Genomic DNA, 72,089 nt, shown 5'->3' on the forward strand with positions numbered 1-72,089 from the left:
AGTTAAGATTCTGAGTAAGCCATACTTCTCTGTCACTTATCTAGATTATTTCTAAAATAATTTTAGTTTTGATGATGAATCCCTGGGATACATGCATTAATCAAAAGTAACTATTTTTACATTAATATATTAAGATACCTACTTCAAAATTATTTTTATGCCTCTATCTAATCACATTTAAAATAACAGTTAAGGAAACTAGGCAGTGGTGCACCCAGTTAAGCGCACATAGTACTATGCTCAAGGACCCACCCAAGGATCCAGGTTCCAGCCTTGCTCCCCACCTGCAGCAGGGAAACTTCCCAAGTGATAAAGCAGGTCTACAGGTGTCTTTCTCTCTTCCTCTCTATGCCCCCTTCTCTCTCAGTTTTTCTCTGTCTTATCGAATAAAATGAAAAAGCAAACAAACAAACAAAAAAAAATGGCCCCCAGGAGCTTTGGTTTCAGTGTCCACACTAAGCCCCAGTAACTAAAAAAATTTTTTTTTCTAGAAATGCAACAAATAAGCATGTACATAACAGTATCAAAGATAATGAAGTTCAAAAAGTAATCCTTATACTGAACAGTTTTTTTTCTTTATAATATTTAAGTGTTCAAAGACATAAAGACCTGAAGTTATGAAACTTCTAGGAGAAAATATAAGAAAAAGCTCCTTGATACTAAGCTTGGCAATGATCTTCTGATATTAAAAAAGCACTACAAAAGAAAAAAATAGGACTACAAGTAACTGAACTATTTGCACAGCAAAAAAAAAAAAATGAAAACACAGCCTCTAGACTGAGTTAAATTATTTGCAAATGACATCTGAAAATGGCTTAATATTCATAATCTATAGGGTTGGGAAAAAATGGCTCACTTGAATAGTCTTCTGCTTTCCTATGCACATTAAATGACTTATATTTACTTTATTCCATTTTAGCATTTCCAATACATACATAGACAGGGCTAACAGGCTCAAAAGTATGATTCACATTTGAGCCCAAATTGCAAATTAATATGAATAAAGGATTTTTTAAAATGATTTAACTTTGAATATAATAACAATAACAATTATTTTTTAAGGACAAGTAAATGTAATGAATCAAATCGTAACTTGAATGATCCCATAGAATAAATTAAATCTGAATTAATCAGGTGATCAAAATGATAATATTTTTGATGTTTCTTTCATATTTATATGGAACCATCCAGAAGAATAAAAAGTTAGAATATCTACTATTCTTCCATCTATTTGTCAATGTTTAGAGTCATTAATGTGTCTCATCATTCACTCTTTAGGGCTAAAGATTCAGCATTCCTTACTAACATAAAAGTACTATAGCTAAATAAAGCCATATTTAATGATGAAAGGAAAATCTAGTCATGTGTCAGAGGGCTACGTGGCAAGACTATAGTTATTAAGACAGGAAACCTTTTAGAGAGAGGTGAGCTTTTGTTTCAGGGTTCTACTGTGGGGTGATGACTTTAAAATGGACAACATTAAGGCCAAGAACTTGAGTAATTATAGGTCATCAGATACCCTGAAGGCAAAATTACTCTACTGCAACTTTTGTTAAATGTTCAAAACAACTGGTAAAATAGTAATGTTCAACTTTTTTTTTTTTTTTTTGCCTCCAGGGTTATTGCTGGGGCTCAGTGCCTGCACCATGAATCCACTGCTCATGGAGGCCTTTTTTTTTTTTTTCTCTTTTGTTGCCCTTGTTGTTGTAGCCTTGTTGTGGTTTTTATTGTTGTTGTTGATGTCATTTGTTGTTGGATAGGACAGAGAGAAATGGATAGAGGAGGGTAAGATAGAGAGGGGGAGAGAAAGATAGACACCTGCAGACCTGCTTCACCACCTGTGAAGCGACTCCCCTGCAGGTGAGGAGCCAGGGGCTCAAACTGAGATCCTCACTCAGGTCCTTGTGCTTTGCACCACTTGCTCTTAACCTGCTGCGCTACTGCCTGACCCCCTCAACTTTTTATAATATATTAACCTGGCACTTTGTGGATTGTGTCTATGGAAAACAATAGCATTTTAAATATATAGTTTTAGCAACAAAATCTATTCTGACATTTGAAAAGAGGGATCAAGATAGTGATAGAACATCTCTGAACTTTTGTTTCAAATGAATGCATCAAATTGTGTAGCAATGCAGACAGTAAATTTTCTCCTTAGAGAAACAGAAATGAAGTGATTCTTATATATTGAACAAATGAGGAAAATAGCCACATCGAAATGTGTATATAAGGCTCAAGCTAAGTTATACTGTAAGTCCCAACCTATCAAAGCCACACCTTTACCTCAGAAAGTCAAACTGCCATACCAAGTTATTTCAAAAAATAGGTAAATGGGTATTGTCACTTGGATCCACAAAGAAGAAAGGAGTTACTACTCAAATCAACCTCCCCTTGCTCTATTTTCATGGATAGTGGGTGGGAGGCAGGAAGATGAGAAACTGGCTTCCAGGGCAAACAGTGAGTCTGGGAACCAACACATGATGCCTTCCAGCCTGCTGGATCATGATTTTGTGGAGTCATTTTGTGACTTTCTGTGAAATTCTTCCTAAAACAAAGCTTATAGCAATGCTTAACTTTAACATTTGAAGACTTAAGTAGATCATGAACTGGGTGGTGGTGATGTGGGGAGTTGAGGGGGATGCTTTTATATTCCAAATTCAGTTTTAATATATTAACTATTGGCTGAATCCTGAAAGTTAAGACAGCACAATTTATAAATTTTGTGTTCTCTCTTCAATATGTCAGACTACCCTGTGCTTCTGGAACCATAATTTTACCATATACTTAGGAGAACGTATCCTGATCCCAGTTTTTCTCTGAGGAATAAGAGGTTTGGGACACATGTAGCACCATAATAATTAAGACTCATCTTGAGGATGAATTCCAAAAACACTTAGCTATAGAAACTATCAATCTTAAGTGTATATAAGTTCCTCTTGGCTATAGCAAAGAGATGTTTTTCTCTTCCCAGGCCCATTTTATTATCTTCTCATTAGTTTACAATACTCTAAAATTTCAGTAGAGCACACCATACCCACTGCCAATATTCTGGTATTTTCTCAATATCAAAATGAACTCTCAACTATAATAATATAGCACTTTGCATCAATGAGAATGGCCTATAACATAGTAATTGCAAACAAATCTGTTAAAGGTCTGGAGTAAAAGGAAATTTTGAACACTACTGATGAAAATCTAAGCAGTCTCTGTGGAAAATGGTTTGGAGGTTCTTTAAAGAACCTTCCCCTGACTATATAGACAGCACAGAAGCACAAAGGTAAATATAACCCCTACCCCTCTAGGTGGAGAAAGTTTGACTGCATAAATTTCAGGCTGCTGCTTGACACTGAGTATTCAATTAGATTACTTTCTGGTCCCAATAGAAACCTGTCTAAATTTCAAAAGAGGGGAGTTTACCCATCCACCTTGTTCTCTGTCAACATATCACCCAGAATTTATTAAAAACACCTAGCTTCCCAAATTGTATGGATGCCATCTAAAAGATGACTCCCCAATCATCTATCTCTGGTAGTTAATATAGCTATAGCAAAAGAAAAAAATGAAAGAAAGGGAAAAAGGAAAAAAAATGCCTACAGCCTTTCCCAAGCTGTTATACACAGGCTCAGGACAAAAGGAGCAAGCAAAAATGTTAATCTCCCAATTTTCCACTGGAAGGAGTTTTACTGAATACTTTCCAGATCCCAAATGAGAATCTAATTTCTAATAAAACTGCATCTACATGCTGAATGTGATTTATCCTTTATAGACACTGAGAAGTCTTGGCATACTTTCAATTATAGCCACTGAGAACAAAGGTGGCAGCTTGGAAATTCAGAAAGGCTGAGAAACAAACATGAACTTCAATCTGGTAGACTACGTTCATGTACAAAAAGCTTCTCTGCCAAGACCAAAATATGTGTGCTTTTTTTTCCTTCTGTTGAGCAGAAACCAACATGGAGAATAAAGAATAGAGAATATGTTCCAAACAAAAAAGGCATGATAATGCTCCAAACACAAAGCTTCATAAAACAGATACACATGAATTAATCCAGTTAAAACTAAGTCATAAAAATAATAACTAAGATCATATTAGTAATGCATGAACAAAGTAAGACTCTTAAAAGTGAAAAAAAATTCCAAGTACCAATGAAAAATAGATGCATATGATAAAAAAATAGATGCATATGATAAAAAATAGATGCATATGATAAAATTCCAAGTGCCAATGAAAAATAGATGCATATGATAACTGAAAAATTTAATAGAGAGACTTCAATGTCAGAATACATTGTTTAGAAGAGTATAAACTCAAAAAGCAGAAACATGAAATGTATCCAAATAGAAAAGAAAAAGAAAAAGAAAAAAAAGAATACAGGTATATTAAAGACTTCATCAAGTGAAGTAATACATACATATACAATATACACATGAAAAAAGAACAGAAAACATATCTGAAGAAATACTGGATGGACACATCTTTATCCTTGGGAAAAAAAAGATACTGAGAGAGAGGAAAGGTATAAGCACTTAAGAAAAATCTAAAGATACACACTTGTTGATTCTAATTTAGCCATGAAAAAGTTAATGGCAAGAGATTTTAAAAGTAGAATGAGGACTTGCATTTACATGTTTAACATAAAATGATAAATTTATATACAAAGTAGAAGGGTGGCTTCAGGAGGCAGTATGTGGTTGAAATAGGGAGAGACTGATAAATAGGTACAAATATTTAAGTTATAAAATGAATAAGCTATAATAGCTGGTAATAATATAATATATGGGGAGTTGGGTGATAGTGCAGCGGGTTAAGCTCATGTGGTGTGAAGTGCAAGGACCTACATAAGGATCTTGGTTTGAGTCCCCGGCTCCTCACCTGTAAAGCCGGTCTGCAGGTGTCTATCTTTCTCTCCCCTTATGTCTTCCCCTCCTCTCTCCATATCTCTCTGTCCTAACAATGATGACATCAATAACAACAACAATAACTATAACAACAATAAAAACCAAAGACAACAAAAGGGAAAGTAAATAAATATAAAAAATTAAAAGAAAATGTAATATATGATTGATATTTGTTGAGAGTAGAATTTAAATGTGCTTACTATAAGGTTAGTATGTCAACTAATAGGAAGAATCATTTCACAATGTGTACATATATCAGCACATCCTGTAGCACCCAGAAGAGATATTACAATTTTATCACTTTTATTGCAGTAAAAAATTCAAGTCTGCAAACTATTGCAGAATAGTTTGCAGTAACTCAATAAGTGCAGCAAGTAGAATGACCGAAAAAAACACCATAAAGTGTGTAATCAAATATTGTCTACTTAAGACCTAGATACCCTTCTCATCTACTTCCTATTTCACTTCTCTCAATTACTCTAAGTCTAACCCTCTCAGATAAAGTAAGGACTACAAAATCTGGGTAAGGGTAAGAGACCAGCACACTCTAATAATGGCTCTTTTGGTCACTACCAGGCCATCTCATCTCCCAGGGCCCTAGTCAGGGAGTCCTGGGATTCTGACACAAACATAATGGGCCTAGACCTCTGGCCGATCACTCTAGCCGCTGTCATTGGTCATCTCCATCAGGAATCTCTTAATGGAATCCATTTGTGGGCCCCTATAGGAACATTTCCTCAATGTAGATCAACAGAGGTGGAGACTTCCCTTATCTCTCCCAGGCCTGGAATCTCTAGGGTGGTGCTCACTTTCCTGCATGCTTCTCTCAATTCATACCAAATCATACTGCAAATCCAACCTAAGCAATGCAAACAGTACCACCTGCTTCACTTCGGACTGTGTCAGGCGTGTAATGTCAACCCTTCAGCTTCATTACTCTGGCGAGACCTTTCCTAGCTCCTGGGATTCCTTAATTCCATTTCAGCTGGAACACTTCTTAAGAAAACCTCAAAACCTAGATATAGACCAGAGCCCATGAGATAGGGCATATGTACATGTATCTATAAGTTAGGGGAAAAGATACACCAAAACAAAAGTGCACAATAGTTTGCAGTGAGTCAATAAATGAAGGAAGAAAGTAGAAAGACATAAAAAGGCACCTTAAAGTACCTGGTGGAATAGTTTCTATTTAGGCCTAGATAACCTCCTTAGCTACCTGCTATTACAAGTCCCTCAATCATTCCAAAGCTAACCTTGTCAGACAAAGGACTACAAAAGCTGAATAAAGGCAAGAGACTGGCATACTTTAATGATGACTCTTTAGTCACTACCAGACCACCCCATCACCTGGGGCCCTAGTCAGGGAGTCCTGGTTTTCCCACTTAGATACGATGGATTTAGACCTCTAACAAATCCTTCTCTCCACCATCATTGGTTATATCCATCAGGAATAGTATCACAAATCTTCTTGTGGACCTTTGCAGGACCTTACCTTCAATGTAGCACAACAATGGTAAGGATTGTCCTACTTTCCAAATGGAGGCTGGGTCAACATAGTCTGCCACTCAAGGAAGATAGGTACTGAAATTAGTGCAGTTTAGCAGGTTCCTAGCTATGACCATGGAATGCAAGCTCATACCTACATGATGCAAAGGTGCTAAATACAAATATATATGGACCCTAGGTCAGATTGATGGGGTTTACAGTTGACAGTATTTATATACTTTTCCCATATTCAGGAGCTTCTCTCTGTCCTGATACAGCTTTCTGTTCCCACCTGCATGTTAGCTGTCAGGCTTGGGCAAAAAAAATTAGTAAAGTCAACGGTCCCTTGGAAGATAAGTAAAATAGACTTCCTAGCTTCTTACAACATGAAGACCCCAAATCTCATCTGATATGTTCTTACCTTTTGATTCCTGATTATTAAACAGTTTGTTCTGCTTTATATCTGAATGCTCTTCAGCCATCAAGTTGCAGATGCCAACCTGACTTTCCTGGGCAAGTGGCTTTTCACCAGTGTGTCCTGGAACAACACCTCCCCAGAGCCCTACCCTACTAGAGAAAGACAGAAACAGGCTTGGGGTATGAATGGACCTGCCAACGCCCACGCCCAGTGGAGAAGCAATTACAGAAGACAGAACTCTCACCCCATAGTGATCTTAGGTCCATACTCTCAGACGGATAAAGTATAGGGAAGTTCTAATGGAAGAGGTAGAATATGAAACTCATTTGGAATCATATGAAATTATACCCCTCTAATCCCACAATCTTGTTGATCATTGTTAAAACACTAATAAAAATAAAATAAAATGAATATTCCACTCAAAAATTGAAATCTGGCGATTATGCTTAAGTATGTTTTTTTTTTAATTTTTTAATGTCACCAGGGTTATTGCTGAGGCTCTGTGCCAGCACTATGAATCCATCAATCCCAGTAGCCATTCTCTCATCTTTTTTTTTCCTGTTATACTTGATAGGATTGAGAGAAATTGAGAGGGGAGGGGAGATAAGAGGGAGAAAGAAACCTGAAGATCTGTGTAGTGGTCCCCTGCAGGTGGGGCACGGGGCCTCAAGTTCAGGTCCTTGTGCATTATAATATGTGTGAATAGCCAGGTGCACTACTAACCAGACCCACCAAAGTATGTTTTAAATACAATGTATTTCAATGAAATATATGTAGTAAATTTATCTCTAAACAAATAATAGTAATTCAGCCTAGTAGAAAGAAAAGATCAGAGAGAGCATGTGATTACATTTAAATTCCACAAACTTATATCTTAAATATAATTTATCAGACATTCTTAAAAATTACTTGTATGGGGAAGCAATTACAGAAGCCTGATCTTCTACCTTCTGCACCCCATAATGTCCCTTGGTCCATGATCCCAGAGGGATAAAGAATAAGAAAGCTATCAGGGGAGGGGATGGTGGGAATTGTGTGGGGTTTCACCCCTCTTATCCTATGGTTCTTGTCAGTATCCTTTTTATAAATAAAAATTACTTGTACATTTTTTCTGGAATTTATTAAAATTTACAGTGTTGCTTGGTGGTAGAGTAGTTTTGGGAAATACATGTAGAAATAGTGTGAACTATTTCAAAATATAGTACCTAAAACCATATAAAATGTAGCATATGAACTGTCAATATAATTTGATGTCAAGCCATACTTGCTATTTTGGCTCAAATTACACTTCTAATTCTGTAATATTAAAAATTATCACTCACTTGAATTAAATAGATTTTAAATGAGCAACACCGCCTCAACCATAGAAAACCTAATGAAAAGTGGCAAGGGCAACATAGCTCCTAGAAATCAATCTTTCTAATGTGATTCTATATGAAGATGACATAATTACATATTTGTGATGTCAGTATAGATGACAAAAAATATGTTCACTTAGTCTCTGACTTTCTCACTTTTATTTTCTAAAATCTGAGTATCATATACACAAGTTTTGTTCCCCTAGAAACAAAATCATTGAATTTTGCTTCATTCTTGGCACGTGAAGTTATATGTAGACTCACAAAAATTAAAATGTCACATTGCAAGCACATAAAAACACCTGCACACTTACTAAAAATTATAAAATGTTATACATATAAAAACATCCAAAGCTGATTATAAGCAGCTTTTAAAATTGGAAAAATGTTTATATAAAATTTGCAAAAAAAAAAAAAAAGTCAGTCTTTAGACTAAGGCTTCTAATTTGGTCAGAATATTTAGAATTCTAATTTCTCTTGAAATTTAATTGACAGAGTAATATAAAGATCAGAGTAATGTATTTAAGTCTAGAGAGCTTGAAAGGATATCACATATCTATCAGATCATAGGTATTGGAGGTAACTGTAAAGCTTTTAAAACAAACAGATACACAAAGTCAGATTAATGGAGAAAAGATATAGTGCTAGAGCTATAACACAAAGATAATGCAGAGTATGTTTCTCAGAAGGAAGTTTCCCACCAAAATTTCATACTAATAACAAAACCAGGAACAACACTCAAATATGGAATATTCTCTGACCAGTTTAAAACTCTATGGAAATTTTATCATTTACTTGGTATTAAATAGCTGTTAGTCTGTCACTTGCTTTCAAGATAAAGACACAACATAACTTAGAGAATATACTCAAGAATTGTCACAGAAAGTCAAAGAACTGGCTGTTAGTGTCAGGCAGTGAAACAAAACAGGACCCTAAATTTGGCTCCTTCAGAAGTCATAAAACATGCATTCCTATAAATTATGTTTTACATGTATCTAATGGTAAGATTACCTGTTCACTTATCAAAATACAAGTATTGTTACTACTGTCAGCAGTATCCATGTAGATAACTTTAAAAATTTTTTTTTAATATTTATTTATTTTCCTGTTTGTTGCTCTTGTCGTTTTACTGTTGTAGTTATTATTGTTGTTATTAATGTCATTATAGTTGGGTAGGACAGAGAGAAATGGAGAGAGGAGGTGAAGACAGAGGGGAGAGAGAAAGATACCTGCATACCTGCTTCACCTCCTGTGAAGTGACTCCCCTGCAAGTGGGGAGCTGGAGGCTCAGACCAGGATCCTTATGCAGGTCCTTGCACTTTGCGCGATGTGCGCTTAACCCGCTGCACTACCACCCAACTCCCCATGTAGATAACTTTTATCTATTGTTTTTTTTTTTTAATTTTTTTTACTTTTTTTGTTATTTTTTACATTTATTTTATTTATTTCCTTTTGTTGCCCTTGTTGTTTTTATTGTTGTAGTTATTATTGTTGTTGTCATTGTTGTTGGATAGGACAGAGAGAAATGGAGAGAGGAGGGGAAGACAGAGAGGAGGAGAGAAAGATAGACACCTGAAGACCTCCTTCACCGCCTGTGAAGCGACTCCCCTGCAGGTGGGGAGCCGGGTTCGAACCGGGATCCTGATGCCGGTCCTTGTGCTTTGCGCCACGTGCGCTTAACCCGCTGCACTACAGCCCGACTCCCTATCTATTGTTTTAATAGACTACTTAAGAAGAAATGGTTCATGAAAACTATGCAAGCAACTAAAAATAAATAAATAAATAAATAAATAAATAAATAAATAAATAGATAACTGTGCATTTTAATAAAACAGGTAGCTTAAATCACTAAATTGAAGAATCCCTTACCCCATACATAAGTAACCACAGAGATGCATTGGATCGACCTTCCCGTGGTGCATCCCGTGAGTACCCATTCATTGGGGTACTAGCTGACTGAATCCACATGGATCCCAGTCACTTTCAAAGCCAGCAACAAGCAGCTCAACCTGACGCTGTTGACTGGCTATGGAAGAAGGGCAAACGCTAGAAGAAGAAAAGTAACCACAGCAAAATGGTGTGACACAAATTTTAGAAATCTCAAGAAACAAATATATTCAATTGTATTTGTATTCTAATACTCTTTGGAACATGCAAATAGATGACACTGATTTTACTTTACAAGAGTAACACACATAGTAAGAATCTAGACACAGATAAGAAAAAAATGATACTCTCTGCAGATACAAAGAGATAAATAGCACATTTTAAATACAAACTTTATTTAAGTCACCACTTCATTAAACAGACAATATTAGTGATACATTACTGATGAAATTTTAGTTAAGTATATTAAATATATGAACTATGATTCTATTATCTTTGAATAAGTATATCTAGGAATTTCTGTACTGTTCATCTATGCTAAAATGTATAAGCAAGAGACCAAATATTATGATTTTCTACAGCATCAGAAATGTTTATTTCTTCAAAATTACTTACATTTTTAATAGATATATGTAGCTGTATTCTTGAATGTTATAATTTTGCACCAAGAGACCTTATGTAGAATAATTATGGATCAACTCAAATACTTTTTTTAAAGCCAATTCATGTAAACTTTAAGCCAGTTCACATGAAAAGTAGTTTTATAGAAAAGATAACATTATTTATACTAAGTTACAATGTTCAAGACCTACACGTGTATATTACCATTTTACATATTATTGTTTCCCTAAAATATCATCAATAATAAATGAAACTTGGATTTACTGTGTTTTTTTAATCTTCTTTATCAAGCTCCCAAGTAACTTGGTTATAATAATAATTATCTATTGCCTTCTTAAATTATAAGACTTCAAAGAATCTTTCCCATTCTCTTTAAAATCCATATTTCTCCAAATCCTAGAACCTGTCTGGTACTGTGTATTTCTTGATGCCACTTGTCTTGATCCCTTACCCTGTTACACTTCCTCTGCTGACCTCAACTAAATTAATGCTACATTATGCTGCCACTGCCTTTTCACTATGGATTATAGTAAAAGCCTGAGATGTCAACTTTAATAATCTGATGAGACCTTTCCTAATACATGAGACTATCTAGTTCCATTTTAGATGGTGCACTCTCTAAGTTACAGATCCTAGATATAGGCCAGGGCCTAGGGGAATAGGCACATGTATCCATAAGTTAAGGGCAACTATATACCTCAAAGTAGAAGTGCTTAATAATCCTCTATAATTAGACTTAGTCCAAATAAACTCTATTGGAAAGGCCTAAAGAAGGCACCATAACTTGTCTAATTAAGTAATTACTAATTAGGATGAGACACTTTTCTCTCATACCCCTTACTTCACTTCCCTCAATTGTCCTATATACTCAAGTAACTACACAAAAGAAAATAAGATATATCTCCTAATTTCTTCTGATAGCTGAATCAGTAATATTATCACCCATTGATAATATTTAGAAGAAACACAGTATAAAACTGGCCAAGAGATGTACTGAAAAAAAAAAATTAACTAAAGGACAACTATTGTCTCTATGATAACCTTTATTATAATCATCACGTAAGTAAATGGAGTAAAATTTAAGGTTAACTCAGACTCCTCTAAAACTCTCCATGTATTTCCTCCCTTACTGGAGGCCTGACCCCATAATCACAATACCAGTTTGTATACAACAAATCACTCTCTGTGCTTTAACAACTAGAAGAAAGTCTAAACCCATCAGATAAATAAAGGATTCCAAAAGCTGGAAAAGGGCAAGAGACTGGCTCACTTAATGATAGCCTTTTTGATCAACACTAGTGTTGGTATGCTTCTGGATTCTGCTTGTGAGACCTTCTGTTTTTATCATCACATTGGGTTCGCTTGTGTTGCTTGAGATGTGTTCTGTTTGCACGTCCACTGTTGGCTGGGCACCCCCCTGCCTCTGGGACATTGGTTTGGTCTCCCTCCCACCCCCGCCTCCGGGACATTTGGTTTAGTCCTCGTTGGTTCCCGCTTTTTCCTTCTCCCCGCCCCCTATCGGATGTATTTCCTTTGTTTCTGATTCTTCCTTCAGGAGGGAAGTAGGACAGATTTGTGTTGTGATTAGGTTGTTGGACTGCATCCCCGCTCATGAATAAAGATTGAACTGCTTTCTCAGCTCAGCCATGAGTCCCTGGTCGTCTCTGTCTCCCACCTGTGAAGCTAATCTGGCACACTAGACCATCCCATCATCTAGGGTCCTAGTCAGGGAATTCTTGGACTCCCCCATAGAAACGAGGGGCCTAGACCTCTAGTGGATTGCTATCTCCACCATCATTGGTCACTTCAGTCAGGAATGTCATCATAAGCCCTCTTGTGGGCCTTTCCAGGAACTTGCCCTCAGTATAAAGCAGCAATGGTGGGGACTGCCCCACTCTTGAAGGGAGGTTGAGTCAGCCTACTCTTTCACTAGAGGAAGGCTCATCCTGAAATGAGTGCAGCCTAGAATGTTCCCAGCTGTGACCATAGGCTGCTAAATCAGACTGACAGGGACTCAGAGGTTATACAGGCCTCTGTGACAAATATGAATATATGCTGGCCTTGGGTCAGATTGATGGGTAAAGAGTTAAGTCTATTTATATACTTTCAAGTTTGGAAGCTACTCTCTGTTCTAATCCAGCATTCTAGACTTATTCTCAAATCTCACATCTTCCTAGAAAATACTTTATCCACCTTCATGTTAGCTATCAAGCTTAAGAAAAAAATTACTAAAGTCACTGGCCTCTAGGAATATGTCTAAATTAGACTTCCAAGCCTTTTCCACCTTAAGTTCCTCATTCTCATGTGCTCTATTTCGACTTTTTGGTTCCTGTTTATTAAACATTTTGTCCTTCTTTATGCCTTATAGCCACCACTTAGCAGATGCTACTATGATTCCACCCTGACTTCTTTGGGCAGAAGACTTATTAGTGTGTCCCAAAACCTCACTTTTCCAGCCCTACCCTGTTAGGGAAAGGCAGCAACAGGTTGAGGAAATGGATCAACCTGCCAAAATTCATACCTGGAGGAGGAGCAATTACAGAAGCCAGACCTCCCTCTTTCTGCACCTTATAAAAATATTTGGTACTTACTCCCCAGAGTGGGAGAAGTGTTAAGGGAAGGTGACCAGAGGGTTCTGATCCAAAATTTCACCAGGATCCAGAGACAGAAGAGGGAAAAAAAATGAAGGTCATTCTGAAGTAGTAGTAGATGTAGGGGTGACTTAGACAGGAAGAGAAAGCAGGACCATAGAAAAGAGTAGCAGGGGAGTCGGGCGTAGCTCAGCGGGTTAAGCGCAGGTGGCGCAAAGCACAACGATTGGCATAAGGATCCCGGTTCGAGCCCCCGGCTCTCCACCTGCAAGGGAGTCGCTTCACAGGCGGTGAAGCAGGTCCGCAGGTGTCTTTCTCTCCCCCTCTCTGTCTTCCCCTCCTCTTTCCATTTCTCTCTGTCCTATCCAACAACGATGACAGTAATAACAGCAACAACGATAAACAACAAGGGCAACGAAAGGGAAAATAAATAAATGAGAAAAAAATAATAAAAAAATAAAAAGAAAAAAAGAAAAGAAAAGAGTAGCAAATATATATAACTGTAGATAGATATGAAAATAATAGTGAACCTGTATCTGGTGTGGTATTATACCCTCATTATCTTATATTTTGTAAATAAATATTAAATAAGTAATGAAAGAAAAAAGTAACATACCTAAAATAATAATGCACTGCTTGGTAAGCACCTCAGAATTTATAGTAAATTACTATGTGTCTGTTATTAAAATAATTAAACATAGCCAGTGTGACCTGCTTGGCATGATTTTGACATGTGTAATGTGATTATTGTGAACTTATAGAATTAAAGCACAGGGATTGAAAAAGACATTTTCTCTAACATTTTATGTTCATCCTCTAGCAATAGTTTGTATTGATTTTTATGAGAATTTAGTAAAGTCCTTCACTGAGTGTTTTGCTACAACATATGCTTTGACTTCAAAATTTAAAATGTTGTTCACCAAGATCCAAGAGGTTTCCTAAAGAACAGAATTGCCCTAGATACTGCCCATAAACTTTATAATCTACTGTACTCTTTTTCACCTAAGACCTTAGATGTCCTGGTAGCTCCTAAGTCCTTTGCTTGATAGAGAAAAGACCTTAGTAGATGATTTAGCCATACATTTATTTTGTCTTAGAATGACTTGGTAGTGTTCAGAAATCATTGATTATTTGCCTTTGTCTGTATCTTCTATTGCCTCACAGGGTCTATGATATAAAATGGAAGAAAAATACTATGAATATAGTCTCTTAAAATATCGAGGCTCATTTAAAATAGGAGACTCAGGAATACCATAAGTTTCACTGCTAAAAATAATTTTTGATGAGTAACATTTTACTTATTAATTAATTATTTCAATTTTCTGTGGACAAATGGTTTTGGTAACTAGTTAGAAATGATCATAAAACAGTAAAGACATATACTTTATCTGTATGTTCACTGAAATATACAACTTCAGGCAACACAGTTATAAATCTGTGAGTTTAAGAGCTCCTTCACTTTCTTTATTAACCTACTCATATGTTGGCATTAGTAAATCTTAATCTAAGCAAAGAAATATAAAATATTATCTTTATTTTTATTTTTGGTTTGGGGTTCTTTTATCCCCCCATTTTTGCTATTTTATTGGGAGGTTAATGGTTTATAGTACAGTTGTTGACAAATTAGAAATTGTGAAAACATATATACCATTTAATTTTAGGAATCTAACATGCATAAACATGTTTACAATGTAACACTGCCACACAATGCTTCATTACTTTGGTGAGATCTTTCCTAGCTCATAGGACTCATTAATTCCACTTTGGGTGGTGCACTTCCTATAACAAAGCCTCAAAACCTAGAGAACAGGGCCTATGAGATAGGGCACATGTACACATGTATCCATAAATTAGGGGAAATATATATATATATATATATATATATATATATATATATATATATCTTAAAGCAATAGTGCACAATAGTTTAAAGTGAGTCAATAAATGCAGCAAGCAAGTAGAAAGACCTAAATTAAAAAAAGGACACCATAAAGTGCCCAATCAAATAGTTTCTACTTAGACCTAGATACCCTCCTCACCTACCTTCTATTGCAGTTCCTTCAAGCACTCCAAAGCTAACCTTGCCAGACAGAGTAAGGGCTATAAAAGCTAAATAAGGGCAAGAGACTGGCATACTTTAATGATGACTCTTTAGTCACGACCAGACCACACCATCACCTGAGGTCCTAGTCAGGCAGTCCTGGTACTCCCACACAGATATGAGATGATGGTCCTAGACCTCTAACAGATCCCTCTCTCCATGGACACTGGTCCTCCATCAGGAACAACATAATGGACCCCTTTGTGGGCCCCTATGGACCTTGCACTCAATGTGGATCAACAATGGTAGGGTATGTCCCATTCTCCAAAGGGAGGGTAGGCAATGTATTCTAACACTCGGGGTACAGAAGTTACATAGGCTCCTGTACTGAATATGGGCCTCAGATCAAATTGATGGAGTTTACAGTTAACAATCCTTATAAACCTTCCCCATATTTGGGAGCTACTCTCTTCCCTGATCCAGCATTCTAGTCCTTTTTCCAACTATGACACCTTCTCCAAAGACAATAACTTGGGCCCACCTGCACATTAGCTGTCAAACTCAGGAAAAAGCTAGTAAAGTCATAGGCCCTTGGAATATACCTAAAATAGAGCATTAGCTTTTTAAAAAATGGAGACCCCCCCAAATTTTCACCTGTAGTATTCTTGCCTTTAGATTCATGATCAGTCAACATTTTTTTCTGCTTTCTATCTTAAATCTTTTTTCAGCCACCAGGTTTCAGACGATACCATGATGCCAACCTGACTTTCCTGGGCAGAACCCCCCCCACCAATGTGTCCTGGAATCCCACCTCCCCAGACCCCTGCCCCGCTAGAGAAAGAGAGAGACAGGATGAGAGTATGGATCAACCTGTCAATGTCCATGTTCAGCGGAGAAGCAATCATAGAAGCCAGACCGTCCACCTTCTATACTCCATAAGGATCCTGGGTCCATATTCCCAGAGGTGTAAATAATAGGAAAGCTTTTGGGGGGGGGATAGGGAGTTATGATGGTGGGAATTTTGTGTAATTGTACCCCTCTTATTCTATGGCCTTATAAATATTAACTCCATTTTATAAATTTTAAAAAAGTATAATGAAGCTAGTAAAGGTTAATGATTTGCTTCATTTAACCTTCATCATCATATTTTCCTTTCGATGTTGATGGAGTGGCTATGGCTACTTTTTCATATCTAGGTAGGTGGAAATAAATTGGCATATGGATTTATATATATTTAACAGTGGGCTCACATGGTTAATTCATTTCTAATAATGACTTGTTCTTGGAAATACTAAATCTCCTAAAAGCTTAGACCATGGAGAACAAAAGCAACTGGTGGTGCTCCTTTTAAGATACAGCTATAAATAAATAGCATAAAAGGGCATAAATTATGGTGAGGTCTTGTATGCTACAGCAAGTCCTGACAATGAGATTTTCAAAGTTAACCCAACTGCCAAATGAGTTGGTTATAGCTATAGCTATCTATTGCTGTTTTCATCCCTAAAATAGCAGGAACAGTCCTCTTTCTCTGTAAAGCCCATATTTCTCCCAAACCTGGAACTTCTAGGGTGGGGCTCACTTTCCTGCATGCTTCTCCCAATTCATATCAACTGATAATGCATCTGTTGATTCCAGCCTAAGCAATGCAACCAGTACCACCTTGCATGCTTCACTTTGGACTGTGTCCAGAGATGTCAAGTGTGGAATATCAACCCTTCAACTTCAACTCTGGTGATACCTTTCTTAGCTCATAAACTTCTTAAATTCATTTCAGGTGTTACACTTCTTAACAAACTTCAAAACTTAGATATAGAACAGGGTCTATCCATGAGATGGGGCATAAGTACATATATCTAGAAGTTGGGGGAGAAATACACCTTAAAGTAAATGTTCACAGTAGTTTGCAGTGAGTCAATAAATGTAGCAAGCAATAAAAAGACATTATAAAGTATCTAATGAAGTATCTAATGACACCATCCCCCCAGATAATAGCTTAGGTCACCTGCACATTAGATGTGAGGCACAGGCAAAAACTAGTTGTTTCATGGGCTTCCTGGAATATACCTAAAATAGACCTACTAGCTTTTTCCAAAAAAGAGACCCCAAATCTCCATCAGCAATATTCTTGCCATTAGGCTCATGATTAGTCAACAATTTGGTCTGCTTTCTATTTTAACTCTTTTTCAGCCACCAGGTTCCAGATGCTACCATGATGCCAACCTGACTTCCCTGGGCTGATGGCCCCACCATGAATCCTGGAACCCCACCTCTCCAGATGCCTGCCCCACTAGGGAAAGAGAGAAACCTGCCAATACCCTTGTTCAGCGGGGAAGCAATTACGAAAGCCATACCTTCCATCTTCTGCATTTCATAATATCCCTGGGTCCATGCTCCCAGAGGGCTAAAGAATAGGAAAACTATCTGGGGATGGGAGTTCCAATGGTGGGAACTGTGTGGAATTGTACCCCTCTTATACTGTGGTCTTGTCAGTGTTTCCATTTTATAAATAAAAACTTTTTAAAAAATTGGGGTATATATTTTTTTATTCAGAGAACACTATTCAATAGTTTTACAGTAATTTCCATATGTAACTAAGTCTTTTCCAGCTGTTTCTTTACAGAATTAAGCACCAAAAATTTTTCTCCAATGTGCCATACCATTGTGATAATAGAAAATGGAGCAGGATGTCACATTATTTTGTGACCGAAATATGTCATATGGTATGAGCCATAAAATGTATGCAGGTGTGGAAGAAGTAAGGAACAGAACACATGATATCTAAAATCTACTGTGTGGAAAGTCTGTACCATCACCATTCAGTTACATTGTATGTGAAGATTTGATTGTTATTTACACCTAATCAAAAACAGAATACTATATACTAAATTATATAATATAAATTTTAACTGTCCTATATATTTTTTTCAGAAACACAAGGTACAAAGTTGCAGCAGTGTCATAAGTATAAAGTATATGCCTTTCCATAAGCACTAGCATCTTTTTAAAATCTATATATTTTTTGTCATTCTCTTGTAATACTTATTTGCAGTATTTTTAGTATTTTCCAATAAAGCAAGTTTAATTTTGTCACTAAAAATAGGAATATTTTCCTATCATGGTACTATAAGTAAAATTGAAGTAACCGAGTAAATTCTGTTTTAAGATATACTTTATATTAACAGAATATAAAAATCATAAAATGGAAGAAAAGTCTTTACAAAAGACTTATGAATATAAAATGTTTTCTCCAAAATCTACAAAGGACTCTTAGAAACCACCAATTGCTGGGCTAGCATGGGGGTTCCTCTTCCCAGGCGCATACTCTCTGGGTTGGAGAGAATGCCACCAGAGCCATGGGTTGCTGCTCACTCAGTGATGTGAGAGAGATATGACTCAGGAACAGTCTCGTGGTGCCGAGGCAATTTGATTCTTTATTGATCATAGAGCCAATGCTTTTAAAGGGCAGACCCAGAACTGGCAAGTCGGAAATGGAAATGGCTTGACATAGTTTGGAAAAGGGCAGAGAAAGGCAAAAGGGGACTGTAAAGGTAGGAACTTCCTTAGCAACTGTTGCAAGGGTTTTAACTGGTAGGATTAATAATAATACCCTGCAGGTAGGGAGGGTCTTGAGGGTAGAAAGAAGATAGATCAAAGGAATGGAATGGGTGGGGATCTTTCAGGCAAAACAATGATTATATACATAATAAGGAAGCAGGTCATAGTATAAGGAATACAGGGTGCTTTGTGAGACAGGGAGTCTGATAAGACGAGAGGATGGATGTCCCCTCAAGTCAAGCCCTGACAAGCTCAGCCATCTCCTCACAACTTCCCAACAATCAATAAGATAATAGTGCAGTAAACAAAAAAGGTTTATGAAACAGAACAGGGACCTTACAAATAAATACACACACATGACCTTACAAATAAATACACACACATGACAAATGAGTCTATAAAAAGATCCTCAACATTATATATTATCAGGAAAATGCAATTAATGTGCTGAGATTAAGATGAACTATTTCTAGAATACTAGAAATACAGGTGGCATCATTACAGCAGAAATTAAAATCCATCAAGATTATAAAATGGATCACCTATTAATATTAATGAATATTCTTCTCTAACGAAGGATACAGTAAATATTATTACTAACTTTTCAGACCAATGAGACCTCTCAGCTAACACCAAAGAAAGGATTAACACATAGGCTAAATATACTAACGGGATGTCAAGATAATTTATACTATATTATATAATGTTATATATGTGTGTGTGTTCTATACATTCATATATATATATATATGAATGTATAGAACACACACATATATATGAATGTATAGAACACATACATATATATATGAATGTATAGAACATACAAACATATATATGAATGTATAGAACACACACATATATATGAGTGTATAGAACACACACACATATATATGAATGTATAGAACACACACATATATATAAAATTATATAATATAGTATGAATTATCTTGACATCCCATTAGTATATTTAGCCTATGTGTTAATCCTTTCTTTGGTGTTAGCTGAGAGGTCTCATTGGTTTGAAAAGTTAGTAATAATATTTACTGTATCCTTCGTTAGAGAAGAATATTCATTAATATTAATAGGTGATCCATTTTATAATCTTGATGGATTTTAATTTCTGCTGTAATGATGCCACCTGTATTTCTAGTATTCTAGAAATAGTTCATCTTAATCTCAGCACATTAATTGCATTTTCCTGATAATATATAATGTTGAGGATCTTTATATATATATATACATATATATATACATACATATAAAACACATATATATACAAACACATAAATATGTAGAAATGCAATACATACATAGCAATACCTAAAAGGATAAAACCAGAGCCACATAACCTTATTCATTGTAATGGGTAAAGCATAACTCTATGTAGTGAGTTGTTTTGTTCAACCTTTCTTTTAAGAGAGAAATTAACTTTTAGTCAAACTCATGAAGAGGCAACTTAGTTATTGGAAAAGTACTAGTATCATTATATATAACTGACAATAAGATGTTTAACAGAGCTTTACCATTTTATTTATTTTTCATATGGAAAACTGTGGGTTTTACTTCTATCACATTATATAAAATTGTTTATTGTTATTATTATTATTATTATTATTATTATTATTATTACCAAAGCATTGTTCACCTCTGGCTTATGTGATATAGGGAACTGAACCTGGGACTTTGGAGCCTCAGGTATAAGAGTCTTTTTGCATAACTATTATGTTATCTACACTCACCCATAAAATTATATCTATATACTATAGCATTAAATCCATCATTAGCTCATGAAATAAATTTAATAGCTATCACTATTTTTAAAAAAAATTATGTAAAACTGTTGGGCATTACGCCAGCTCCCCTACATTTCTTGATGCTGTGGTCTGTTTACATAATCATTGTTTTGCCTGAAACCCACACTTCCTACAGGGTATTGGTTAATCCCATTGGTTAGAACCTTTGCAACAGCTGCTATAGAAGCTTTCTACCTGCTCTTTTCCCCACCCCCTCTCCTAGCCATTTCCTTTTCCCACTTGCCACTTCCGCTTAAAGATATATATAAAGGCATTGTCTCTGATCAATAAGGGCATTGCATTGCATTCCCACTCGGCCATGAGTTCCTGGTCTCTCCCCCACAATGCTAGCCCAGCATAAAATAATTAACTGCTTTCATGAAACTCAGTATGTGTATGTTTGTTTATGTGTTGACCTGTGAAAAATAAAATATTCTATAGTATTAGTAGCATTCAAATTTTAAGGTCTTTAGCATAAAGCTACTTAAAGAGCAAAATTTCCCATTTAATTTCTGTATTAAATTGTTTTCAACATTTATAATTATAGTCTAGATTTTTTCTTTATAGACCACTTTATTAGCATAAATGGTGATTATAAGCTGCTATTGTTGTACTTTTATAGTTTCCTGTTTCCCACAGTAAGTATGTCACGTCTGCCACCAACTTATATCTCTTCATCATAAGATATATGTTGGTATGCATGAGACCCCTTCTGTTTCATTTGGTTTAAATCCCCCCTGCTTAACACTGCATTCTATTTACATAACCACTTCATTCTATTTACATAACCGCTGTTAACAAGCACCACCCTCCCTCCAGGGCATTGGTTCAATCCCCACTGTTTCATGATATGTTTTTGCTCCACCCCCTCTCCTTGTCACACCCTGATCCTCTCCTTGTCACACTCTGATTGTCACCAGTCACTTTTCTCTCCACCCTCTCTATGTCACATCCTGTTTCCACCCTACTTGGCAAGTATATATAAAGACAGCATTGTGAGTTTTACAGTACCTTGAGTTTAGCTTAGCTCAGTTTAGATTGTGCTGCGTCCTGCATGAATAAAGAGAAACTGCCTACAGCTCAACCATGAGTCCCTGGTCGTCTGTTACCCGCCCATGAAGCCAGCCTGGCGAAAACAACATAACCCGTCGAAAACAACAGATATAGGTCCTCAATACCTACAACTGTCTTTTACCTTACTATGTTTTTTAATAACTAACTAACCCAGGAAACTAGAAGATGATGAAATTCATTAACTCAAATTGGGTAAAGGGTCAAGGAGGTAGAGTGTGAAAGAAAAAATATGAAAAAATTCTTACATATGAATGGAAAAAATAGTACTTACCCTGTTTTTTGAAATACAACTGAAAAGCCAGAAAATGTTAAGTTCTTCAGTAGTGCATGTCTATACCAGATCAATTAGTTGCTAATATTTATTTTCATTTTTCAGTTTAGTTACTCTCATAAAATAATTGTGTGTGTGTGTGTGTGTGTGTGTGTGTGTGTGTGTGTGTGTGTGTGTGTGATCGATCAACAGGACTTCACCACTCAGGACTGACCTTTTGAGAAAGAACTTCAAGGTCAGACTTGAATCTTTGTAAAAAAAAATTATTTCTTAATAGAAGCAATGCTTAACTCTGGATTATGGTGGTTCCGGAGTCTGAATCTGGGACATTAAAGCTTCTGCTACAAAAGCTTTTTTTTTTTCTGCTACATAACTATTTTTCTATCTACCCAGGTCCAAGCATTTGATTTTTATACAAAACTTTTGGACTGGCAAATAGTCCACATTAATAGTATGATGCTTTGTCAATTTTAAGACTCAAGTTCCACTAAACACTACTGCACTGGTGGAAGCTTCGTGTGGTGGTTTCTGTTCCTCTCTTAGTCTTTGTCTGTTGTTCTGTCTCTGAAAGGCAGCCCAGAGTAGGAAGTCCTAGAGACGAAGGAAGGGAGTAGAAGGAAGGAAACATGTATGTTGCTTCCACCACTATAATTTTATTTTTAAAAGCTTCATTTGTTTTTATTAATTTGTTTTTACAAGAGACAATGAGAGACCAGAGTATTACTCAGCTCTGTTATACTGGGGTGCTAGGGACTAAACCTGTGTTTCAGGCTTGCAAGTCTTGCGCTTTAACATTGAGTTATTTCATCATCCCCACTGTTACCATTTCAGGGGGCAAGAATCTAAAAGTAATTAGAGGTGTCTAATTTCAATGAAGTGTCCCTATAAAGTATTCAGGAGGAAAAAATGAGACAGATATATATAATTGTATTATGAGATCTCCAAGTATTTAGCAATAGCAAACTCTCTAATTGGAGGACTTTGCTCAAGTGCTCAAATTGTACTAAATAGTATGTTTGTTCTCTTAAATAATTAAACAGACATTTATTGAGAACCTAAACTATACTTGGCATTACTATTAAGAGTTAGAGATTAAGAAATAAGTGTTGTCCCTGAAGATATTGTTGGTCTCAGAAATACAGGTAAGTAATTTTACTTTCAATATTATGCATTTTGAGTATGACACCAAGGAGAAACCTGTCTGGACTACATAGCAATGCACCCAGTGAAACTCAAATGAGAACACATAGTTTGAGGGGGGAAAAATACACCAGAAAATATTAAAATAAGAAAGAAGTATCAATGAGTGGTCATCTTTGAAGAAAATGTTTAAATCAGGTCATGCATAATATTAAACAATACGGGGGTAGGCTGTGGCACACTGGGTTAAGCGTACATAGTACAAAGCGCAAGGATCAGAGTAAGGATCCCAGTTCGAGCCACTGGCTCCACCCCTGCAGGGGGGTTGCTTCACAAGTGGTGAAGCAGGTCTGTAGGTGTATTTCTCTCTTCTTCTCTATCTTCCCTTCCCCTCTCAATTTCTCTCTACCCTATAAAAAATAAATTTAAAAAGAATATAAAACACTTTGTGAATACATTTGAAATTCATATCAAAAGCAAGTGAAGAGCTATTTAGGTTCCTAAATGGATAAGTGTTTTCTAGTGATTATATTATTAGAACAGAGAGAAAAAAATACATTTTAAGGTAGAATAAACCAATAAATTTAATTTTTTAATATTTTAAGTCTAAGAATAGTATAAAAAATCCAGTCCTTCAAAAATATGCACACAGACAACTGCAATGAGTTACCCAAGAATACCCTTTCATCTTTAAATTAACGCATGAACAGATTATGACTCCAAGGACAGATATATGCTATCACTGATGAACATGAAGAAAAGAATTTGGATCAGTGAAGTCTGACATTTGATGGTTAATTTTTTAAATATATTTCCGCATTAGCATATTTATATATGCTTTATTATATAGTATTGATACTGTTGTCACCTTTTACCTCTACTTTGTAAACTGTCTGCAGTTCTAGGTTTAACAATATTCTTGCCAGGTTTATATAGAAAGGTAGGCCAGCTAGACCTCTAATAGATCCCTTTCTCCACCACGGCTGGTCACTTCCATCAGAAACGTCAGCATAAGACCTCTTGTGGGCCACTCTAGACACTTGTTCTCATTATAAAGCAGCAATGGTAGGGTCTGCTCCACTCTTTAAAGGGAGGCTGGGTCATCCTGTCCTACCACCAGAGGAACACTGCTCCTGAAATGAGAGCACCTAGAATGTTCCCAACTGTGACCATCAACAGTGAGCTCTGACTATGAGGGACTTCCAGGTTACAGAGGCTCCTGTCCTAAATATGAATATATATGAGCTCTGGGTCAGATGATGGGGTAAACAGTTAATTGTATTTATACATTTTCTTTAAGTTTGGAAGCTACTCTCTGCCCTAATCCAATTTTCTAGTTGTATTCTCAACTCTGACTTCCCAGACAGTATTTTTAGTGCACTTGCAGATTAGCTATCAAGCTCAAGCAAAAATTACTAAAGTCATTGGCTTTTAGGAACATACCTAAAATAGACTTCCCATCTTCTCTCCACCTTAAGATCACTAACTCTATTTCTACTATGTTGGTTCCTGTTTATTAATCATCTTGTCCTGCTTTTTACCTTATTGCCTTTCCACCACCAAGGTACAGATGCTATCATGATTCCTTTCTGACTTCCTTAGGCAGACAACCTCACCAATGTGTCCTGGAACGCTACCTCTCTAGAATCCTACCCCACTGGGGAAAGATAGAAAAAGGTGGGAATATTGATTGACCTAACAATGTCCATGTCCAGTGGAGAAGCATTTATAGAAGCCAGAATTCCCACCTTCTGCACCGCCTGAAGAATTCTGGTCCATACCCCCCCAGAGGGGTGAAATATTAGGTGAAGATGACCCTTTAGAGGACTCTGAGCTCTAATTACATTGGGATGATAGAGAGAGAGGAGAAAGAAAGGAAGGATATTCAGAAGTAATAATAGGTGTAGGTGTGACTTAGAATGAAAGGAAAGGCAGGGCCATAGAAATAATGGCCTATATATATTTGTTTATTTATTTATAAAAATAATAGCAAAGCAGGGGCTGGGCTGTAGTGTAGCAGGTTAAGCGCACATGGCATGAAGCTAAAGGACCCTCACAAGGATCCCAGTTCCAGCCCTTGGTTCCCCACCTGTACGGGGGTGGGTGGGCAGGTACGAGTGGTGAAGCAAATCTGTAGGTGTCTATGTTTCTCTCTCTTTCCATCTTCCCCTCCTCTCTCAATTTCTCTCTGTCCTGCCTAGCAACAACAAGAGCAATGGCAACAATGGCAACAAAATGGGGAAAATGACCTTAAGGAGCAGTGGATTCGTAGTGCATGCACAGAACCCCAGCAATAACCCTAGAGGCAAAAAAGAAAGAAAGAAAGAAAGAAAGAAAGAAAGAAAGAAAGAAAGAAAGAAAGAAAGAAAGAAAGAAAGAAAGAGAAGTAAAGCCTTATTTGTGACCTTGAGAGAACTACTACAATATCCAATGGAGGGAATGGGGACACAAAATTCTGGTGGTAGGAACAGTGTGGAATTATACCCCTGTTACCTCATAATTTTTAAAATGATTATTAAATCACTAATAAATTTTAAAAAAAGAAAAGTAAGCCAACATTAAAGTTGCTTAAACTTACTTTTTTTCCAATCTGTCCCATACTTTAGGACACTCCTATAACCATTCTCTGTTTTCAACATTTTCAAACAATTCAGTCATGAGTTTTATCAGAGTAGACAAGCATGAAATGAATTTTCTATCATGGTTTATGAATGCCAGGAGACCTCAGAGATCAGTAACATTAGAAGGCATTGGCGCTTGATGTTTAACTATTCCTTTTATGTAAGCAGGCAGACCCCTTTGAGCATTATTTAAAAATTCCAAGGACAGTGGTTGTCCTAATTTTAGAGAAATATTTTTCTATTCTAAATGGTTAACTTTTTAAATATAGTAGTTTTTATTTGGAAAGTCTGTATTTATTTAGATTTTGTATTTACACTTGAATAACATTTGTATTTATCTCAAATGTGTTAATTCAGTACCAGTTTTGACAATAATTTCATTGTTAATTGATTATATTACTTTAGGGAAGTAATTTAAAGGTCAGTGTATCATATTACATTATTAACTTGAAAAATACTGGAATGAGATATATACTATTAAATTTGCAAAAAAAAGCTTAATATGCTTAAATACATAATTCATTAGATCTCTCAATTTAATGAGATTATCAAACTGGATATTATGAAAGTTACACCTTGCTACTCTTATACATTAAATGTTTACACCATGTTTTATAAATTCAACTGATTGAAATTTAAAAAATAAAGTTAAAATCCTACAAATAAAAGTTTTTTTTTCTTTTATTCCTCCATATGCTTTTCAAGGGCAATTAGATCAATTTTGAGATTCTGAATGTGAGGCCACCAAAAGAATCATTCCTTTTAAAGTTATGGTGAGGGTTACACAATGGTACCTGGACATAGTTACTAGAGGTAATTATTGTTGAGGTAATCCAACAATTCTACTTGTTACTTGACTTTGTCTGAGGGATTAGAAATGGTACAATGATAATATAACTAAAAGACATGCTCAGGTGTTTTCTGTTGTGATACAATATAAGGTCTTTCAGCATTGTCCAGCATAATTTTCTAGGTCTCTGGAAGAAATAGAGAATTACCACAAAAGCTTACAGAAGTGCAGCAAACTCCCTACCAGTCCAATGAAACTTATTTCTTGGCAGAAAAATACTGTGCAGAGAAAATCCAAATAGGGTAGGACACATCTTCTTAATGGAATCCTCTAGAATGCCAGACTATTGCCTTTGATAATTCTTTGGTACAGTTTTCAGTCCTTTTACATCCATATATAGCTACTCTGTGTATATTTACTCCTTAATTGATTCTTGCCTACCTATCTTATTTCTAAATTCCAACATATAAGTAATATAATAGCAGCGCATGTTAGCTAAGTTGCTTTTCATTTTATCTTTAACATTAGGGCATTAGCTCACTGAGGAGGATTGAATTGACTGAGTTATACCCCATTCCCAATCCAAACATTGATTTCCCACTTCGCAATGTGACTTTTTGGAGATTTAGACCCTCTTTATTATATGAGGTCATAAAGGTAGAGGCCTACTGTGATAAAATTAGGGTTCTCACAGCCCAGAAGTAAGCTCCAACACCTATGGACATCTAATCTTTGACAAAGGTACCCAGACAATTAAGTGGGGGAAAGGGAGTCTCTTCAACAAATGGTGTTGGAAAAATATGTTGAAACATGCAGAAGAATGAAACTGAGCCACTATATTTCAACACAAAAGTAAATTCCAAATGGGTCAAAGACTTGGCAGGTAGACTAGAAACTATTAAATACTTAGAGGAAAATATTGGCAGAAGTCTCTTTCGTATAAATTTTAAAGACATCTTCAATGAAATGTAATTTCAATTACAAAGAAGACTAAAAGAAAAATAAAACAATGGGACTACATCAAGTTAAAAAGTTTCTGCACAGCAAAAGAGACCAATACCCAAAAAAAGAGACCCCTCACAGAACAGGAGATATTTACATGCCATACATCAGATAAGAGACTAATAAACAAAATATATAAGGAGCTAGCCAAACTCAACAATAAGAAAACAAAGTACCCCATCCAAAAAAGGGAAGAGGCTCTGAATAGGATATTTACCATAAAAGAGATCAGAAAGGCTGACAAACATATGAAAAAATGCTCTAAGTCATTGATTGTCAGAGAAATGCAAATAAAGACAACAATGAGATACCACTCCACTCCTGTGAGAATGTTATACATCAGAAAAGGTAACAGCAACAAATTCTGGAGATGTTGCTGGGACAAAGGAACACTCCGGCACTGCTGGTGGAAATGTCAATTGATCTGACCCCTGTGGAGAGCAAGTCTGAAGAACTCTCAGAAGCCTAGAAGTGGACCTACTATATGATCCTGCAATTCCTCTCCTGGGTATATAGCCTAAGGAACCAAACATACCTATCCAAAAAGATTTGTGTATAACTATGCTCGTAGCAGCACAATTTGTAATAGCCAAAACCTAGAAGCAACCCAGATGTCCAACAACAGATGAGTTGCTGAGAAAGTGGTGGCATATATATACACACAATGGAATACTAGCTGGCTATTAAAAATGGTGATTTTACCGTTTTCAGCTCATCTTGGATGGAGCTTGAATGAATCATGTTAAGTGAGATAAGTCAGAAACAGGATGACCTCATAGGCAGAAGTTGAAAAACAAGATAAGAAGAGAAAACACTAAGCAGAACTTGGACTGGAGTTGGTGTATTGTACCAAAGTAAATGACTCTGGGGGTGGTGATGGTGGGGTGGGGTGGGGGCAGAGGTTCATGTCCTGGAACATGGTGGTAGAGGACCTAGTGGGGATTGTATTGTTTTGTGGAAAACTGGGCAATGTTATGCATGTACAAACTATTGTATTTGCTGTCAACTGTAAAACATTAATACCCAATAAAGATATATATACCCTCACAAAAAGAGAAAGAGACACCAGAGATCTCTATTCCTCCATGGCACAGAAAAGACACCATGTGAGGATACAGCAAGAGATCGGTGATCTTCAAGGCAGGAAGGGAGCCTTTGCCTCACCAGACAATTCTACTGGCACTTTGATCTTGAAATTAAGCCTCTGCGCTCTACTTTCATGCCTTCTGGATGGATAAATTGATGTAAGATTTAGTAAAAGTTATTTATAATAAAATGTTTTAAAATAATCTTGAACTAAATAACATTTACCAAATGTCAGGATTGTCTGTGAACTTCATAATAGGATATTAAAATATTATGACTATCTATGAAAACAGAATAGCTCTAGTGAAATATCTAACAAAAGATGAAGTGAAAAAGATTAATAAATTTAACATGGACTGTCAGAAAAAAAGTCAACTGATGTACTTGATATTATAGAACTTCAGCATTCTGGAAACAAATTTCAGGGGGCTGAGTGGTGGTGCACTGATTGAGTACACACATTACAATGCACAATGACTGAGGTGCAAGTTCCTGGCCCCCACCTGCAGCGGGAATGCTTGATGAGCAGTTAAGCACTGCTGCAGGTGTCCTTCTTTAGAACCCCACCTTTCCTCTCAATTCCCTGTATATCTAAAATAAATAAAAAATATTTAAAAATATAACAACAATAACAGTGGTTATTGTTATTTTTTGGCCTGCAGGGTTATCTCTGAGGCTAGGTGTCTGCACTATGAATCTACTGCTCCTGTGGTCTATTTTCAGTTTTGGGGATAGGACAGAGAAAAATTGAGAGGGAAGGGGCAGGTAGAGAATGGAAAGACAAAGACCCACAGACCTGCTTCACTGCTTGTAAAGCAACCCTCTTGCAGATGGGGAGCTGAGGGCTTGAACTGGGATCCTTGTGTGGGTCCTTACACATCATATTATGTGCACTTAACCTGATGCGCCACCACCTGGCCCCCAAGATAACTATTTAAACAAAAACAAAACAAAACAAATTTGATTAATTCCATAAGAGAGAGTATAGAAACAAATACAGACAGTATTAAGGACAAAGCACTTATCGATATTTTGGGCCATGAGAGAGATTAATAATAAGATATGATCCAAATAAATGAAGCAATTTTTAAAATTACTCAAATTAGTGTCTGATGTAAAATTATTATAAAGATTTAGCTTATCTCTATGGCAGTTAAAACTAGATGACTATAACAAACACAATAGATAATACTGCTACAATTCCAAATGTAGAATCCAATGAGAAACTTTCATTCCTGAGAAGATAAATTGTATGGATTTTTTCATATTGTTTCTGTTAAGGACAATTAAACACACTATTCACTACAGAGGAAACAAGTATAAACCTTGTCAGATAAAGGTAGCAGACTGATTAGGAACCTCCAGATATTTTAAGCACCATATATTTGAGACGCTAGCAACCTGAAAATAACAAAAGGGCTAAACAACAAACAAAATGCTCCAAACAAAGTGAGAATTCGAAAAGGAAAGGGTCAACCTGATTTTAGATAATACTTATTGTATCCACACAAAGTAAAAAAATATATATTAATAATAATAATAATGGTCAAGATTTCTCTCAACCTTGCTAGTACAGACTATACGTAGAGGCCACATTTATGTATTTGTTGGGCTGTAATGAGTTGCACATGACTTTACTTGAGTGGTGTTAGCGAATATAGGTTAAGAATTTGGATGTTCATCCATGGCCAAGTTTTAATAAATGGTTATCTTCACTTTATTGGGTGAAGGGAAAACATTCAAAGACCCAGGACCTCTACCATTACCCAAAATAAAGAACAACCCCTTCTTCTCAATCTGATTATTGTCAGAAAAGTGTAGTGGAAAGCTAAGTCTTTTACTATAGTTCAGAAAAAACAAAGCCACTCCCATAAACTGAAGCCATCTAAGTTATGTAGGGAACAGTATGGGGCACTTCTTTGCCCTCTAGCAAGATATCAGGCAAGAACTGACAGCTTTCTAGCTAGAGTTTCCATTTCCCAGGGTAACTGAGATTAGGTAGAGAAATATGGTTTCCATTCAAAACCTGGTAGTAATGAATAGTGGTATATCAAAACATTAACCGCCCATACTCCCAGTGAACTCTGAGTCACCTTCTTCACCTCTCTCTAGTTTCTAAAGCTAGCCACTGATTCTTGGCATTTCTTGGCTTGTACTTGTCTTACCTCATGATTAATTATCATTAGAAATAATAAGAAGGAATAATATAAAAAAGAAAAGAAATCTATACCCAGTGAAAATATTCTTTATAAATGAGGAATAAGTAAAACATCCTATGATAAAGAAAAACTAAGAATTTGACATCAAAGTTATCTGCGGGACCTTGCATAAGTTGAGGCTGAGCATGGCACAGGCTATCCAAGCCCCCCTTCCCCCCAATGCCTGGGAGGTAAAAGCCTTCTGTCAGTCTCCCCAGGGGCTTTTCGCCTCTATAGGCTGAGCAAGAGGGAATCTGCTGAAGGGGTCCCAGCCCCCTGTGAGTCTCTTTCTTGCAGAAGCCCAGCTCCCCCTCTCTGCTAGCTGGTGGGTTTCACTTCCTCATCCCCCAAACCAGCTTGACCACTTACCCAGTGTTCCTAGAAAGACCCTCATCAACTCTCTGCTGTCTTGACCTTGTAAGGTATCCCTCAACATTCTTAACCTTATAAGGCTAGGCCATAGTCGCCCTATTCTCCCCCCTACCCCAACCTATAAAACTCTGCTTAGCTGCTCAATAAACAGGCTGTGCACTGACACAGTCTCCTGGGTGTTCTTTGATCTCATCTCTTGTCATGAGTCACAGAGAAGGATCCACTTTACTCACCCCTGCTGTCTGGGTCATATTCTCACTGGCATGCATTTCTGGTGGCCAACAGAGTGGTCACACCAGAGAGTCTATGTTGGGCAGTACGCCAGCTTCCCCCTGCTTAACTCTGCAGTCTGTTTACATAACCACTAGAACTGCCCTGCCTGTAGGGCATTGGTTTAATCCCCACTGGTTCATACTCACTTTCTGCTCTGCCCCCTCTCCTAGTCACCCTGATTTCCACCAGTCTCTTTTTGCTCCACCCTCTCTATGTCACATCCTGTTTCCACCCTACTTGGCAAGTATATATATATACAGCTGCTCTTCTGTTTGAACACACTTGGAATTGCCTTCCGGCTTCAAGAGACTCTTGTGATGCTAGCCCAGCATGGCATGAGTTCCTGATCCCTCTCCCACACAGCAGCCTAGGTTGGCTCCAGTCGAGTTCTCTCCAACCCAGAGAGCACTTGCTCTGGAAGAAGCACCCTCAGGCTATCCTGGCAAGTCTATACCCGAGATAGGCCCCCCACGAAAGCCTGGCAGTTATCTCTATATATTACCAAAGGACTATTTTATTTATATATTTTTTGATTAATTGAATAAAGACAGATAAATTGGGAGGGAATATAGAGATGGGTAGGGAGACAGAGAGACACCTGCAGCACTGCTTCAATACTTGTGAAGTTTCCCCCTTGCAGCTGGGGACTGAGGGCTTGAACCCGGATCCTTGTGCATTGTAACATGTAAACTTAACCAGGTTCACCATTTCTTGGCCCCCAAAGGAAACACAAGAGAGGTCAAGTGGTGGTATACCTAGTAGATCACACACACACATTACCATGAGAGGACCTGGGTTCAAGACCTCAGTTTATTACTGAGAGAAAAGATATGATGCAAGTTTAACAATATAAATTTTGAAATAATTTAAAGCTATAGTTAATTATGCATAAATACTTGTTATATATATATATATATATATATATATATATATATATATATATATTTCAAGATAGTCATTTTCACTTGTGTTTTTCTCTGGGTTCTTAATTTATTCTAATAAACATTTCTACTGAATTATTAAAATACTCTTGAAAATTATAAACATTAATAAAATAAATGTTTTATAACACTCATGCTTTTACTCTGCTAATGTATCACAAAATGTGATAACATATAAATAATCAACATTACAGTATAAATTTTCAGGTTATTTCCTATTGTTAAGTATGGTCAAACAAAATGTTATATATTTTTGTACTGTGCATTCAGTCAGTCTGTCATAAGTTTTCTAGTTCATACTGGGGTGACTGGTGTAAATACCTGTTTATTCTTAATAATAAAGGAATTGACCTTTTTATAACTAAGACCACACTCTTTTTTAGAATTTGCTTAATGGAAAAATGACTTAACTTTATTTTTATATGAAATAAATTATTTAAAATTATGCAATTTTGTTTCCTTCCTATAATAAATATCATATAACAACAAACTAACAACAACAACAACAACAACAACAACAAATAAACATCAGAGTACAACCTTCTCCACCAAAAGAGAACCACAATACATTCTAAGCTAGCCTTAATTTTTGCAAGGAAATGCTGAAACAATGCCATCTTTTACTCACATTTTGTTTCTAGTTATCATTGTGGCTTCACCACTCTGGGTTCAACATCTTCATATATAAAAATACAAAAGCACAGAAAGAAAAATACTACAGCACTGAAGGGGACCCAGCCTCAAACCTGGGTCACACACAAGGCAAACAGGTACCTTCCCAGATGAGCAATCTTGTGGACTCTACTTACTTTTGATATATACAACTATTCATTTAAAAGATTTTACAGTTCATCTCTATTTTTTAAAACTTTTCTATTTTATTTTAAACTTATTTATTTATTCCCTTTTTTTCCCTTGTCGTTTTACTGTTGTAGTTATTATTGTTGTCAGATAGGACAGAGAGAAATGGGGACTGGGTGGTGGCACACCTGGTTGAGCGCACATGTTACAGGGTTCGAGTCCCTGGTCCCCACCTACAGAAGGAAAGCTTTGAAAGTGGTGAAGCAGGGCGGCACGTGTCTTTCTCTCTCTCTCCCTCTCTATCTCCCCTACCCTCTTGATTTCTGAGTGTATCTATCCAATAAATAAAGACAACAATAAAAAATAAAATAAAAACTTAAAAAACAAAGACAGAGAGAAATGGAGAGAGGAGGGGAAGACAGAGGGGGAGAGAAAGACACCTGCAGACCTGCTTCACTGCCTGTGAAGGGACAAACCTGCAGGTGGGGAGCTGGGGGCTCGAACTAGGATTCTTCCGCTGGTCTTTGCACTTTGTGCCACGTGGGCTTAACCTGCTGCACTACTACCCAACTCCCAGTTCATCTCTGTTTTACAGAAGAAACAGTATTACAAAAGATTTGCTTTCACCTTTGAATTAAAGTAGTGCATATCCTTCACCTGATCCCAACGTTCATGAAGTTCACTCCTTGAATTCAGGCTAAAAAAAAAAAAATTCTAGGGACTGAGATGGTATAGGAATCAAATCAGGAATCCTAATGCTGACATTGTTTGAAATTAAGTCAGCTTATTAGTATACACTAAAGATAGATGAAATGGAATTTCTTACCTGACCTTAACTCACACTACCATGTGAGTCATGGCAGCATGACCCCTCACACTGCTCCTCTAAGAGGTAACCACCCCTGCCTTTGTGAGTCACAAGCTGTTCTTAAACTCTGATGTCAAACATGGGTAGTTATACCTCTTTCAGCACAGAGCAGCCCTACCTGTTGAATTTCCAGTGGCAATAAAACACAAGAGAGAGACAAACATCTCTTTCTCTCTACACACTACCAGAATTGTACCTAAATGTTTTTCATTCTAATTTTTAGGAGTGTATTCACAGTACTTTTCCCTCAGGAGAAATGACCATTTCTGCACACGGTAGGTATTAATGCCTTGGCCCTGAACAGCTGAAAGCCATAAATAAAGCTGTACCACCTGATCAGCTTTAGTCAGCTGCTCATGAGTATGGAGTTCTCCAGCCCAAAACACACAGAATGCCACAGGCTATAAGAAAATTCTCTTTGTCTGGAACCCAATGACTAGAGAAAGGGTTTGTCAATAAAAAAAATCTGAGTCTGTTTGAAAGGGGGGTACTGAGGGGAAAGGGAATACTTCTTGCACTGACATTCTAAGGAAGTGAGTTTGGGAGAAAGAAAAAAGTGCAAGCCTAAAGGAAATCATTCAAACTACTTTCATTGTCCCTTTTAGCTCCAGCTAATAGAAGCCTGCTTAATTCAACAATTTCATTATAATTTAACCAAATTAAAGAAAGAAAACCTCCTGTAGACACATCTATGGAGTTCGTTGTGATCTCTAGATATTCAGTGAGGGGTTGTTGACCTCATGATACAAGAAATCACAGATGGATTCAAAAGTACTTTAATATGTAAATAAGGGTAAGAAATAGTCAACCATCCATTTATTTATAGGATGTTTTCATTTCAAAGAGTTTGGCTTGAGAATTTATGTTCTTGGGTAGGGTCATCTATGGTTGCAAGAGCAAAGACTGCTCTTGGGACCTACATCAACAGACCCAACTTACTCTAGTATACAGAGAAAATCTTTAAAAACTGATTTTTTCAAAGAACACTGCTGAGAAGATTAAGGCACAGAACTGACAGAATTTAATCTTGGGAGACAAGCCAGGCAGGTAAATTGAAAAGGTAAAGAATAAAAATTAATACTGCCTCACATGGTTGGGGTTCCAACCAACCTGGGACTTTGCAGGCCATGATCACCAGCTAATGGAAAGAAGATTCTCTGGACTTTACCGACTCTACTGTTGGAGGATAGAGTATCAGCCAGTGAGCAAAACTGATGAAACAAGAGCACTTACCTTAGAGGCAAGGGTGTTCTGCAGCTGAGGGATCCAAAGCCAAACGTTTTCAGACATCACTGTTAGGTGCAATACAGAATTTCAGGAGAGGACAGGGGTGACTTTCCAATGCCAGTTGAGGCTGTTCTTCATTCAAGATGGGGAGGAAGTTGAGACTAAGGTGAAGGACGAGGAGATACAGGTGGTCACGGTGCTGTAGGAGTGAACCATGGATTGCTGGATGGCATTTTTTCAGGACACAGGACCAGAGATAGAAGTCAGAGTGTCTACAAACCTGGGTGGAAATCACTGAACTTTTCTTAGTTTTAGTCTAATTTACTTTCCTTAAGTTTAGTCTAATTTCTATGAGATTTCTTTGGTTCCAGCTCTAAAACTATTTCCTGGGGTAAAGCTAAAAGAGCAGAATCATCTGAATCCCAGTTCTCACCCTTCATTTTGTTAAATTTCAGGAAGAGAGCTGTATGGCAACTTCTGGAAGGCTGAAGTCTGATGAGGGTTGAAAAAGTAAGCCTGAAACAGCTTGTAGCATGAGCTAAGCAATTTCTCTGACCTTGGGATCATAGGAATTATGGGAATCATGAAAGGAGGAGAAAGCATTTGTCACCTGACAAAGAGCCTATCATTAGGCAACTAGATCCAGGCACTGACAGCTCAGGCATCAACAAGTGTAATGCATGGAAGGTAATGAATGTCATTACCTCCCCTGAAGAGAACTAAACAACCAGTAGCTGTGAACCCATGGAATCCTAACCCAGAGTTTGCTCCCAAGGCTTGACAATGCCACACAGGAATAGCCAACCTGACTCTGCTTTTTGTTGTAGGCTTCTAATCCCCCCCAAACTAGAGATCATTCAACAGGTTTTCAAGGTGTTGTGTTTTTTATTTTTTTTTTATTTAAGAAAGGATTAATCAACAAAACCATAGGGTAGGAGGGGTACAACTCCACACAATTCCCACCACCCAATCTCCATATCCCACCCCCTCCCCTGATAGCTTTCCCATTCTCTATCCCTCTGGGAGCATGGACCCAGGGTCATTGTGGGTTGCAGAAGGTAGAAGGTCTGGCTTCTGTAATTGCTTCCCCGCTGAACATGGGCGTTGACTGGTCAGTCCATATCCCAGTCTGCCTCTCTCTTTCCCTAGTAGGGTGTGTCTCTGGGGAAGCTGAGCTCCAGCCTAAATACAAGAATTTGAAAGAGGCAGCTAAGAAGACTATGCAAATCTTGACCCACGTCTTTCATTTCAGACCTGCTAGGTCCCAGCAGACTCTTACTTATGGAGCTGACCCAGGAGGTCCTCATGTTGACAGTCAGGGAAGATGCCTGTAGGTACATCTCTTGGAAAATCCCAGAAGCACCAACTCTTACCATAAAGGCTTAATGGGCTCTAGAACCAATACAAAGCACCATACTTCTCAGAAAGAGATCCTTCCCCTCTGCACATAGCTAAATAGAAATTCATGTGCAAAGCTATAATAATTAGTGACACTGAGAAAAATCAGTATTTTTTCTTATAGCAAAATGATATTCACTGATTTTCATCTTGGTCACTATCTTGTTCATCTATCTAGTAACTACAGTCTTTTGTTCTTCATTTCATTTCAATGTTTTTCCCTTTTGTTGCCCTTGTTGTTTTATTGTCATTGTAGTTATTATTGTTGTTGCTATTGATGTCATCGTTGTTGGATAGGACAGAGAGAAATGGAGAGAGGAGGGGAAGACAGGAGGGGAGAGAATAGACACCTGTTTCACCACCTATGAAATGACTCCCGCCTCGGGCCAGAAAGCTGCACCTCCAAAAGCTCAGAAGGGTCAGAAAGCACCTGCTGCAAAGGCATCTGGCAAGAAAGCTTAAGATCAGATGCGCTTACTAGAGTAATAAAGTTTTCTTTTTGAAAAAAAAAAAAAAAAAAAAAAAAGAAATGACTCCCTTGCAGGTGGGGAGCTGAAGGCTGGAACCGGGATCCTTACTTGGTTCTTGTGTTTCATGCCATGTGTGCTTAACCCGCTGTGCTACCACCTGACCCCCTATTCTTCATTTCTTTTTCTTTCTTACTATTATTTTTATTGTTATAAGGATTATCTCTGGGATTCACTTTCTGTACAGAATATCCACTACTCCTGGCAACTATTTTTCCCTTTATTTATTTATTTATTTATTTATTTATTTTTTCACTTGATAGGACAGAGAGAAATTGAGATGGTAGAGTGAGATATAGAGGTAGAGGGGAAGAAAAGCAACTTCAGGATTGCTTCAGTGATTGTGAAACTTCCCTCTGGCAGATGGCAGATGGGGACCTGGGACTTGACCTAGGTCCTTGGGCTAGATAATGGGTATGTTTAACTGGGAGCACCACTGGATGGCCTTCTATTTCCCTCTCCCATATATGACCAGTGGTAGTGACTCACTATCAACTTTTCAGAAGTGTGAATACATGGCAGAATTAAGTAGAAAGAGAATCTAAGAAGACAACCATCAAGGAGATTAAGCAGTGGCTCTATGAGGAGCAGAATAATCCCAGGGAGGAGTCCCATGAGAATTTCCTAAAGATGCTGGCAGCGAGAGGGTAGGTTTCTAGAAGAGAGAGGAACTGGATAAGTGGGTGTCAGCTAAGAAAGAGCTGGTACAAGGATTACCAGACCAATCACATAGTCATGACACACCATCAGTTACCTTGATCTCTTGGGGGTGTGGTGGGGTGAAGGTGGGTTGAGTTGATCAGACTGTACCTGCTGACTCCAGGGATGGAGTAAGGGCCTCAGTGTGGGGCTATGTGTAAGCTTGATAGAGCTTAGGGATAACTTCCCATCCTTGGATGGAGGTCTGAGAAGATACCCTCTTGTTAGTCTCTCTCAGCCAAGGTGAGCAAAGGGGAGAAACTGTCTCTTAGACTAAGTTCTTCCCTTCTTGACTCTCAAGCCCACAGAAACCTCAATACTTTTCTCCATTAACTGCAGGCCACATGGCCGCCTACTTTAAGATTTATTTACTCAAAGTTCACCTCACCTTCTGATCACAGAGTAGAACACACCTTATCACACACTCCTAGCAGTGCCCTTTGATGTCCTCAATTTGCATCAAACCTTGCTTATCTTCTCTCTACCTTAGCTGGTTCAACCCCTATTCTCCCCTCAAACGCATTTGGGTAATTAAATGTCTGCATCAGGAGACTAATTATCTTGACCTTTATGTATCTGCATCAATTCTTGTCATAATAATGTTCTTTGTTTGGTTTTCTATTTAAACTCTTGCCTACCTGCTAATAAATGAGATTTGAGAGCACATCATTTCTCCCCGATGTCTCTACTTCATTTCGTCCCTTGAGCGAGCGAGAGAGAGCCGATTGGTTGCCTCCCTGCTGGTGTCACCCTGCATGAATGCCAACACCTCAGAAGTTATCTTAAATGGAGAAACTGACCAGAAGGTGGAGGTAGATAGCATAATGGTTATGCAACAAGTCTCTCAAACTCCCAGGTTCAGTTCCTGCTGAACCACCATAAGCCAGAGCTGAGCAGTGCTCTGGTTAAAAAAACAAACAAACAAACAAAAAACAAACCCGGCCATAAACCAAGAAGTCTAGATACCTGTTCATCTAAGAGAATGTGAGAAAAGCCAGAGCCACTTTGGTTCCTGGGGATCACATCGGGAAGCTCAGTCATGCAAGTCCAGTCCTTTACCAGCTGTAATATTTCCCTTGTTGTGATCAATTACTTGCTTGTTTATTTATTTAGTTGTCATTGCCAGGGCATCAGTATTCTGAACTGACTTTCAGATAGACAGACAGACAATCAAAGGGAAATTACATCAAAGCTTCCCCTAGTGCAACTGAGGATGAATTCTAACCTGAGCCACATGCATGGAAAAGCAAATGCTCTCCCAGGTGACCTAGCATGCTGGACTAATTGATTTCTTCTTCTTTTTTTTTTTTATTAAAGAAAGGATTAATTAACAAAACCATAGGGTAGGAGGGGTACAACTCCACACAATTCCCACCTCCCAATCTCCATATCCCACCCCCTCCCCCGATAGCTTTCCCATTCTCTATCTAAAGAAAATTTCTTTAGAAATTTCTTCTAAAGAAAATGCATCTTTACCAGCCTGAAATATGAACATTTCAAAACAAATTCCTCAGGAAGTCAGCTGATGTTTTTTAATGGCTACTATTTTCTGACACTATTTCCAGGTAGACCTGCACAACTGTACATTTCATTCACTCTGTACAACTTCAGAGTGAATGAAACCCTGCTCAGTGCCTGCACCATGAATCCGCTGCTCCTGGAGGCCATTTTCCCCCCTTTTGTTGCTCTTGATGTTGTAGCCTTGTTGTGATTGTTATTGTTATTACTGATGTTGTTCATTGTTGGATAGGACAGAGAGAAATGGAGAAAGGATGGGAAGACAGAGGGGGAGAGAAAGACAGACACCTGCAGACCTGCTTCATCGCCTGTGAAGCGACTCCCCTGCTGGTGGGGAGCCGGGCGCTCAAACCAGGATCCTTAAGCCTGTCCTTGTGCTTTGCGCCACATGCGCTTAACCTGCTGTGCTACCGCCCGACCCCCCTGATTAGTTATTTCTAAAGAAAATACATCTTTACTAGCCTGAAAATGTGTGACTGCAAAGTGTACTGGAATGTGGTGATGTTCCAGATGAGAGGGAATCAAAAACCAGGATATGTTCTCAACCAGTGGAAAGCTTATGGTGAATAGCATTATTTCACTGCTCTGTTGTAGGCAAACACTCCTCCATGTTCCCATCAAAATCCACCAGGTGATGACTGGGATATGTCAGACTATCACAGCATGAGTGGGTGTAGGAAGTTCTGTATGTTTCTAGGCGTCTCATGCTGGCTTCTCACACCAAAGCTTTTGAAAGATGACTGATTACACTTGAGCATGGGATGAGCTTCTCATTATACCAATTTATCTGGGTCTATTTCTCTACACGTAAAATGATACAAAACTCTAAAGACTTCTCTGAGACTGAAATAAGATCATGTGTATGACTCTATTTCCTATAACACCTGGCATTCCCCTGATACATCTTTACTGATTATTTATGACTCCTGTCTGCTGACATAGCTGACCCCATTCTTTCCTCCCATGTTCAGTGACATGAGGCCATTTGCTGCTAATGTCTACAATTTATGAAGTTTACAAATATTAAGTAATAAATTTTCATTCACATCTGCCCTCACCCAATTCATTCAAACATATCTATGTATGTATTTTTTCATTTAGAAACAAACTATATTTCCATTAATTATTGAACAGATAAATGATTTTTGACATATATAGAGGCATCTGTATGCCAGTGACATCAACTCAGAAAAATTTACAATGCCCAATGTCCTCTATATTGGAAAATATTCAAGGACTATTAATATGGGATCCAGTGAATAGTTAACATACATCATAAATACAGAAAATAATTCTTGCATCAAACACTGTATTCTTTATCTCGACATTTATAATTAGTGTAGTGTCTATCATTCTTTTGTAGCATGGAAAAGTTATTTTAAATGTCTGATGCAACATAAGAAAGTAGACACTTTATTAATTTTAGGGTTTAAAGGTTGTCAGTTTGATTCTATTTGTAATTTTAAAATAAGCAAAAGTTAGGATTATAACTCAGTATTAATTTAATCAATAATTTTTTGAAGCCTCTAGTTCAATGTCATCTAAAAAATGGTGCTCCTGTCATGCTTTGTCATATTTACTGGAGATTTATGAAAAAAAATACCATCTTGGGAAATTTAAAAAATTGTTTTAATAAGAACTTGAAAGTGATTGGATTAATAAAAATTTAACTCATGTTAATAATTAGAAGCATAGTTTTAAATAAAAGGATTTCAACATAAAATTGAAGCAACATTTTTCTTCAAGTCTGAGTTGTTAGATGGGAAAATTATATGATATTAATAAATCATGCTATTTAACTTTAAGAGTCCTCTATAATGTTATCAGTTTAGACCAATACTTAAAGTTTAATATATACTTGATAATGTGCACAGGAAAATATTAACAGGCAAACTAATGTTAAGTAAACTAGTGTTAAATAAAGCCAGAATACTGAATGATTTTAGAAAAAAAATAGTCCTTGATATTAATATTGGTATTACAACCTCAAAATTCTCTACAGTGTTTTTCATTATGGATGAAATTCTTTATATATTAGTTAAATCAATCTTTGCAACTGATGAGATGACTCATTTGCTAGAGCATGGAACTGAACATGCCTGAGGTTCCTGGTTTGATCCCCAGCAGTGGCAGCACTGTAATAATAATCTATCTGGTTTCTCTTTGTGTGTGTCTTTCACGAAACTGTCTCACATGTAATCAATAAAATAAATCATTAAAAAGAATTAATCTCAACACAGTAGTGAGTGCCCTTCATGACAGATCAGAACCAGGTTTTATACAATGACCTTCAAGGATTCCCAACACTAGAATGTGATATCAGGATGTATTTCTTGCTCTAAATTGATTTCCAAAAGAGTTTCAGACAAAACTGAGGTGTTGGAAAATAATTTCTCTATTGTAATCTTTTCTATATGACAGTTTCTCCTATCAAAATCACCCTAGTATGCCTTTTGCCAACTCCTGACCAGTGTGTCCCTGAGTTCAATTCATTTTTATGACTAACATATTTTGGATCTTCTATTATCTAGATCACTCCTCACTATTATAACTCAACTAACCTCTCTTCTGAGTCGTACTTAACAGATGTATATGACTTGCATAGTTGAATTAGTTTGTCCTGAGAGAAAAAGACTATTGAGTTTTCTCAGGACATACCTGCATATTATTAGGAAGATTTAAAGCTTGAGTATGTTTGATTTGTCAAAGGAGATGATATGTAGAGAGAAGAAAATTTTGAAATCTGTCGATTTTTATTTTTCAAGGACTCAGAAATAGAAGAGTTTTAGGTTGGGAAGATAACATAGTGGGTATAGAGAAAGACCACCAAAAGTTCCAGATTGAAACCCCAAACCTCCAGACCATCAAAGAGTTTAGAATAGCTCTGATCAAAACAAAGCAGAACTTTGGGTGGGTGAGATAGTATAATAGTTACACTAAAGATTCTCATGCCTCATGCTTTGAGGCTCCAGGTTCAGTCCTGTGTACTACCATAGGCCACAAGCTGAGCGAGAGAGAGAGAGAGAGAGAGAGAGAGAGAGAGAGTCTTAGAAAGGGAAAGAGACAGGCATCTTGACTTTCACGGGCAGACAACCTAATCAATTTGTCCCAAAGTCTCATCTCTTCAGAGTTCTATCCAACTAGGGAAAGACAGAAACAGGCTAGGAGTATGGATTGACCTGCCAACACCCACATCTAGTAGAGAAGCAATTACAGAATCCAGAACTCCTACATTCTGCACCCCATAAAGAATTTTGGTCCATACTTAGATAGGGATAAAGAATAGGGAAGTTTATAATGGGAGATGGGACATGGAACTCTGCTGGTTGGAACTGTATGGAATTACATCACTATTATTTTACAATCTTGTTAAAATTTATCTTGTTTAAAGATAAGAAAAAAGATAATGAGGAGGTGGAGGAAAGTGAAAAAGAGAATGAGGAGGAAAAGAAGGAGGATGAGGAGGAGAGGGAAGAGGAGAAGGAGGAGGAAGAGGAGGAAAGGGATGAGGAGGAGAAGGAGGAGGAAGAGAAGGGAAGGGATGAGGAGGAGAAGGAGGAGAGGGAAGAAGAGAAGGAGGAGAACAAAAGAGAGGAAGAGGAGGAGGAGGAAAGGGAAGAGGAGAAGAAAAAGGAGGAGGAAGAGGAGGAAAGGAATGAGGAGGAGAAGGAGAGGGGAGAGGAGAAAGAGAAGGAAAAGGAGGAGGAGCAGGAGAAGAAGAAGGAGGAGGAGGGGGAGGGGGAGGAAGAGGAGAAGAAGAAGACTTTTACTAGAGAGAATACATATGAGAGATTAGAGAGAATACATATGTGAGATGAAGAAAGAAAGGGAAGCGTTAGTAATCAAGGAGAACATGACTGGTCTTGAAATGAGTGCAGCCTAGAATGTTCTTAGCTATGACCACAGAATATGAATTCAGACCCACAGGAACACAGAGTTTACACAGGCTTTTGTGTTAAATATGAATAAATATGGGAACTAGGTCAGATGGATGGTGTTTACAGTTAATGGTATTTATATATTTTTCCCTTATTTGGGAGCTACTCTCTGCTCTGATCCAGCCTTCTAGTCCTATTGCCAACTCTGACACCATCTTCCCAGACAATACTTTTAGTCAATTTGCATGTTAGCTGTGGGGCTCAGAAAAAAATTACAAAGTCACGGGCCCTTTGTAATATACCTAAAATAGAGTACCTAGATTCTTCCAACATGAAGATCCCAAATCAAATCTGCCATATTCTTACCTTTAGGTTCCTGATTAATAGACTTTTTTTTCCTGCTTTATATCTTAATGCTTTTTAATTAACAAGTTGTTGATGCTATTATGACGCCAACTTGACTTCTCTGGGCAGATGACCTCACCAGTGTGTCCTGGAACCCTATCTCCCAAGAGTCCTGCCTCACTAGTAAAGATAAAAGTATGCTGGGGGTATATATCAACCTATGAATGCCCATGTCCAATAGAGAGGCAATTATAGAAGCCATACTTCCCACCTTCTGCACCTCATAGAGATCTTTGGTCCATACTACCAGAGAGATAAAGAATAGGGAGCCTTTCAATGGAGGAAATGAGATACCGAACTCTGGTGGTGGAATTGTATGGAATTGTACCCCTCTTATCCCACAATCTTGTTGATCATTATTAAGTAACTAACAAAATATAAAATAAATCAATACATGTTTCTACATGTGAAAAAAGAATTGAGTAGAAAGGAATGGAGATGGTCAGCTCTAAATGCATCTTCGTGATCTCATGTGGCACTTTAGCATAAAGATTGGCTTTAACAGGTACTCCATGTTGAGCAGAAATGATCATATTCTACCACAACTACTTGTAGGGAATTGTGAGGATACGGTAGAACTTGGCTGGACCCCCTATTGAAAGATGGGTGCCTGAGTGGCACGACCAATCCTATCAGTCTTTCTCTACTAAGAGGTTGAGCAAGGAAGGACATAGTCTCCAGGATCTGCCCCCTTTATCAGTCTCCCTGCCTCACAATAGCCCACTCCCTTATTATCTACATAATCATTGTTTTTCCTGAAAGTCCCCTCCCTAGTTCCCCACCCATTCCATTCCTTTGATCATATCTGATCTATCTTCTCTCTGCCCTCAGGACCCCCTCTGGCTGCTGGCTACTGATAAACTTGCTTCCTCTCCTTTAACCAATTAAACCTCTTGCTCAACAATTACTGGAAAAGTACTGACCCTCCCTGGACCCTATGCCTCCCTACCATATATGGCATACACATGGCACTTCCTCCTGCAACCCCATATAAACCCTGCTTTGCTATTTAATAAACAGATTTTTCATGAAGCATTCCCTGGGTCATCTCTAGCTGTGGCACTAGCACAGGGCACTGAGTCAGTCCCGCAGGCTCACTTCTACTGCCTCGGAACATTCTTCTGGACTCCCATATCTGGTGTGCAACAAAGCAGGTAAGCCAGGAGTTTGTGCCTGGGAAAAGGCTTCTCCATGAAGAAGTCGACATCACACATTGACTAAAAGCTTCCAAGGAAGCACATTTCCTTTCCATGAACATTATTATAGATCATACTATCCTAAAGCACTGTGGCTAGTAGCAAAATGTGCTCATAGCTGCTAAGTAGTAGCACTAAGAAGTGGCTGAAAATTCCTCACATGAAGCTACTTACTCAGGGGCCTGGGAGGTAGCACAGTTCAGGATGATGATTTTGATTGCCTGCTCCCAATATGCCCGGGTGATTCTCTGGGTTTTCTCTCTCTCTCCCTTTCTATCTCTCTCTCTATCTCTCCATCCTTTCTCAATTTCTCTCTGTCATATCCAATAAAATGGAAAAAAATGGCCAGGAGGAATAGTGGATTCATAATAATACATTGAACCCCAATGATAACTTTGGAGGCATAAAATAAAATAAAATGAAATAAAAGTAAATAAGTAAAATTTAAAACTATAGACTCATATCAAAGTTTCAATTTTCTGGTCAAGTATTTTCTTCTGTAAAAGCCTTTACTATTAACCTACATACATTCATACTTTATTTTATTTTGTTTTTTGTCCATGTTTTGACAAAAACATCAAATAACTTTTATCCTTATCTTTGTCTGCTCTGTTCCCTTTGATTTAAATTTTAGTAGATTCTGCAACATATTTACTATTCTATATTTGTTCATTATTTAATTACTTTATATGTTTAACAGTTTGTTATATAGATAAGTTATTTGAAGGGGTAATATATGTGTTTTGTAGAAAAAATAAAAATGTATTCCTACTTTTATATGTAGTCTAAGACCCAACTTCTTTTGTTTTTCAATTTTTTAGTTTATTCTCTTTTGTTGCCATTGCTGTTTTATCATTGTTGTGGTTATTATTGTCATTGTTGTTGGATAGGACAGAGAGAAATGGAGAGAGGAGGGGAAGACAGAGAAGGGGAGAGAAAGATAGACACCTGCAGACCTGCTGCACCACCTGTGAAACAACTCCTCTGCAGGTGGGGAGCTCGGGGTTTGAACCGGGATCCTTATGCCAGTCCTTGCACTTTGCACCATGTCTGCTTAACCTGCTGCACTACCACCATACTCCCCCAAGACCCAGCTTCTTAAGAATTCTTGCGTTTTAAAAACTTCAAGACATACAATTAATTTTCCCCCTCATATTAATTAACTAGTGATTTATATGACTACACTTTACTAGGAATGTACATAAACACCATTCCCACCCCAAAAGACTGTATTCCATCCCACCCACCCACCCCCACCCCTACCCCCCCAACCGGCCCAGGAAGCTGCATGTCTACCCCTCACCACAGGGTTTTTACTTTGGTGCCCTACTCCATATTTAGTCAAATCCTGCTTTTAGTTTCCCTTTCAGATCTTCTTTCTCAACTTCTGTTGATGAGTGGGATCATCCCATACTTATCTTTCTGACTTAGCTCACTTAACATAATTCCTTCTAGTTCTGTCCAAGATGGGTCAGAGAAGGTGGGTTCACTGTTCTTGATAGCTGTATAGTATTCCATTGCATATATATACCACAGCTTTCTCAGCCACTCATCTGTTGTTGGGCACCTGGGTTGCTTCCAGGTTTTAGCTATTATGAATTGTGCTGCTATGAACATAGGAGTACACACCTCTTTTTGGTTGGGTGTTATGGAGTAATAGGCTGTGTATTTGATATGCGGACTCTCTCAAAAGCCTAGACCAAGTAGATCAGAAGCAACCAATTGCACAGCTACATACAAAATACTGGGTACTATACAGCAAACCCTAACAAAAGAACTTTTCAAAGTTAACCCAATTACCAAATAATGTGATGATAACATTAACTATCCACTGTCTTTTTGAACCCTAAGATAGCAGGAACCTCACATCTCCACTATAGAGCCTATATTTCCCCCTGTCCTGGAACCTTAGGATAGGGCCCACTTTGCCACATGCCTCTCCCAATCCATATCAAATAATACTGCATCTGCCAATCACAACCTAATCAATGCAACAATAGCCACCTCAACATGCTTCAGCTCAGACTGTGTCCAGAGACTTCATGTGTGGAATGACAACCCTTCAACTTCATTACTCGGGTGAGACCTTTCCTTTCATAGTATTCTCTAATTCCATCCCAGGTGGTTCACTTTCTTACAAAGTCCCAAAACCTAGATATAGACCAGGTTCTGTGAGAGAGAGCCTATGTTCACACGTATCCATAAACTAGTGCAAAATATATACCTGAAAGCAGAAGTAAACTAGAGTTTGCAGTGACTACCCCCCTAACACTTCCTCTCCACTATTCTAACCTTTGGGCCCATGATTGCTCAACAATTTGTTTGGCTTTGTATGTTAACTCTCTTTTCAGCCACCAGGTTCCAGATGCCATCAGGATGCTGGCCAGGCTTCCCTGGACTGAAGATCCCACCAATGTGTGCTGGAGCTCCGCTTCCCCAGAGACCCACCCTACTAGGGAAAGAGAGAGGCAGACTGGGAGTATGGACCGACCAGTCAACGCCCATGTTCAGTGGGGGAGCAATTACAGAAGCCAGACCTTCTACCTTCTGCAACCCACAATGACCCTGGGTCCATGCTCCCAGAGTGATAGAGAATGGGAAACCTATCAGGGGAGGGGATGGGATATGGAGATTGGGTTGTGGGAATTGTGTGGAGTTGTATCCCTCCTACCCTATGGTTTTGTTAATTTATTCTTTCTTAAATAAAAAATAAATTAAAAAAAAAGAATTCTTGCATTAACTATCCCTACAAATCTACAAGTTTCTAGCTCATGCTGGCTTACTAGACAACAGTGACCCCTAAAGCACTTGGTTGTTTTATACGTATTAAAACCCAAATAAAATAAGAATACAATCTGTGTGGCTTTATGTATCTTAGTTCAAATGTCCTTTATGAGAAAGGACTTACTTGTGTAGGAAAATAAAATATAGCAGAAGTACTGGCATGTTATCTAGTGAAAATTCTGGGTGGGAAAGATAGCTCATCTGGGAGAGTTCCTGCTCTGCCATCCAGATTCAGTATGGTCCCCAAAACAGTGGAGGAGACTTTGGTATTATGGCATCCCTAGTCCCTCTCCTTGACTCTTTTATCTGTTCTTTGTCTATACCTGAAAAGTCAAGCCCAGAGTTGTTAAGCCCTGATGATCAAAAAAGAGAGAAACAGAATTAGAGAGAGAAAAAAAAAAATGAAAGAGGAAACAAGGAAATGCTTTCATATCCCCATGACTGAGTTGTTTGGAAACAATACCTGTGCCTCCTGTATAGCGTATTTCCCATATTATAGATGATGCTCTTATCAAATTCACAAGCAAGATTTGTAAGAAAATCCTGTCCACAATTGTAGAAATTATGGAAAAAGAATGTGAATTTAGGATTCTAATGCTGCATTATGCTAATGTAGACAAACAGAATAAAAAGAAATCACTACAGGTTATTATCCTTCTGGAATATTAGACAACTTCAAAATAGTAGTGAACCAAAAAGGAGTATGTTTTACTTCTGCTTAGCACTCAGTAGGTACTTATATGAACAGCAATGAATCTGAATCAGGAAAGTGATTCTGGGTACAATGCGACAGTGAGTCAACCATAAAGAAAGGGCTCAGACTGACATGGGGGTAATGTGTCCAACCCCTTGCTATCCTTCTTTCCTATCTAATCTGCCTACTATGAGAAGTTTTCCATGAATGCTAAAGAATTGCATACAAATGATACGACAGGAATCAAACAAGGAAAGGAGAAATAGGGTAGTAGACAATGTTTAAAAGGAGGATGACAAAACAGAAAGCAAACTGAATATGTAAAAGAGCCATGAGGGACTACAGAGTCAAGATGAATTTTGGTCTGTGAAAGGTAAAGAATCACCTTCATTTTACCATGCTACTGATGGTCTTCAGGGGGGAAGTTACTTTTGTGCTATATATGGGATGTGGCTATTTTTAAATTATATATAACAACACAGGTAAGATACTTGGATGGGTGCAAGCATGGTATATTTTAAATGATGTATGAATGAAACCCACAGTAAGCACAGCTATTCAGTTCTGAGGAAAGAGTGTTCACAGTACTCAATAGTGCAGTACTTCCTTGCCATTTTCACACATACATTATAATTTATATGTAGCCTAGACCACAGGAACAATAAATGATTATTTAAGACTCTAACTTTGTGGGAGTGGGGGTTCAGATTCTGGGACATGATGGCAGAGGAGGTCCTAGAGAGGCTTCAATTGGAAAATGGAGAAATGTTATACATGTACAAACCACTGTATTTAACTGTTGACTACAAACCATTAATCTTTAATAAAGAAAAATATAAATATGCATGGCAAAAAAAGACTTTAACTTTGTGTTAAGAGGTCCAGAGAGGCTCACAGAGGCAAAATAATGAAAAAAATCAGTAAGTAAATAATTTCTTTTTAATTTTTTATTTAAGAAAGGATTCGTGAACAAAAGCATAAGGTAGGAGGGGTACAACTCCACACAATTCCCAACACCCAATCCCCATAACCCACCCCCTCCCATGGTAGCTTTCCCATTCTCTATCCCTCTGGGAGCATGGACCCAGGGTCGTTGAGGGTTGCAGAAGGTAGAAGGTCTGGCTTCTGTAATTCCTTCCCCGCTGAAGATGGGCGTTGACTGGTCAGTCCATACCCCCAGTCTGCCTCTCTCTTTCCCTAGTAGGGTGTGACTCTGGGGAAGCTGAGCTCCAGGACACATTGGTGGGGTCTTCAATCCAGGGAAGCCTAGCCAGCATCCTGGTGGCATCTGGAACCTGGTGATTGAAAAGAGAGTTAACATATGAAGCCAAACAATTTGTTGAGCAATCATGGATCCCAAGCTTGGAATAGTGGAGAGGAAGTGTTAGGGAGGTACTCACTGCAAACTCTAGTGTAGTCCTGCTTTCAGGTATATATTTTGCAGTAGTTTATGGATACGTGTGCACATAAGCTCTTTCTCACAGAAACTGGTGTATATCTAGGTTATGGGACTTTGTTCGAAAGTGAACTACCTGAGATGAAATTAGAGTGTACTATTAAAGGAAAGGTCTCACCCGAGTAATGAAGCTGAAGGGTTGTCATTCCACACGTGAAGTCTCTGGATACATTCTGAGGTGAAGCATGTTGAGGTAGCAATCGTTGCTTTGGTTAGGTTGTGATCGGCAGATGCAATGTTATTTGGTTTGGATTGGGAGATGCATACGGGAAAGTGGGCCCTATCCAAGGGTTCCAGGACTGGGGGAAGTAGGGGCTCTATAGTGAAGATGTGAGGTTCCTGCTGTCTTAGGGTTCAAAAAGACAATCAGTAGTTAATATTATCATCACATTATTTGTTAATTGGGTTAACTTTGAAAAGTCCCTTTGTTATGGTTTGCTGGACAGTACCCAGTATCTTGTATATAGCTGTGCTATTGGATGCTTCTAATCTACTTGGTCTAGGCTTTTGAGAGAGTCCGCATATCAAATACATAGCCTATATATTAAAAAGATTCAGTTTGTCTTTTGAGAAACTTTGAGACATACAATTGATTTCCCCCACTCATATTAATTAGCTCCTGATTTCTATGTCTACATTTTGCTAGGAGTGTACATAAACACCATTCCCACCACCAAAGGACTGTGACCCATCCCTCCCGCCCACTCCCACCCCCCACTGGCCCAGGAAGCTACATGCCTACTCCTCTCCACTGGGTTTTTACTTTGGTGCCCTACTTACAATTTGATCAGGTCCTGCTTTTAGTTTCCCTTTCAGATCTTCTTAGTCATCTTCTGTTGATGAGTGGGATCATCCCATACTCATCTTTATCTTTCTGACTTAGTTCACTTAACATAATTCCTTCTAGCTCTGTCCAAGATGGGTCAGAGAAGGTGGGTTCATTGTTCTTGATAGCTGCATAGTATTCCATTGTGTATATATACCACAGCTTTCTCAGCCACTCATCTGGTGTTGGGCACCAGGGTTGCTTCCAGGTTTTAGCTATTATGAATTGTGCTGCTATGAACATAGGAGTACACACCTCTTTTTGGTTGGGTGTTATGGAGTCCTTGGGGTATAACCCCAGGAGAGGAATTATTGGGTCATATGGAAGGTCCATGTCTAGCCTTCTGAGAGTTTTCCAGACTGCTCTCCACAGAGGCTGTACCAATTTACATTCCCACCAGCAATGTAAAAGGGTTCCTCTGTCCCCAGATCCTCTCCAGCATTTGTTGCTGCTGTCCTTTTTGATGTATGCCATTCTTACAGGAGTGAGGTGGTATCTTAGTGTTGTCTTGATTTGCATTTCTCTAATAATCAGTGACCTAGAACAGTTTTTCATATGTTTGTTAGCCTTTTGGATCTCCTCTGTGGTGAATGTTTTGTTCATTTCCTCTGCCCATTTTTGGATGGGGTCATTTGCTTTTTTGGTGCTAAGTTTGCTGAGCTCTTTAAATATTTTGGTGATTAGTTTCTTGTCTGATGTCTGGCATGTGAAGATCTTCTCCCATTCTGTGAGGGGTCTCTCTGTTTGTTTAATAGTTTCTTTGGATGTGCAGAAGCTTTTCAATTTGATGTAGTCCCATTGGTTTGTTTCTGCTTTGGTCTTCCTTGCAATTGGGTTTGATTCATCAAAGATGTCCTTGAGGTGTATGTGGGAAAGTGTTTTACCAATGTTTTCCTCTAAGTATTTGATTGTTTCTGGTCTGACATCTAGGTCTTTGATCCATTTGGAGTTGATTTTTGTTTCTGGTGAGATAAAGTGGTTCAATTTCATTCTTCTGCATGTTTCAACCCAGTTTTCCCAGCACCATTTATTAAAGAGAGCCTTCTTTTTCCATTTAATCCTTTGGGCCCCCTTATCAAAGATTAGATGCCCATAGGTGTTGGGATTTACTTCTGGGCTTTCAATTCTGTTCCACTGGTCTGTATGCCTATTTTTGTTCCAGTACCATGCTGTTTTGATGATGATGGCTTTATAATATAGTTTAAGGTCTGGGAGTGTGATGCCTCCATTTCTGTCTCTTTTCCTTAAGATGGTTTTGGCAATTCTAGGTGTTTTCAGGTTCCAGATAAATGATTGTAGTGTTTGTTCTATTCTCTTAAAGAAGCCTGGTGGAACTTTGATGGGTATTGCATTAAATTTGTATATGGCTCTGGGGAGAATATTCATTTTGATGATATTTATTCTTCCAATCCATGAGCATGGGATATCTTTCCATTTCTTGGTATCAGTTTCTATCTCTTTGAGTAGCGACTCATAGTTTTCAGTATACAAGTCTTTCACTTCTTTGGTCAACTTTATTCCTAGGTATTTGATTGATTTTGCTGAAACAGTAAATGGGAGTGATTTCTGGATGTCTTCTTCTTCAGATTTAGTGTTTGCATAAAGAAATGCCACTGATTTTTGTACATTGATTTTGTAGCCTGATACCTTGCTATATTGCCTAACAACTTCCAGTAATTTTCTACTGGATTCTTTAGGTCTTTCTATGTATACTATCATATCATCTGCAAATAGTGAGAGCTTGACTTCTTCCCTTCCAATCTGTATCCCTTTGATTTCTTTCTCTTGCCTGATTGCTATGGCAAGAACTTCCAATACTATGTTGAAGAGTAATGGTGACAGTGGACAGCCCTGTCTAGTCCCCGATCTGAGGGGGAATGCTTTCAGCTTCTCTCCATTGAGTATGATGTTGGCTGTAGGTTTGCTATATATAGACTCCACTATCTTGAGGAATTTCCCATCTATTCCCATTTTCTGTAGAGTTTTGAGCATGAATGGGTGTTGGATTTTGTCAAAGGCTTTCTCTGCATCTATTGAGATAATCATATGGTTTTTGGCTTTGCTTTTATTGATGTGATGAATGACATTGATTGATTTACGGATGTTTCGTTTACAATTCTATTAATTTGAGTCTTCTCTCTTTTTTGTTTGGTGAGTCTGGCTAGGGGTTTGTCAATTTTGTTTAATCTTTCAAAGAACCAACATTTGGCTTCATTGATCTTTTGTATGGTTCTTTTATTTTCGATGTTGTTTATTTCTGCTCTAACTTTAGTGATTTCTGTCCTTCTGGTTGCTTTAGGGTTCCTTTGTTCCTCTTCCTCTAAGTCCTTGAGGTGTGTAGTAAGGTCGTTCATTTGGGCTTCTTCTTGGTGTGTAATATGTGATTGTATAGCTGTAAGTGTCCCTCTCAGTACTGCTTTCGTTGTGTCCCAAATATTTTGATAGATTGTGTCTTCATTTTCATTAGTTTCCAGGAACATTTGAATTTCCTGTTTGAGTGAGTGTCTGACCCAGTGGTTCTTAAGGAGCATGTTGTTTAGTTTCCAAATTCTATGTCTTTTAATAATTTTCCGTTTGTTGTTAAAAGTTAGTTTTACTCCACTGTGGTCTGAGAAGATACTTGGGATGATTTCAATGCTCTTGAATTTATTGATGCTGTCTTTGTGGCCTAACATGTGGTCTATCCTTGAGTATGTGTTGTGTGGATTTGAAAAGAAGGTGTATTCCAGTTTTTTGGGGTGGAGGAGTCTGAAAATGTCCAAGAGGTCTAGTCTGTCAATCTCTTCATTCAATTCTCTTGTATCTTTATTGGTTCTCTGCTTTGTTGATCTTTCTAAGTGTGAGAGTGGGGTATTGAAGTCTCCCACTATTATTGTATTACTATTGATGTATTTTTGAAATTCTTTCAATAGGTGTTTAATGTATTTAGATGGTCCCTCGTTGGGTGCCTAGATGTTAATAATTGTTAAGTCTTCTTGGCTGATTGATCCTCTAATCATTATGTAATGTCCTTGCCTATCTTTTATTACTTTATTTAATTTAAAATCTATCGTGTCTGAGATGAGAATGGCTGTTCCTGCCCTTTTTTGTGGACCGTTAGCCTGTAGGATAGTTTTCCATCCTTTCACTTTAAGTCTGTGTTTATCTTGTTGTGACACATGGGATTCTTGCAAGCAGCATATGGTTGGGTTATGTTTTCTGATCCATCCCCCCACCCTGTGCCTTTTGATGCGTGAGTTTAAGCCATTGACATTTATTGATATTATGGATTTAATGTATTGTAGTGCCATTGTTCTAAAAAACGATTTGTTTACTCTGATATATTACAAGTATTATAGTGATGTTCTTGTTTATAAGAGGTCTTTTAGTACCTCTTTCAGGGCTGGCTGGGTGATAGTTTCCTCCTTTAACTGTTGTTTGTCTAAGACGGTTTTGATCCCTCCATCTAGCTTGAATGAAAGTCTAGCAGGATATATTATCCTTGGTTGAAACCCTTTTTCATTCAGGGCTCGATAGATATCTTGCCACTCCCTTCTGGCTTTTAGAGTTTGAGTTGAGAAATCTGCAGAAAGTCTTATGGGTTTTCCCCTGTATGTGACTTTTTGTTTCTCTCTTGCAGCCTTTAGGATCCTTTCTTTATCCTTACTTCTTCTCATTGTGACTATGATGTGTCTTGGTGTTTTCAGGTCTGGGTTGATTCTGTTTGGTACTCTCTGGGCCTCTTGCACCTTGATATCCTTTCTGTTATTCAGGTCTGGGAAATTTTCTTGTATTATTTCCTCTAGAATGTTTGCTTCCCCTTCCTCTCTTTCTTCCTCTGGCAGGCCAATTATATGAATGTTACTTCTTTTGAGATCATCCCATATGTCTCTGTTGTTGTTTTCAGTGTCTCCCAATCTCTTTTTAAGCTCTTTCACCTCTTTCTTAGTTTTCTCTAACTCATCCTCTGTCTGACTAATTCTGTTTTCTGCTTCTGTTAGTCTGCTTTCCCTTGCCTCAGCTTCTTTCTTCATTACAGCTATTTCAGCTTTCAGTTCTCTAATTGTCTCAAGATAATCAGTATTTTCCTTGGGGGTCTCAACTGTTGTTTCCCTAATACTGCCATTCCTTTCCTCCAATGTTGTTTTCATTTCTGTGATTAATAAGTTTATTATTGCTTGCATACTTTTCTTATCTATGGTTACTTCTGACTGATTTGTGGTTTCTTCTGGGCTCTTGTCTTCATTCATTGGGGTAGCAGTTTTGTTTTTAATCTACCCATTTTTTTTTTAATTTATGTGTTTCTCTCTCTCTTTTTTTTTAATGCTCTGTTGTTCCTCAGTTGTTGTGATTTGAGCACAAGTAACACTGTACTAAATACCTTTATGACAATTGCACTCACCAACCTCCGGAATTACAGTAGCAACTGAAGTAAGTATTGAAGGAGTTTAATCGTTACCAGTTAGCCAAAAAATTTCTCCAGTCCGTGAAAAAATAGTAACCAAATCCCAGTGAAGAAAGAGAAAAGAAAGAGAGGATAGCAAGAATAGACAGTTATGCAAATCTACTATCCAGTGTATATTCTAGGGGTAACAAGAGTGTAAAGGGAACTAGAGCAGAGATACACACATAGAGAGTCCACTCTGGGTCAGATTTCTTCCCCAAGGTAATTCACAAATTCAGAAAGGCAAAGAAGAAAGAAGTGTATGACAAGATAAAAAAAAAAAAAAGAGATAGAGAGAGATAAGAGAGAGAAAAGGGAGAAGATAAGAAGAAGGGTTGTAATTAAAGAGCAGTGCGAGGAACTTCCCAAATGTGTATCAGTGAGTTTAAAAAAAAAAAAAAAAAAAAACCCTGTTTGGTGGTATGAGGTATCCTGCTAGTAGCTGGTCCCAGGCACTGCTTATGGGGGGGGGGGGGGGGCGGCGGGAAGGATGTATGCTTGAAAATTAAAAGGAAGAAAAAAGAATTTTTTTCCCCTATTCTAATTCTTAACCCAAATTAAGTTATAGACACATCCTTGGTATGACTGCTATGGCCCCTTATTGGCTGGCCTGCTAAAGGCAGAAAATCCTATTGTTTACATGAGATGTGTCCGGAGCTCCAAGGCTAGCCGCTTCTCAGTCCGCCATCTTCCGGGAAACCCCTCCCTCCAGACTTTTTTAAAGGATTTCTCAAAAATGAAAACTAGCTCCAAATCCTTTGATCCAATGAGAGCTATACTCAAGAAGTCTTTGGATCTGCTCTCAGGGCCGCGGTGGACCCTGCAGACTCCCAAGAGAAAGCCCCCGAGCTAAAGTGCTCTCTCCGGTTCCTCTGCCCTCCGCGCTCTGCAACCGGCGGAGGAGCCGCCTTCCTGGGCGGGCGGAGGACAATGCCCGGCGCACTCGCCTTGCCTGGCGCCCTGGGAATTCTGGAGCCCCGCTAGTCTGTGTCACCTTTACTCTAATTCTTAACCCAAATTAAATTGTACTCGCTTTTGGTGTCATCCCTTATTAACTGGCCTGCTAAAGGCAGAAAATCCTACTGTTGCCGAGGATGCGGTCAGAGCGCTCGCTGTCAGCGACTTCTCAGTCCGCCATCTTCCTCTCACCCTTCTCAAGTAAATAATTTTTAAAAGGCCTAAAATAAGAACTTCATGGTGGGAAGTCCAAATCTTACAGCTTAGCAATACTTATTTCACTTCTCACTATTCAGAGATCCCATCCTGTTCAAGTTGTCATAGATGTCAATCTGGACTTTATCTATTTCCCTACAGTCTGTAACTAACATGACATGGAAGGGTGTCATTTTAAAATTAAGTCAGATGATGTGCCCAAGTCTTACCATTTCACTAAGACAAAAGGCAAATGTTTGCAGTGGAGTATTGGCAAGCAGGATCAACCTCTGTCTGACATGACTGCTGCTATGCTGTCTCCACACAGCACAATTTTTCTTCCTTCCTTTGGTTTATGTTTTCTTTCCACAGCAAACCACACCTTGACAGAGATATCCCTGTTTCAGTAAGATCTGTTTACATTTATTTTTTTTTACTTACAATTAACTTGCTCACATAGACTTTTCTATCAGGAATTTAAAAAACATTGTCAAGTATTTAAAATTACAATAAGATGTGAACAAAATCGAACATTTAAAATGTACTGAGACAAAGTAGTGATAGTAAATCTTCCCATCATGTTGAAGCCAGTTATAGGCTTATTGTCTGATGACATAGGAAATCAAGCACTGTGATATAAACTTTTGCAAAAAAGGAAATGGCTTACTGTCATTCCAACAGGAGTTCTTCAGTCAAATCCACCTGCCTCAGCTGGAAAGGTAAAAAGCTTTTATAAAGTAAAGTAAAAGAAAAACAATTTTTAACTGTACGTTATTTCAAAATCCTTTGCATAAAAGGTGTTTAAATTAGTGCCTGAGACTTACACATGTATCTCTCAGTATCTCATATGTGTAAAATAGGGACACATTAATGAATTTCTCTGTACCTTTTTCTCTAACTAATATGCTTTGTGATTGCTTACTTGTCCCCCCTCAGTTTTGAAGAACTGTCATATGTAACATTATTTCATCCCTTTCCCATAAACCTTTGTTGTTCCTTTGGCATGATGTTAGAATAACAACTTCAAACAAGAGATGAATAAAAAATCCTGACTTACTGTATATCACCAGATCCCCTTAAGCAAATATCTGAAAGACAGAGTTTATGTTATTTGCATTAACTCTGACTAGTCATTCAATCAGAATAATCTACATATATTAAACATTTACTATGTTCTAGAATTTTAAGGAATATAATAACAAACAATACTTCTCATTAGTCTTTTCTTCTTTACAAGTAAAATGATATAGAGGGAGTTTACTAGAGTTCAGTTGATCATGATTGTCTTCAAAAAATAAGATAAGTGAGATTTAACACTTTTTGCTAGACTGTTATTCACTAAATGTTTCAATAATTAGCAACTAACAACAGCATGTTAAGAGTTCAATTTATAGTTGCAGTTTATATTTATTGTCATTTACTTTCAAATTAATAGTCAACTTGAAAATTGCAATGCATGATAAAAAATAAGACTAGGACTTTCTTTAATGAACTGGCATATACATTGTCAGGAATAAGCATAATTAAAAGTCTTATATTCAAGTCGATGCCTAATAGAAAAATTAGACCAAAGGTTTTTCAGAAAGTTCAAAGTGTTATGATAGAACTAGAATTTCTTACATTGTGATAATAAAGACAAATCTTTATTGTTTATGTTTTCTAGCTCTCCTTTTTAAAGTATTTTTATTTTTTACTTATTATTAGATGGAGAAAGAGAGAAATTGAAGGTGGGTGGGTAGAGAGGGAGAGAAATCAAAAGACGCTTACAACTCTGCTTTACTACTTGTGAAGCTTTCCCCCTTCAGGTGTGAACCAGGGGCTAGAATCTAGGTATCCGCATACTGTAATGTGTGCACTTAACCAGCTGTGCCACCGCCACCGCCTGACCCCACTCTTCATTTTCTTTTATTTTCTTTTTTTTTCACTAATTTATTTTTATGGTCCCTGTTAGGGTTTCACTGCTCTTGGCAGGAACCTGTGTCATGTGAATTACAAAGAAGGCACCCTATATAGGTGAGCTATTTTTCAAGCCCTCTAGTTCTGTTAATATCTACAAATCTCTGTACTTATTCTTTAGGTTTTTTTCCTAGAGAAGGTTAATTTGTTGTTCTATATCTTCAGTATTGTCTCAATAGTCTCTACCTCAGAAATAATCATGTAAATTAAATAAATTAAACATCTTAGGTCAGGAGACAACTTACCAAACAGAATGCACACTTTGCCGTGCTTGTGTATTATAGGGTCATTGTAATCAAAACTGCATAGTACTGGAACAAAAATAGAGACACTGACCAGTGAAGCAGAATTGGGACCACAGAAATAAGCCCCACATCTATGGATATCTAATTTTTGACAATGGGGCTCAAACTAATAAATGGAGAATAGACAATCTCTTCATAAATGGCGTTGGGAAAATTGGGTTGAAATGTGCAGAAGAATGAAACTGAATCACTACATTTCACCACACATAAAAGTAAACTATAAGTGGATCAAGGACTTGGATGTTAGAAACAATCAAATATAGGGAAATATTTGTAGAATTCTTTTCTGTCTAAATTTCTAGGCATTATCAGTGACACAAGTCCAACTTCAAAGAAGACAAAAGCAAAAATAAACCAGCAAAAGAAACCACCACCCAAACAAAGAGACCCCTTACAGAATGGGAGAAGATCCTTACATTCCATATATATCAGACAAAAGGCTAATAATAAAAATATATAAAGAGCTTACCAACCTAAGGAAAAAAAAATCCAAAAATAGGGAGAGGCTATGAACAGAATATTCACCAGAGAAAACATCCAAAAGGCCAACAGACATAAAAAAAATGCTGCAAGCCATCCATTGTCAGAGAAATGCAAATAAAGACAACAATGAGATGTCACTTCACTCCTGTTGAGAATGTCATATATCAGAAAAAGTAGCAGTAACAAATGCTGGAGAGGTTTTGGAGACAAAGGAACCCTCCTGAACTGCTGGTGGGAATGTTAATTGGTCCAGTCCCTGTGGAGAGCAGTCTGGAGAACTCTCAGAATGCTAGAAGTGGTCCTACCCTATGACCCATGACCTGGTAATTCCTCTCCTGGAGATATACACTAAGGTAACAAACACTGCCTCCCAAAAAGGTCTGTGTATACCTATGTACATAGCAGCATAATTTTTAATAGCCAAAACCTGGAAGCAACCCAGGTGTCCAACAACAGATGAATTGCTGAGAAAGTTATGGTATATATTCACAATGAAATACATATATGTCAGTGCATTTCAGTTCCAGAAAAGAGCTAGTGTAATAGTAACATTTGTAAAATTGTTTACAATTTACAAAATACTTTTATGTACCTAAATTGTTAAAAGTCTGTTGTTTTAAGACTAGAGTTGTAAGAACCTAAGGGTAGTGATAGGAGATATTTTGACAGTTAAACTTTGCTGACTAAAAGTCTGTAGTGAGTAAATCCATGATTCATACAAGTATTCCAGGGGGTAGTGAATCTAATCATTCAGGAGGGAGGGGAGATTTTATAATAAAGACTGGAGATAGTGCTGGTGAATAGAAGAGACCTTCTCACTGTTTTCAGAGGATTTATAATCCACTTTAACTAACTCAACACAAATGTTTCTCTCACGTTAATACCTTCCTGCTAGTACATAGTCTAGTGATTATCTCAAAGGAGTAGGTGACATAATCCAAAAGGTCTTTAAAAAGCAATAGATTGGTTTTTCTTATGTCTGTATAAAAGGAACTGACAGTGCTAAAATCATGTCGGATGTTGAAGTTTCTATTATAGTGTTCAGAACATGAAAATCATAGTTAAGTTTAAACACTGTAATTATAGCAATTACATGTGGAATAGGTAGGACATGTCCAGCATATTCTATGTCATACCAACAACTTAATTATCTCTGAAGTACTTCAAGAGTAATGCACTGAATTTTAAAATCTTTTAAATTGATACTTTCTTATATATTAGCAGAACTTTTCATTTAAAAATATGTACATCCTTCACATCACTACATATATAATCTTCCTTATCTAACACTCTTATTTTCTGTTTGCATATACTATATTGCTGGTAATGTATCCTCTTAGGTAAAGACAGAAAACTTTCTAGTAATTTTATCAGGTAGTTTAAAATATTAATAACTGTGTTCATGTAAATTAGGAAATCTGATTACATATGTGACCAATGATGTACTTTACTTCAGATTTAAGGCTCTGGAAGAGAATATATAACCTGTTCCAGGTGATAACTCCATAGAAGAATTCTAGGAACACAGATAGGAAGTGAATTCATTGATATCAAACCCTATCAGCTATTTCAGCAATGCATAAAATAGGAATTCAAAATAGATCCTTCAACTACATCTGCCTAATGACTAAAACAGGTGGCAGAGATGTAAAAAAAAAAAAAAAAATCTAATGAGGGACCCAGATGTGGTATGCCCTGGTTAGTGCTCATAATACTATGTGCAAGGACTGCTGCAAGATCTGGGTTCCAGCCACCTGCCTGCCACCTGCGGGGGGGAGGGCACTTAACAAGCTGTAATGCAGGGGATGGTAGTGGTGGTGAGGTGTGACTAAAACTTGATTTATATTTCAGGTATATCTGTCGTTTGGTGTCACAGAAAACTGAGCTATCATACCTGCTTTAAGCTGAAGGGAACTTTGCTTTCAGTGCATGAACCAAGTCTGGGTTTTATTAATTCATATCAAGCAGACCTTCTCTAAGGAGGGTCAGTCTTTCACACAGGTGGAGGTGAGGGGTGACAGTGAAGAGAGAACTGATAGTCACGGGCTATCAGGAAGGGGTCAAAAGCCCCCCAGTGCTCCTTCCTTTAGGGTGTTGGCCCCTCCCCCTAGAACAAATCCTCAGTTACTTTTCACTGTAACAAACGGGTAAGGAAGGGGGTGGCAGTCAGTCTGAAAATAGTAGATCTGCTCCCCACCCCTGTAGTCACATTCAACTATATTTCATAACCTTGGGAAGGTTCTTAATATCACTTGTCTCCTTAATATTGTAGCTTTACACAATAATGCACAATACTGCACTGCTCAGCTTTAGTCTTGCCACTATCTTCTCTCTAATTTGGAAACTAATAAATTAATCTGACATTATTTCCTATATTTTATGTATTTATTGGATAGAAACTGTCAGAAATTGAGAGAAAAAGGGAGCTAGAGAGGGAGAGAGACAGAGAGATACCTACAGCCTTGCTTCTCCACTCATAAAGCTTTTTCCCTTCAGGTGGGTACTGAGGCTTGAACCGGGGTCCTTGCACATTATAACATATGTGCTCAAACAGGTGTGCCACCACCTGGCCCTATTCTGTAATTATTTGCTGCTAAATTTTAGAGTTGAATCAAACAGACTATAGTGAATACAACAACAATCTGAGCTTTCTTTAAATTTCAGAAGTTTTTTTTTATTCTTTTAATGTTGTCCAAAATGAAGTATTGACTTGTAGTACAATACCCAGAAAAGTCACTCTTAAGTTGACATGCTCACCAATGTCATGACATCAACCAATGCCATGGCATCCAGTGATTTGACTATGGTGAAATTAACACAGAAAAGAAGACACTGACAAAAACCAGTGTCTTAATAAACCAATGCTTCACTTCCATAATATCAATACATTTACTAGAATCAGAACAAATTGAAGTCTATTAAAAACTCATCACTATTTATTATCTTTATGTTCTAAATAAGCAATATAGGATGTTAAGGACAAGGATTTTAATGTCGTAAACTAGGTGTAAATTCTACTTTGTAACTTATTAGTGTGATTCTGAAATAAGAAAGCTTACTATTAATATTATTTGGCAATCAATTATGTATCTCACTTCCATATTTTGGTGAAAAGGTCAAAATTCCAATTCCATGATCAATACAGAAGTTTCCTGATACCAAATTCAAGTTTAATATTCCTTTTCAGGATTTCTATACAGCCTTTGAGGAAAAAATAATAGAACTTATCTCTTCTTTTTGGAAAGGAAAATAATTAGATGTTGGTAGCAATTTTCTCTCTCTAAAGAATAAGGCCAATAAGAAGCAGAAATGAACACCTAAGATAAGATACAGAGTCTAATATCTACTATGAGTCTATGAGTGCAGTTAGAGAAGAAATCTAGCCCTGATAAATCAGAACTGAAAGAGCGAGAGAAAACCATAATAAAGCCATTTGTGCTAGATTAAGTACAAAGACTTGAGATTTTGATAACACTTATATCTAAGTCACAGGGTGATCCAAGATAGCTCCGATCTTGACATTTGTGCTATGTAATTAGGATAGAGTCCCATTCACTTTCAACTATTCCCCAGTTTGTTTTAATTTCCCCTTACTTATAGATTAACCTACCTACCTTGAATATACCATTAAAATATTTTTCTGCACCTTTTATGATCAAGGTTAAAATAAAATACATTCAATAAAATTGTATAGGAAACCTATTGATTATATAAAATAGTGTGGAGTCTTACATTCACATCAGTGCTATTCCTTTCTAAGTGTAGAGCCAGGGATAATACTGTATAAATTAAATTACAAGGGCAAGGGAGAAAGCATAATGGTTATACAAAAGACTTTCACGCCTGAGGCTCTGAGTTCCCAGGTTCAATCTGTAGCAACACCATAAGCTAGAGATGACCATGTCCTGGTCCATCTTTCTGTATCTCATATATATATATAAACTGAATAGCAACATTATTTTAGTTTTTATACTTATTAAAACATAATGAGGGGGCCAGGTGGTGGCACACCTCCTTGAGTACATATCCTACAATGCCCTAGGGTCCAAGTGCAAGCCCCTGGCCCCCACCTACAGGAGAACTGCTTCAGAAATAGTGAAACAGTGCTGCAGAGTATCTCTTAGGACTGGATGATAGTGCAACTAGTAGAGCACACACACTACTATACACAAAGACGCAGGACAAAGCCCCCAGTCCCCACCTGCACCCTCTATCTCTCCTCTATCTTCCCCTTCCCTCTCAACTTCTGTCTCTATCCAAAATAAATACGTAAATAAATAAAATCTAAAAAAATACAGAATTAATAGGAAAGAGAGTGAGACATACCTAACAATTCCCATACAAGAAGATAACTTGTACCTTTGACCGCCTTATTTAAAGATCGTAACATTTTATGAGATGTGAGAAGTACATCAATAAATTAGTTTTTATACTCCATACCTTAATATTTTAAAGCATTGTTTAAAAAATAAATCAGATATGTTGTCATACTTTGTTGCATTGTCTGCCTGACAAGTGACTCTTGATCCCAAAAAGTTACTCAGAGAGAAATAAATTATGTGTCTGATCGAGACGCTGAAGGTGTTTACACTGAACATGCACCCCTATAGGAGGGGGAATGAACAATGGAGCACCCCCTTTAGGACCAGGGCCTTTTATAGAGAGTTTTAAAATATATCATGAATTCCAATTTATAAGGAAGTTGATTCAACAGGAAGTAGAACAAGCAGTGGAGTGTGTGAATAAATAGCTTTAGGATTCAAGGTGCGGTAATGGGGTCTAAACATTCTGTATCTAAACTCAGCATCTAAATGAGTACCTATTCCAAGAAGTTACTGATTCACTTTTAACTTAATCAAGAGTCAAGTTTCTCTAGGTTAGAAATTAAGTATGCGGGGGGCCGGGCAGTAGCACAGCGGGATAAGCGCCCTTGGCGCAAAACTCAAGGACCTGCGGAAGGATCCTGGTTGGAGCCCGGGGATCCCCACCTGTAGGAGAGTCACTTCACAGGCAGTGAAGCAGGTCTGCAGTTGTCTATCTTTCTGTCTCCCCTCTGTCTTCTCCTCCTTTCTCCATTTTTCTCTGTGTCCTATCCAACAACAACGATGTCAATAGCAACAACAATAATAACTACGACAATAAAACAAGGGCAACAAATGGGGAAATAAATAAAAATTAAAAAAAAAAGTATGCATCAAGCCTAACATCATTAGATATCTAATTGTAAAGTATTCCTGCAATCGTTATTAACGGAAATTCTGATATGTCTCCTAGGACCAGAGGGGCAAGCTAACATAATGAATGAAGATATACCAGTGAGTACATACTTGAAGACTATAATCTGTATGGGTTGACATGTATCAAATGTATTTAAAATAAAACAAATGTTTGTGCATAATTAACCTAAAATTAATTTCACAATTGAAAATTTACATTCATTTTTCTCTATTAGTAGTTAAAGTCCTCCTTCCAATTATTAAGCTAGCTAACTGAAAGATATTCCAGTATATCTAGCCAAATTTCTTTCAGTAGTCATAAAATATGTGAATTCTCCTTTCTTCAGTTTTTCATTAAATTTTACAAGTAAATTAGGACATAGTTTTAAACAAAACCTTGTGAAGCAAACCTTATTTTGAGATGAATCTTGAAAGTCATATTTGGAGTCTTATTGCCAAGCATCTTGGTCTGTGTTTCCTCTGATACAAATAGATGGAGAAAAAAAAAAAAGAGAGAAAAAAAAAAAAAAAGAAGTAGAAACACAAAGCAGAAATTGACTGAATTTGGAGTATGGCACCAAAGTAAGAAAGCAGAAGTACACTAGAGTTTGCAGTGAGTACCTCCCTAATACTTCCTCTCCACTTTTCCAAGCTTTGGGTCCATGATTGCTCAACAATTTGTTTGGCTTTGTATGTTAACTCTCTTTTCAGTCACCAGGTTCCAGGTGTCATCAGGATGCCGGCCAGACTTCCCTGGATTGAAGACACCACCAATGTGTCCTGGAGCTCAGCTTCCCCAGAGACCCACGCTACTAGGGAAAGAGAGAGGCAGACTGGGAGTATGGACCGACCAGTCAACTCCCATGTTCAGCGGGGAAGCAATTACAGAAGCCAGACCTTCTACCTTCTGCAACCCACAATGACCCTGGGTCCATGCTCCCAGAGGGATAGAGAATGGGAAAGCTATCAGGGGAGGGGGTGGGATATGGAGATTGGGCGGTGGGAATTGTGTGGAGTTGTACCCCTCCTACCCTATGGTTTTGTTAATTAATAAAACAAACAAACAAAAAAAGCAAATAGATGGAGATAGCCTTGTCAAACATTTCCCTTTAGATTATTTCAGCAGTGCTTCCATCAGTATGTGACAGAGAAGGACATGACTCACAGGGCCGTAAATATGAATCATTATAATCATTCTGTTCATATAAAAGTCAATACCAGGATGTGTCCAGAGGAATAAATCATATGCCCCTAATTTCCTGTAACTCGTATCAGTGTATTATTGCTGTTCTTCTCCCACAATTATTTAGCTATTTAGATGGCTGACAATGAGATAAGTTAGCTATGAACTAAATATATTTAATTACTTTTTCTGTCATTGGAAAAACTGATTTTCATCAAAGGAAATTAGACTTTCAAGAGCAATAAACAAGAAAGAAATGGAATGATCTTTGTCAGTTTTCCCAAATAAATATATGAAAAATCATGCTAGCTTATGTGAATATTGAATATTAAATGAGTGAATGTAGAGACCACTATCTTTTAATTAAAGAAATTGGTGTAGTTGTGTGCCTCTGACAGATGGTATATTGAACTGGCACCACCCAAGTGAGGCTATCTTATACTCTGATAGAGTGATGAACAGTACATCCTAGGATTTGATAGGCTTATTCTGTTCCTCACTGAACATGGACCTCAGCGCACTCATTTCAGTACAAAGAACTCCCTTTTCATGAGCTTAAGCAAAAAAAAAAAAAAAAAAAAATCAAGCACACTTGTTTAATTTGTTTCTCATTTTCCATATTCTGAACATCAATTTTCAAATTAGTTGTAAGTGACGATAAATCAAGGTGTTTGCTGAATCTATACTGGCTTTCAAAAGGATTTTGCAAACTAAGGTGACCACTAAGCCAAAGAGATATAGCTAATATTTTAATAAAAACCTTAATTATAGGGGCTAGGAGGTGGCTCACCTGCTTAAGTGGATATTGTACCATGCACAGCGACCTGGATGAGTCCCCCACCTTCAGTCGGGATGCTTCTCTACTGGTGAAGCAAGTTTGCAGGTGTTTATCTTCCTCTTCCCCTCTTTATCCCCCCCCCCTTTCAATTTCTCTCTGTCCTATCATATAGAATGAAAAATAAATAAATAAATTGAACTGCATATGTTCAAGTCGATGTGTGGCATTTCTGTGTACAAAGATGTACTATTCCTGTGGGAGTACATCTCTGGTACTAATCAACAGTTATTCTTCCCTATGTCTCCCATGATTAAATTATGCAGCACTAATTTAATCTCTGTCATGCTTGTCAAGATTATTTTTTTGGAAAATATTTTAATCTGGTAGACAAGAAAAAGGATACTTTTTGATTAAGAAGTACCTGTTATGAGTCTTACCCCTTTTCTTTTGCAAAACACGTGTCTGTAGAAATTGGGTGATGGAGCACCGGGTTGAGCACACACATTACAGTGTGCCAAGAACCGGTTCAAACTCTGGGTCCATACCCGAAGGGGGAAGCTTTAGGAGTGGTGAATACTCTCATCATACATACTCAATTAATCCATTATATCCTTCATTTTATTTATTGCCACCAGGGTTATCATGATGGTTTACTTTCTGAAAAGGAACCACTTCATCCAGTGACTATAAAGTTTTTCAGTTGAAATGCCAGGGTAACAGTCATACTGCTATGAGAGTATAGAACTAATATTACTTTCTTATTGCAAATATTGGGTTTTCAGAAAATTCATGAATCATTTTACCATAGAAAAACACAGAGAAAATTCTGACACCCCAATATATTTTTTTAAGAAACTGGACTTCAATGGAGAAAAAAATAAAATTCAATTATAGTTTATAACTGTATTGGGCATTTTTTGTAAACTTCCATGAAAGCGAGGAAATATAATTCTCTACCTTAAAAAGCATGTAGCAGCATTCATTGTCTTTTAATTTCTGAAAAGCATAATGGCTCTTATCTGCTTGACTTTTACTCTGTACTCTAATTATATATATTTTTTCACAACAGTATGACAATTATAATGTGAAGTACAACTATACTAAAGTACAGATACCACAGTATCTGTACTTCGGAATCAATATGAGAACTAGGTTTGTTTTTTCCCCCCCTAGGATGAAACAGTAGTTTGGAGATGTATCTAAATAATTTTAGAACTACAACTAATTTTAAGATGCCTGTGAGATTTCTTGTAGGGAAACTGTGAGGATGTGGTAGAGCCTGGCAGGGCTTGACCTGAGTGGTGTGTCTGTCCTGTTAGTCTCTCTCTCTCAGGGAACATGGGAACCTCAAATGATTGCCACATCATATCAGACTCCCTGCCTCACAAAGCACCCTGCATTTGTCTGCTTCCAGGAGCCCAGAATTCCTTAAAACATTAAGCCAGCTCTCCCTGCATTCCTTGATGCTATGGGTCATCCTTTTATTATCTACCTATCAATCTTCTGCTTTGTCTTACAAATGGCTAAAGGTCTCTTCCTAATTCCCTGCAAGGTATTATTAATCCTACCAGTTAAACCCCTAGCAACAGTTGCTAAGGAAGCCCCTACCATTCCCAGCCCCTTTAACCTTTCTCTGCCCCTTTCCTAACCATGTATGGTATTGTTAAGCCACTTCCGTTTCTGACTTGACTCTTCCCGTTTTTGGCCTGGAGAAGGGGTTCAGACTGGGAGGCAGATGCTGGCCATTGAGTTCTGTACCACGTGGCTTAACCAGGTGTGCTACTGATTCACTCTGGGGATCTCGAATGAATAAAGATTTGAATTGCCTTGCCACCATGAGCTTGGTTCCAGGGTCATCTCTCTCTCTCGTGCGTCGCTAGCCCGACAATTTCTGAAATGACAACCTTTTTTTTTTCTTTTCATAGAACTAGGGCCTTGAGTAAGCTTAATTACACTGCCCCTGGAATACTCTGTTTTGTCACTGAGACAGACAGAGAGTGAGAGACAGAGAGAGAAATAGCACAGCATTGAGCTTTTTCCATTGCTATGGTACTTCACATGTGGTGCTGGGGTTTAAATCTGGATTGTGTACATGGTAAGGCATATGCCCTATCTGGTGTGCTGTATCTCTGGTCCAGATGGTGTGTGTGTGTGTGTGTGTGTGTGTGTGTGTGTGTGTGCATGCCTGTATGTATGCCTATGTGTGTGGTGTGTGAATTCTGACTCTTATTTTTAATGGGAAAATAGTGAAAAACTGCTGATTCACAAAGATGAAGTTCAGAAACTGGAATTTAGACTTCTGTTACTGATTTTGCTTTAAGTAGACTCATCTTAAAGATAGCCAAGGCTCCCCAATACATTCTGAATTGGTCCTAACTTTTATGTATCCTAACTTTTATTTTGTTTTCAAATCAGTGATATTTGAATTGGTCTTCCACTGATGGCTTTGACATTAATAAAAGCAGTTATAAATTTATGTTTCTGTGGTAAGTCAGTCTGAAGTAAAACAAGGTTTGAAAGAATTCTGTGTGTGTACCCATGCCAGGAGATTTTTGTTTGCTGCTAAGTTCACAGTATGTTGCATCTTTCAGCCCTCCAAGACTCTCAAAGGATTCACTAAGTTTCAGTCTCTTCCAGAAATAGCAGATCAATCAGAGAAGTGATAGTGTCATAACATCATTATTTACATTATTTATATTATTTTGAATCAAAATATCTACATGATTTTAAGATGATACAAAAGTTTATATCAAGTTTGAGGGATCACAAATGAACCTATTACTGAAGAAATTTCTCAAAAAATTTTTTTTCAAAGGTAGTAAAGATCTGTTTTCAAAATTTAGCTATAAATGACTCACATAACTCTCTGAAAATGCAATATATTTTGTGCAACAAAAACCACCATTTTCAATATCCAGTTCCAGATGAAATCCCTTGAATTGTTGGTAATCTAGTCAATCAAATGAACTAACTGCTTGCCTGCTATACTCGCAACCCAGATCTGAGACAAGGTACCATATGGGAGATACTATGGAAATGGAGGAAGGCTCTTCAGTCTCACTTTGAATGAAAAAGTATCATGGGGTGGTGTAATTGCACATGTATGAGCAGTGGTTCCACTAAAGAAATATTTATTTAGTTTTTATTTGACTTTATTTAAGTGCCAGAACAGACTAATATAGAAAGTCAGGCATCCAGTGCATGATGGTGAAGAGGGACTTGGGTTGGGAGTAATATAAAGGCACTTGTCACAGGGAGGTGAGAGACCACCACTATGGCAGTAGCTGTCCTGTAATTTACTACTCATGCAATAAAATGTTTAGCAAACTGTTTAAAGTCACTGAAGTATGTCACCATTATTTTATGTATTCTCACTAAGATATACAGTGACCAATTACTACATTTCATTATTACACATGTCAGAAGTTTTGGAGAATTACTTCAATGTTTATTCTTTCCTCTCCTTTTTACTTGTTTATTTAATGTGTGTGGTGCTGGGGTCTCACTTAGCCACAATTACACTGTGGTCATTTTTTTCCCCTTTCTTAATTTTTCTTTCCACTCAAGAGAAACAGAAGTAAGGAAAGACACCACAGCCCTGTACTATTATATGTGGAGATTTCTGTGGTGTCATAATGCTCTGATGTGGTGTTGGGACTTTACACATAATAAAGCATAAGCTTTGCCAGGTGAGTTATTTCCTAGCCCAATATAATTTTTTTTGCTTCAAATATTAAGTCTTCAATTTATCCAGGACTCATTGCTTTACTAAGATTGCTTCAAAACTCTAAAGCTTCTTTCATTTGCAAATAAACTAGTAGATTATTTCAGAATGTCAATATGGTAAATTCAAAATGTTAGGGAAATAATGTTTTTAAGTTTTTGTTTTTATTTAGAAAGACATTTACTGCATATATACTTTACAATCAACAGGCTATATTTTATTATTATTTCTCATCAAGATTTTTTATAGAAAATGAATATATAAAAAGAAGTTCAGCTCTTTTGATAAATCATATTTGTTATAAGACAGAGCTGGGTTGAGCCAGTTCTATTCAACAATGGTTGGCAGAATATTCCTATCCTAATCCCTAGAACCTTGAATATGTTACATATTATGGCAGTAGTGACTTTGCAAGTATGATTCAAGATTTTTATGATGTAATTATCATCACATAGACTCTAGAATAAAAAATTGTTCTCATACAGAAAGGCATACCAGGAAATTCAGAATCTGAGAAAGAGATTTGAAGAAGCTTCCTTTAAAACTTTAAATATCAGGGAGTCCAGTAGTAGCACAGCAGGTTAAGCACAGGTGGCGCAAAGCACAAGGACTGGCATAAGGACTGGCATAAGGATCTCTGTTTGAGCCACCGGCTCCCTATCTGCAGGGGAGTCACTTCACAAGCAGTGAAGCAGGTCTGAAGGTGTCTTTCTCTCCCCCTCTCTGTCTTCTAGTCCTCTCTCCATTTCTCTCTATCCTATTCAACAACAATGACAACAATAATAACTACAAAAATAAAACAAGGGCAGCAAACGGGAATAAATAAAGATAAATAAATATTAAAAACTTAAATATCAAAGAAGGTGAGGATGACAAATGATGGACTGGGGGTAGTCTCAGAAGCAGGAAATGCCAAAGAAACAAATTCCTTGTAGTCTCAGTCTTCCTAACACCTTGTTTTCAGCTTTGTAAAACTTATTCAGATGTTCTCTCTTTACCAAGCTGGAAGATAACAATTCTGAGTGTTGACTTAATTCACTATATTGTGTGAATTTGTTACTGCAGCAACTGAAAATAAATACATCAATTTAATTTTTCCACACTTAAATTATGCCTTATGTTAATATTTTTAAAAAATCTCCTATAATCACAATGCATGGGGGAATTTGGGCGGAGACATAGGAACATGTTTAAAGGTTCATCACACATAATCCCAACTAAGTATTGAGGAGAAAGCAAGATTTTAATAAATTTTAAACTTTATTCAGGAAAATTGAGAACACCTACATGTTGTAGTACACAAGGGCCAAGAGAGAGAAATACAATGAGAAAAAAAAGAGAAAGTCTGAGAACCCTTACTAACATTTGGCAAGCTCATAGCAGAAAAAGAGGTCAAGCCATGCCCATAAATCTAGTTTATAAACATACAAGCCCCCATTCATCTCCTTTCTAAGCCACATCCATAGCTGTTACCACTTCCATTTCCTGTGCAGCAGTTTTCTTTCCCCAGGCACACTTGTATTCTGGCCTGGTTCAGCAGTGTCTGCGTTCCCCTAGGTACTTGCTGTCATTTCTAACCTCAACAACAATGGTTTGGTTGTTTCCATAAAACCCTACCAAAAGAAAACTAATACAGGAATAAAGGAAGTAATTTTAGGAGCCAGGTGGTGGTACACTTGCTTGAGTGCACATATTACAGTGTGCAAGGACCCAGGTTCAAGCCCTGGTACCCACCTCCAGGGAGAAAGCTTTGCTAGTGGTGAAGCAGGGCTGCAGGTGTCTCTTTGTGTCTCCCTCTCTAATGCCTCCTTCCTCAATTTCTGTCTCTATCCAATAATAAAGATTTTTAAAAAGGGAACTACTAATTTTGAAGAATAATGAAATAATATATTTTATGCTTTCATATATTCATTATTCATAGTATATTAACTTAGAAAACAAGGCCAGAAATGTTATGCGACATAATAAATTTCTTATTTGGGAACAAAATCAAGAATTTCCTTCTCTAAACATCTCTTTTATTATAATTTCTTACTGACCATCTACAGATGTTTAATTTATATTTCTGACTGAAAACAAAAGATAAATGTGTCTTTTTAAGTAAAAAAATTTTGTAATAACACACAAAAGAATAAAGTCATCTGTGGCAAATAATTTTACAACTGCAAAACTCAAG

Source organism: Erinaceus europaeus, chromosome 2, assembly GCF_950295315.1.
Source record: "Erinaceus europaeus chromosome 2, mEriEur2.1, whole genome shotgun sequence".
NCBI classification, from domain to species: domain Eukaryota; kingdom Metazoa; phylum Chordata; class Mammalia; order Eulipotyphla; family Erinaceidae; genus Erinaceus; species Erinaceus europaeus.